This window comes from Hypanus sabinus, unplaced genomic scaffold (genome assembly GCF_030144855.1).
Source record: "Hypanus sabinus isolate sHypSab1 unplaced genomic scaffold, sHypSab1.hap1 scaffold_1320, whole genome shotgun sequence".
Lineage (NCBI taxonomy): Eukaryota > Metazoa > Chordata > Chondrichthyes > Myliobatiformes > Dasyatidae > Hypanus > Hypanus sabinus.
In genome coordinates this window covers 21,792-93,880 of record NW_026779390.1, presented here as the reverse complement: position 1 = coordinate 93,880, position 72,089 = coordinate 21,792, and the positions used below count along the sequence as shown (strand labels likewise).

Below are 72,089 nucleotides of genomic sequence, written 5' to 3'. Positions count from 1 at the left end.
GTAAGAGACGTGTGGCACGGTGGCTTCTTCCACGATGGTTGTCCTTCTCATGTGTGAATTCCCGGCCAACCGTCCTCTTCTATTCAACAGTGACGTCATCTGACGGAATAAATAAACAATTCATGTTGGCTCTCTCGGCAACTGGAAGGAAATAAAGATGGTGAGATCAAATACGGGCGATATTTACTTATTCGGTGTCAAAGAGAATTTGCAGACCATTTGTCTGTTTCGCAAGGCCACAGGCCCAGGACCATTATTCCTCTGAATAACAATGTTTGCTGCCCGCCGACGCCTGACCCCAGTCCCACAGTGTTACATGTCTCTCATCTGTTAATCACTGGGTAACTTGGCAGCACGCACAGCCGGGGCTCTGCTCAACTCATCGGCTTGGCCATGATGGACATGTTCCTTTTGCAAGTCACATTTTTCATCGACAGCCTCGTGTTCTGCTCACTTACCTCTTCAGATCATTGTAAACAGATCGATCCCCCAGAACCAGTCCCTGTTAAACGGAAATAAATCATTGTGATTAGCAAAAGTTAATAACAAACGCAGTCTGTGAGGGAGGAGAATTGAAAGAACTCCGAAAAGGATGTGGACACATGTAACAAATCGGCTCGGAAAGACCGTGGGACAGAGGGACCAGGTTGTGTTCCACAGTCCAGACTAACACATGATACTTCATGAGTTCATCCGCCATTTCTGCGGCCCGCATTGCCGCCTCTTCGACGTCATTCTCGCTGTCGAATGTCTCACTTCAGGGTCTGTTTCTTACTGTGTGAGTTGGAAACAATTACTTCAAAAAGGGAGAGACGCAAATAATTCCTCACCGTGTAAGTGGAGTTTCCATCTTGTGCATTGTGCCTTGCGCCCTGAAAAGAGAAATTAAAGATTTCTATTGTGACGTTTAACCTTGCGCTCGACAATTGTATTCTGTCTCTCCACGTGTAAACCCCGAGTGTATCAATCTTCACATTCATTGCTGCTCGGACGCGACCCATCACATTACTTATCTTCTTATCTTTGAAACAATGACTGAGATCATAAACATAATACAAAGATCCAACCTGTTCATTCCTTGAGAGGTTTTCATAGGTTCCCGATGAGTTCACGGTGTTTGTATCCAAGGTGCCTGCGGGAACAGTACAGATACGTCACAGCGGTGAAGAGCATCATGGGCCGTTGTTAACACAGCGGATGTCAATGCGGCCACAAAACAAAATGCCAGCGACAGCACGAACTACATTCCCACAAACGCCAGAAACCGGTCACCCCCTGTATAGACGACCAATAATTTAGGCCAGATACAGAAAGGGAAATACCATACCGCCCCGCCAATGATATTGTAATCCTGTGTTGAAAATATTTACTTATTTAACCGGACAACCCAACAACCCAAGCAACACTATTCGTGACCATTCTCTCGGATGAAACCCTGCAGATTCTGTGCACTAGGAACTGCCATATCTAAATGAAATGCTGAGATTTCCAGGGGCCCAGTAACAGAACAGATGAAATGCAATTCACTCACTGTTCCGTCCGGAATCGATGCTCGTGTCGTACTGGATTGTGGGGGATCTTTGATCCTGAATGAACAGAAACAATGTACAAAACATGAATTCCGGAGGAGTTGACTTTCCTGCGCTGATACACAGAGTGAAAACGGCTCCAATCATTCCATTGCATTCTGCCCGGTTACTCCTTGATACTGTCCCGGTTATCGGATGCCCGGTTCCAGCCCTGCACGATCTCAACAACAGTGACCACAATGGGATTAACAGAGAAAGAATTGCTTTGGCCAACTGGATGACGGTTTTCCAGGGGAAAGTGTCTTTCAGACAAATGTTCCCATTTCAGGGGGAAAGCTCAATGCTGATTCTGACCACAGGTGACTCCTGATCTGTGGGATAATTCCGGAACTGCTGATCAATGTAACATGTCCTTGGGAAGATAAACTCTTGTTCCCCTGATCCTGTTCCGTTTACAACACTGTCCTTTGTCAATATCTTTCAGCCTCGTTCATCCCACCGAAAGACTGTAAGACCATAAGAGATAGGAGCAGAAGTGGGCCATTCGGCTCAGCGAGTCTGTTCCGCAATTTAACCCTGGGCTGATCCAATTCTTCAAGTCGTCCCATGTCCCCTGCTTTTACCCGATACCCTTTGATACCCTGGTTAATCAAGAACCTGTCCATCTCTGTCTTAAATGCACCCAATGACTTGGCCTCCACAGCCGCTCGTGGCAACAAATTCCACAGATTTATCCCCCTTGGTGAAAGTAATTTCTCCGCATCCCGGATCTAAAAGGACGTGCTTAATTCTGAAGTCGTGCCCTCTTGTCCTAGACTCCCCTACAATGGGAAATAACTTTGCCATATCTAAACTGTTCAGGCCTTTCAACATTCGGAATGCTTCTATGAGATCCCCCCTCATTCCCCTGAACTCCAGGGAATGCAGCCCAGACCTTCCTCAAACGGTAACCCTTTCATTCCTGGAATCATTCTCGTGAATCCTCTCTGAACCCTCTCCAATGTCAGTACACCCTTTATAAAAATAAGGAGCCCAAGACTGCACACAATGCTCCAAGTGTGGTCTCACGAATGCCTTATAGAGCCTCAACATCACATCCCTGCTCTTATATTCTATACTTCTAGAAATGAGTACAAACATTGCATTCACCTTCTTCACCACCGACTCAACCTGGAGGTTAACCTCTAGGGTATCTCGCACAAGGACTCCCAAGTCTATTTGCATCACTGGATTTTGAATTCTCTCGCCATCTAAATAATAGTCTGCCCGTTTATTTCTTCCACCAAAGTGCATGAACGGACACTTTACCACATCATATTTCAATTGCCGCTTCTTTGCCAATTACCCTGAACTATCTTGCTCTCTCTGCAGGCTCTCTGTTTCCTGAACGCTACCGGTTCATCCACCTCTCTTTGTATCTAGGGCAAACCTAGCCGCAGATCTATGAATCCCTTAGCCCACATCATTGACATACATCGTGAAAAGTAGCGGTCCTAGCACCGAGCCCTGTGGATCTCCAATAGTAATCAGCAGCCAGGCAGAATAGGATCCCTTTATTCCCGCTCTCTGTTTTCTGCCGAACAGTCAATGCTCCACCCACACTAGTAACTTCCCTGCTGTTCCATTGGCTCTTAACTTGGTGAGCAGCCTCATGAGTGGCCCCTTGTCAAAGGCCTTCGGAAAATCCAATTAACCACATCTACTTTATTTCCTTTGTCTACACTGCTAGTAATTTCCTCAAAAGGGTTTGTCATGCTGGCTTTAGCCAATCTTGTTGTGTGCCTCCAGGTACTCCCTAATCTCAACCCTAACTATAGATTCCAACAACTTCCCAGCCACTGATGTCAGGCAATCTCCTTCCACAAAGGCCGTCGGTTCATGTTCCCCACCAGTAATGCCCGACTCGCCAGTTTCCTCCAGCTCCGGCTTGTGTAAATTGCTTCGGTCATCGGTTCCCGTTAAACCTTCCAATATCCCACTTCTGCAAAATAAAGATCTCCCGCAATAATTAGAAGAAGCGATATTCGGAGAAAAGGGCATTTACCCGCCAATTTTCCTTGCGAATAACCATGCGCAGACTCCGCCGATCAATCCTCCTGCAAGAGAACCCAGTACAATGCCCACGATCGCGGCAGCGCCTAGGGTGAAATTGTCGCCTGTTTCTGGGGCTAACAAACACACAAAAAAACAACAAATATGTATCTTACATTGCGCAAACCCGTCTTTTTCGGTGTCAAATGGATTTTATAGAACCTTAGAACATCACAGCACAGAAACAGGCCTTTCGGCCCTTCTTGGCTGTGCCGAACCATTTTTCTGCCTAGTCCCACTGATCTGCACCTGGGCCATATCGCTCCAAACCCGTCTCACCCATATAACTGTCCAAGATTTTCTCAAATGTCAAAAGTCAGCCCACATCTACAACTTCATCTGGCAGCTTATTCCACACTCCCACCACTCTTTGTGTTCCATTTAATCTTTTCCCCCTTCACCCTTAACCCATGACTTCTGTTTTTTTTTCTCCCCTAGCCTCAGTGGAAAAAGTCTGCTTGCATTCACTCTATCTATACCCATCATAATTTTATATACCTCTATCAAATCACCTCTCATTCTCCTCCGCTCCAGGGAAGTCCTAACCTATTCAACTTTTCTCTGTAACTCCGTTGCTCAAGTCCCGGCAACATCTTTGTAAACCTTCTCTGCACTCTTTCAAACTTATTAATATCCTTTCTGTAAATAGGAGACCAAAACTGCATACAATACTCCAAATTCTGTCTCACCAATTTCTTATACAACCTCACCATTACATTCCAACTCTTATACTCAATACTTTGATTTATAAAGGCAAATGTAGCAAAAGCTCCCTTTACTACCCTATCTTCGTGTGACGTCACTTTTAGGGAATTTTGTATCTGTACTCCCAGATCCCTCTGCTCTACTGCCCCCCTCAGTGTCCTACCATTTGCATTGTATGTTCTACCTTGATTTGACCTTCGGAAGTGCAATACCTATCACATGTCCGCATTAAACTCTATCTGCCATTTTTCAGCCCATTCCTCCAACTGGTCCAAATCCCTCTGCAAGCTTTGAAAGCCTTCCTCACTGTCCACTACAACTCCAATCTTTGTATCATCAGTCAATTTGCAGATCCAATTTGCCACATTCTCATCCAGATCATTGAGATAGATGACAAATAACAATGGACCCAACACTGATCCCCGTGACACATCACCAGTCATTGTTCCCATTGTCACTGACACAAGGGTGAGTTCCTGCCCTGTCTGCAGGAGATTGTTCCCATTGCCACTGTGACAAGGGTGAGTTCCTGCCCTCCCTGCCGGAGATTGTTCCCGTTGTCACTGATACAAGGGTGAGTTCCTGCCCTATCTGCAGGAGATTGTTCCCATTGTCACTGAGACAAGGGTGAGTTCCTGCACTGTCTGCAGGAGATTGTTCCCATTGTCACTGACACAATGGTGAGTTCCTGCCCTGTCTGCCGGAGATTGTTCCCGTTGTCACTGAGACAAGGGTGAGTTCCTGCCCTGTCTGCCGGAGATTGTTCCCATTGTCACTGAGACAAGGGTGAGTTCCTGCCCTGTCTGCAGGAGATTGTTCCCTTTGTCACTGAGACAAGGGTGAGTTCCTGCCCTGTCTGCAGGAGATTGTTCCCGTTGTACACCAGGGGACTAACAGAGCATTTTCAGGTTTAAAACAATATTTTAAACAACTAGACGCTCCGGTACAATTCGGACCTTCTTTGACCCATCTATACATTGAGAAAATATGTTTGTTATAGTGCTTACCGATATAAAAAAAAATGAATGTTGTTATTTACCTGTGCAGCCGCAGTAAACTTGCACGTACGTCTCTCCAGCGCCACCGCTGAAAGAGTTGCTGGCGATGCACTTGTACGTCCCTGCGTCGTTTCTGTTCACAGTGATTACAGTCAGTTTCGAGTTGCCGAAAGATGTAAATATTCTGCCGTTTTCCCGGATGGGTTGGTCATCCTTGAACCATGTCCGTGTCTGAACAGTGCCCGACGAGTCACAACTCAGTGCGATGGTGTCGAGGTTTTCCAGGGGAGTGGAATCATTGGTCACCACGGCAACCCCACTCACTGGCTCTGTAAATACAATTAAAATGCAAATAGTTTTTCACTTGCTTTTACCTGCAACACGTCCGCAATATTTGGATGCCGCCAACTGAAGATTGTCTCCATTCATAGCTCTTATCGCCCATGCCTTTCGATATCAGGTTTCATTCCTGATTGAACTAAATTCCGGCACAGAGTTTAAAGTTTTACAGCTGTCACTTACGGTGAACAACATATTTACCATATAACCATATGACAATTACAGCACGGAAACAGGCCCTCTCGGCCCTTCTAGTCCGTGCCGAACGCTTACTCTCACCTAGTCCGACTGACCCGCAGACAGCCCATAACCCTCCATTCCTTTCCTGTCAATATACCTATTCAATTTTACGTTAAATGACAATACCGAACCTGCCTCTACCACTTCTACTGGAAGCTCGTTCCACACAGCGACCAGTCTCTGAGCAATGATATTCCCCCTCGTGTTACCCTTAAACTTTTGCCCACTAACTCTCAACTCATGTCCTCTTCTTTGAATCTCCCTAACTCACAATCGAAAAAAGTCTATACACATCAACTCTATCTATCCCCTCATAAATTTAAATAACTCTGTCAACTCCCACCTCAACCTTCTACGCTTCAAAGAATAAAGACGTAACTTATTCAACCTTTCCCTGTAACTTAGGTGCTGAAACCCAGGTAACATTCTAACAAATCTTCCCTGTACTCTCTCTAATTTGTTGACACCTTTCCTATAATTCGGTGAACAGAACTGTACACAGTACTCCAAATTTGGCCTTACCAATGCCTTGTACAATTTTTACACTACATGTCAACTCGAATACTCAATGCTCTGATTTATAAAGGCCAACATACCAAAAGCTTTCTTCACCACCCTATCCACATGAGATTCCACCTTCAGGGAACTATGCACCATTATTCCTAGATCACTCTGTTCTACTGCATTCTTCAATGCCCTACCATTTAACATGTGTGTCCTATTTGGATTATTCTTACCAAAATGTTACACTTCACACTTAACAGCATTAAACTCCATCTGCCATCATTCAACCCACTCTTCTGACTGGCCTAAACCTCTTTGCAAGCTTTGAAAACCTGCTTCATTATCCACAAAGCCACCTACCTTAGTATCATCTGCATACTTACTGATCCAATTTACCACCTCATCGTCCAGATCATTAATGTATATGACAAACAACATTGGACCCAGTACAGATCCCTGAGGCACAAGACCAGTCACCGGCTTCCAACCTGACAAACAGTTATCCAGAGAATTATATATACCATCCCGAAGAATACTTTCCATTAATTTACCCACCACTAATGTCAAACTGACAGGCTTATATTTGCTAGGTTTACTCTTAGAACCCTTTTTAAACAATGGAACCATATGAGCAATACGCCAATCCTCCGGCACCATCCCCGTTTCTGATGACATTTGAAATATTTCTGTTAGAGCCCCTGTTATTCTACACTAACTTCCCTCAAGGTCCTAGGGAATATCCTGTCAGGATCCGGAGATTTATCCACATTTACATCCCTGAAACGCGCCAATAATTGCACCTCTTTAATCGTCATAGTTTCCATAACTTCGCTACTTGTTTCCCTTACCTTACAGAATTCAATATCCTTCTCCTTAGTGAATACCGAAGAAAATAATTTGTTCAAAATCTCCCCCATCTCTTTCGGCTCCACACACAGCTGACCACTCTGCTTCTCTAAGGGATCAATTTTATCCCTCACTATCCTTTTACTATTTATATAGCTATCAAAACCCTTCGGATTTATTTTCACCTTACTTGCCAAAGCAACCTCGTATCTTATTTTAGCTTTTCTCATTTCTTTCTTAAGATTGATTTTACTTTCTTTATATTCCTCGAGCCCCTCATCTCCTCCATGCTTCCTGTCCTTATTGCAGATATCTCTTTTTTTCCGAACAAGTTTCCAATATCCCTCGAAAGCCATGGTACTCTCAAACTTTTAACCTTTCCTTTCAACCTAACAAGAAAATAAAGATTCTGTACACTCAGAATTTCACCTTTAAATGACCTCCATTTCTCTATTATATCCTTCCCATAAAACAAATTGTCCCAATCCACTCCTTCTAAATCCTTTCCCATCTCCTCAAAGTTAGCCGTTCACGAATCGAAAATCTCAACCCTGGGTCCAGTCTTATCCATCTCCACAATTATATTGAAACTAATAGCATTGTGATCACTGGACCCGAAGTGCTCCACAACACATACCTCCGTCACCTGGCCTTTCTCATTCACAAACAGGAGATCCAACACACCCCCTTCTCTAGGTGGTACCTCTATGTATTGCTGCAAAATAAAATATCCTGCACACATTTTACAAACTCCAAACCATCCATCCCTTTTACAGTGTGGGCTCCCCAGTCTATGTGTGGAAAATTAAAATCTCCCCCAATCACTACCCTGTGCTTAGGTGCCAGATGACCTAATATCACCTGGTCAATGCACACACAAATGACAGGACGCAGTTCATGGGCTGCAGCTCGGCATTTAACACTGTCATTCCCGCATCCTGATTGAGAAGTTACGGGGCCAGCTGTCCCCGTTTCTTTCACAAGAGGAAATCTTGCAGCTCAGTTTCATATCTTCAGTTCTGTTAACTGTTGGGCAACGCTCTCCATTTCTGTTGTGTCCTTGAATCACACTGGTGTTTATGCTTGCAGAGTTTCCAACGGGGAAACACGGAAGTACATTGGAACAGCAAGGGCCCCTCACGCACACCTCTTGTTGGTCTGTAACTGCCGTTGGAGTTGACAGTGATGAGAGTTTTGAATCCATGGTCGGATCAGTACTCCTGTGATCAACGCGCTTCAGACTTCCGCCGCCTCCTGTGAAGGAAGTCAAACCCTCACGAAACTGCGGTTTGTATCTTAGCAACCGACTGTTGCAATTCATTCCACCACTGATGCACACTTCCAGTCAACGTGTTCTTGCCTTCCGAAAAGAGGACATGTTCAGGATGTATGTTGAGCAATTTCGGAAACAGAATCAGCTTATTACGGTCAAAAAGGCAACGGTCTGCGAGCTGATGTTTCAACATCTCTGCCTCTGATCTCAACGAGCATAGTGTACTAATCAACGGTTGGTTCAGCAAAGACACTAACTGTTAGAGTCACACAAAGCTGAATCAGGACCTTTGCCCAACTGGTTTAACCCACCGAATATTCTGCCTGAGGTGGTAGCATTTACTCGCTCTTGTTTCATCGCAATTGACCAAATCGATTTTAAACAACCCGATTACGTCCGCATCTCCCAATCCCTCCGGCTGATCTTTCGACATCAGCATCAAGCTCTGTGTGAGATCTTTGCTTGTCGCCACCGCTTGAAATGAAACCCCTTTCATCTTAACAAAGGCCCCGTACTGTTGCCTTCTCTGCCCTGGAAACTGATTAACAATTTATATCCTGTGTTATATACCTCATCTTTCCGTTCAACTAGATTCACTGCAGCCTTTGAACACCACGGTTCCTGTACCCTCCCATAACATCTCTGTCTTATTGGAAAGTACCTTTGCAGAACTCCACACAAACATCCGCTGAACATTCGCCACATTTCTTCCGTCCCTTTCCCTGAGAACAATCTGTTCCCAATTTAAGCCTCCAAGTTCTTGCCTGACGGCCTCATCGTTCCCCTTACTCCATTTAAACGCTTCGCTAACATGTCTGTTCCTATCTCTCTCCAATGCTATTGTGAAGGAGATGGAATGATGATCACTGTTTCCAAAATGCTCTCCCACTCAGAGATGTAACAGCTGATGAGGTTCTATTACCAACACCAAACACCAGGTTCAATTCCCAATACCAAACACCAGGTTCAATTCCCAATAACAAACACCAGGTTCTATTCCCAATAACAAACACCAGGTTCTATTCCCAATAACAAACACCAGGTTCTATTCCCAATAACAAACACCAGGTTCTATTCCCAATACCAAACACCAGGTTCTATTCCCAATAACAAACACCAGGTTCTATTCCCAATACCAAACACCAGGTTCTATTCCCAATAACAAACACCAGGTTCTATTCCCAATACCAAACACCAGGTTCTATTCCCAATAACAAACACCAGGTTCATTTCGCAATACCAAACTCCAGGTTCTATTCCCAATAACAAACACCAGGTTCAATTCCCAAGACCAAACTTCAGGTTCAATTTCCAATTCCAAACATCAGGTTCAATTCCCAAGACCAAACACCAGGTTCAATTCCCAATACCAAACACCAGGTTCATTTCCCAATAACAAACACCAGGTTCAATTCCCAATAACAAACACCAGGTTCTATTCCCAATACCAAACACCAGGTTCATTTCCCAATAACAAACACCAGGTTCAATTCCCAATACCAAACACCAGGTTCAATTTCCAATACCAAACACCAGGTTCATTTCCCAATAACAAACACCAGGTTCAATTCCCAACACCAAACACCAGGTTCAATTTCCAATACCAAACAGCAGGTTCAATTCCCAATAACAAACACCAGGTTCAATTCCCAATAACAAACACCAGGTTCTATTCCCAATAACAAACACCAGGTTCAATTCCCAATACCAAACTTCAGGTTCTATTCCCAATAACAAACACCAGGTTCAATTTCCAATACCAAACACCAGGTTCAATTTCCAATACCAAACACCAGGTTCAATTCCCAATACCAAACACCAGGTTCAATTCCCAATACCAAACACCAGGTTCAATTCCCAATAACAAACACCAGGTTCTATTCCCAATAACAAACACCAGGTTCAATTCCCAATACCAAACTTCAGGTTCAATTCCCAATACCAAACACCAGGTTCATTTCCCAATACCAAACACCAGGATCAATTTACAATACTGTGATCAGTTGGTCATGACTGGAATGCTACCCGCTGCAATTTGCTTTTCACAACAGCGGATCTACAACAGATACAGTCCCACTCGCTTTGCACTGGGCCTTGTGCCAACTGGCCAATATTGAAACCAATGGCAGGCTGTTGATCATTGACTGAAGCTCACCACTCAACAGAAACATTGTTCTCAATTCCCATTGATTCGCTCCCAACCCTGGGTGGCTGCATCCTCCCCTGCATCTGGATCCTTGTCTTCCTCACCGAAAGACGGCAGCCTCTGTGGATCGGGAATAACGTCGCTTCCTCGCAGACAATCCACACTGGATGCACACGGATTGGGAGCAGTCTAAATATGCTGGTTGTCAAACTTTCTGAGAATCTATCCCGGGCCCAACATATTGATGCAATGGCCGTGAAGGCAATTTTTCATAAGGAGATGGAGGGAACTTGATATGCTACTGGAAATACTCGCAAATTTCTAAAGTTGTGCCGTTGGGAGCATTCTAACTGCTTGTAGTACGCGCTGGTCTTGGACCCAGCACGTAAGTGCAGCGCCCCCACTTCCTTAGGAGTCTGCGGAGATTCGTCCTGACGTCTAAAGCTTTGACAAACGTCGACAGATGTGTAATGGTGAGAGTATTGACCTTCTACCTCACGGCCTGGAATGAGGAAAGTCGATGCCTTTGAATGGAAAATCCGGCAAAAATTAGTGGATTCAACCCTGTCCACCATGGGTAAAGCCCTCTATAAAGAATAGAGGGCTATGGGAAACGATAGGTAACTTCTCTGGCAGGGACATTCTCGGCACAGCTTTGTATAGTCCTGTAGGTTTTTCAATGGTTCTACGTTTTTTCAAAGACCATTGAGTGCATCTGCATGACGATGACGCGTTTTCATCCATTATCAGACACCCTCACCACCCAGGAGTTGAGCCTCCCGCGATGCTGCCAGCAGGTGGAAGGTACAAGAACCTCAAGACTGGCCCCATCGAGCTGAAGGATAGTTATAATCCTTCAGCCATCAGGCTCTTGAACAAAGCGGATAACAACACTCAGTTGGTTCCCACAACCAATGATCTCTCTTTAAGGAAACTTTATCTTGATATTTCATGTTCCCATTACTTATTACTCTTTGTATCTGCGCAGTGTGTTGTCTTGTCCACTCTCGTGCGTTTTCCATTAATCCTGTTAAAGTTACTAATCTACAACTTTACTGAGTATGAGTGAGAGTTGAGCAGTCCGGAAAGTGGGACTGGCCGGGTTCACTGGAGGCCAGGTGCTGCGTCCACAGTCACCAATCATCGCCGAGGCCTGTCCGAGATGGACTTCAAACTAAATCTAATGCGGAACTGTGTTGTTCACTCGGTCTAGTTTTTCATTCGGAAAGAATCCGTCATTCAGCAACGAACAGTAAGGGTTAGATTGTATTCTATAACAACGGGAATGAAATGAATGTTATAGTCGGAGATGGCAGAACTCTGTATAACTCTGTCTCACTTACCAAGGACATACAGATGGAGAGATGGTCGCTGAGGTTTGTGAGCCATTAGCTGGAACCATATTCACACGGTATACCCCACTGTCCGACGTGATCACCGATATCTGGATTCTGACGTCACAAGCGGCAGCGCTGATTGGATCAGAGAATCTGTGCTGAATATCTGGATCAAATCCTGTGTGCTGTTCTACAACTATCTGCTGTTGTGTGGAACCCGATAATGGTCTCGAAGAGAGTTTCTCTCACCCACCGACATGAAGAGAAAGAGAGAGAGTAAAGTGAACGTCATGCACGCGATCCCGAGAGAGCTGAGACTGTCTCTGTTACCCTGGGCGAGTGAGCCACATCTCCCGGTCACTATTGCAGTCCTCGGGAGTCTCTAATCTGAAAACCCGGAGCTGAATGGATCGCACAGCGAGAAGGCGGACACTGAACGCACAAAAAACACTGCGGAAACAGGGGGCTATTCGGCCCTTGATATTCTTCTGCCGTTCTCTATCAGCGCACGTAGCATTTTCCTCAAAACTGTTTTTCTGCGAGATTGATGGACTGGTCGGGTGATGTCATCGCATTTGAGTTTGCACACAAAGTCAACGAGACCAAGGAATAGATTGTAACCTCAGGAAGGGGCAGTCGGGAGAACACTCAACAGTTCTCATTGAAGGGTCAGCGGAGGTAAGGGTGAGCAGCTTTAAGCTCTTTCTCAGGGTATCTCTGTTTGGCTGCACATATTTTTACCTTCACAAAGAAAGTCACGTCAGCGATTTTATCCTGTTACGTCATTGAAGAGACTTGGTATTGGTATGACACCAAAGACCGGGAAATATGCAAGGTGGGGAGCACTTTGACTCTGACTGTTCCCATTGCCCTCTGATCAGCACGCTCCAATGCCCAGGATCGGGAAAGATTGCAGAGGGCTGGGTACACAGTCACATCCATCACCGTACAAGCCTCACCATAATCCAAGACATCTTGAAAAGGTGGTCACTCAACAATAAAAGGTCCAGAAATAAGGGCCGCGACCTTCCGTGACCTGGTCTCGTCACATTACTACCATTGGGAATATGCTCTTGTCTGATTACTACCATCCGTGACATGGTCTCTTCTAATTACTAGCAGGCGGGACATGCTCTCGTCTTATTACTACCATCCGGAATATGCTCTTGTCTCATTACTACCAGTCGGGATATGCTCTTGTCTCATTACTACCATCCGGGACATGCTCTTGTCTCATTACTACCATCCGGAATATGCTCTTGTCTCATTACTACCATCCGGAATATGCTCTTGTCTCATTACTACCAGTCGGGATATGCTCTTGTCTCATTACTACCATCCGGGATATGCTCTTGTCTCATTACTACCATCCGGGATATGCTCTTGTCTGATTACTAGCATCCGTGACATGGTCTCTTCTAATTACTAGCAGGCGGGACATGCTCTCGTCTCATTACTACCATCCGGAATATGCTCTTGTCTCATTACTACCAGTCGGGACATGCTCTTGTCTCATTATTACCATCCGGGATATGCTCTTGTCTCATTACTACCATCCGGAATATGCTCTTGTCTCATTACTACCATCCGGAATATGCTCTTGTCTCATTACTACCAGTCGGGATATGCTCTTGTCTCATTATTACCAGTCGGGATATGCTCTAGTCTCATTACTACCATCCGGGATATGCTCTTGTCTCATTACTACCAGTCGGGATATGCTCTTGTCTCATTATTACCATCCGGGATATGCTCTTGTCTCATTACTACCAGTCGGGACATGCTCTTGTCTCATTACTACCATCCGGAATATGCTCTTGTCTCATTACTACCATCCGGGATATGCTCTTGTCTCATTACTACCATCCGGGGTATGCTCTTGTCTCATTATTACCATCCGGGATATGCTCTTGTCTCATTATTACCATCCGGAATATGCTCTTGTCTCATTACTACCATCCGGTATATGCTCTTGTCTCATTACTACCATCCGGGATATGCTCTTGTCTCATTACTACCAGTCGGGATATGCTCTTGTCTCATTACTACCAGTCGGGATAAGCTCTTGTCTCATTATTACCATCCTGGATATGCTCTTGTCTCATTATTATCATCCTGGATATGCTCTTGTCTCATTACTACCATCCGGTTATGCTTTTGTCCAATTACTACCACCAGGAATATGCTCTGGTCACATTACTACCATCCGGGATATGCTCTTGTTTCATTACTACCGTCCGGGATATGCTCCGAGGGAGCAGCGCCTGTGTCTGTTATATCTGGGGACTGAGCCACACTTCCTGGTCCTCGGGTCAGATAATTGGACCCTTGAGTCATAAGCGTCAGTGTTGAACAGAAACAATATTTTCTTCAACAAATGATCAATTGTTGTGAACTATTTCGCAAACATCTGTCACCGTCTCAGAATGAATTGCTCGGTCTGGGCCTTCCTCCCTTCTTGGCTGTGCCGAGCCGTTCTTCTGCCTTGTCCCACTGACCTGCACCTGGACCATTTCCCTCCAAACCACTCTCATCTATGTACCTATCCAAGATTTTCTTAAATGCTAAAAGTGAGCCCACATTTCCCACTTCATCTGGCAGCTCATTCCACACTCCCAGCACTCTCTGTGTGAAGAACCCGCCCCCCATGTTCCCTTTAAACTTTTCCCATTCACCCTTAACCCATGGCCCCTGCATTCCTTCTCCCCGAGCCTCAGTGGAAAAAGCCTGCTCGCAAACGACCATAAATCCTGCCTCTCGCGATCTTCTCCAACATCCTTCCCACCGCTGAGGTAAGGCTCACTGGTGTATAATCTCCTGGATTAATTTAATTATTCGTTCATTCATTTCTGTCATCAATTTACTCATTTTCGTGCTTCGTCTTCGCCCGGAGAATAGAGACGATTGTCTCCCCAATCCGCACAGGTAAAGTCCACCACAGCGAGAGGAAGGACAGGTCGGGTCTGTATTTTGGACAGTATTTCAATAGGCAAATGACACCCGAGTTACGGACTCAGAGACCGGGTCTGACTGTCACGTGACAGCTGAAGGATTATAGTTCATTATTATTAATATTATTATGATTATTATTAGTAGTAGTAGTAGCAGTATTTTTTTCCTCTTCTTCTATTTCTGTATTACGTATTGCATTGAACCGCTGCTGCTAAGTTAACAAATTTCACCACACGTGCCGGTGATGATAAACTTGATTCTGATTCTGAATCTACTGTGGAATGAGGTTGAAAATCTCACTGCGGACAAATATTGTCTCGGCACTGGAGTTCCCTCCTTTGGCCTCTCAATGTCAATAGAATTTCACCGGCTCCTCGGAACAGCAGCCACGATAAAATAGAGAGTGGACAAAGAACGTTGAACCAGGTGTAACTGACTGCAGTAAACACAGATTCTGTTTACAAACGGAGCAGCCACGCAGGGCGTAGTGGCGACCAGACCTACTAGGGGGACTGTTAAGTGTCACTGGAGGCTGGAACCTGTGGCTCTGTCTTGTTTAGTCGATATCGTTTCTATTTCGCAACGAACAAACAGTAAAGGTGAAATTGTATTCTTTCACCACAGGAATAAAATGAAAGTAATCTTCCGGGAATGCGTGACTGAATACGGCGAAATCTCACTTACCGAGGACATGCAGAGTGACGAACGCTGAGGTCTCGGAGCCGCTGGTTGGAAGCATATCCACACGGTATCCCCCACTGTCCGCGCTGTTCACCGACTTCAGCAGAAGCGACCCGTTGGAGGCGAATAACTCAGCCCGAGAAGTGAATTCTTTGGTCACGTTCTGATTGTTCCAGTGGGCGATTATTTCATCCTTAACAAACCAGATCACTCTGCTGAGCCCGGCCGACGGCCGCACGGAAAAGAACGCATCACCCCCCTCGGGGACATTTATCCGGCTGTGCTCCACGTGGATGGTAAAGTTCTGAGACTGACCTGAGGAAGGGAAAACCGTATCAGGGAAAAGCGACGGATAGTCTCGAACTACACAGTTACTTACACAGAACAATAAGTACCGACATTTAAGCTGTAACATCTCTCGTAATCTATTTTCTACAGCAACCACCCGCCGCTCTGTCGGTTCTCTGAACACTACCGGTCTGTGAGAGAGAGACCCTCACCCGCAGGAATGAAGAGACAAAGAACAAACGCCGAGAAGGACAGTCCCGCCATCCCGAGAGAGCAGCGCCTGTCTCTGTCACACTCGGAGACCGAGCCGCACTTCCTGGTCCCCGGGCCGGATCACTGCAGCCCGTCATCGGGAAAGGCGGAGCTGAATGGATGGCCGAGCGAGAATGTGTCGGGAGAATGAACGAGCCTGAAACACGGAAGATGTAGAAGGCCCTTCAGCCCTCGCTCCTCTTCTTTCCTCCTCTACCAGCTCACGTGACTTTTACCTGAAAACTACTTTCCAACCAGATAGGTAGACTGGCTGAGTGGCGCCGCCACGACAATTTTGCACACAAAGACAACACGACGAAGGAGTTGATTGTCAACTTCACGAAAGGGAAATCGGGAGAACATACGCACGTCCACATTGAAGTGGTGCAAATGGCGAGCAGCTTTAAGATCTTTGGCGCGGAACTTCGTGGAAGATCTCCGCTTGGCCTGACGTACTGATTCATTCACAACGAAAGGCACATCAGCGGCGGCAGCTTATTAGGAGTGTGAAGAGACTTGGCATGTCAGAAATGACACGGGGTGGTGTACAGTATGGGCACAGGCTGCAGAGGATTGTCGGCACAATCACATCCATTAACGGCACAAACCTCACCATCACGGAGGCACAAAGTCGAAACGCCCCTCAACACACAAACAGGAGCTTCTGCCCATCTGCATAGACCCATCGACCTCGTTGTTGTACAAAGTTAATGCTTGATATCCCACACCCCAGTTCTGCTTATTTGTTCATTTGTCATTCTTTCTGTATGTTTCATTCCTACAATGTGCTGTCGTTTGCACACTGCTGGAACACGTCGTGGATTTGCCGTCTCCCTGATTCTAATACGGTTATCAAGCCATGGATTTACTAAGGATGCCGCAAGAAAATTATCCCCGGGGTTGTATCTGGTTACAAAAGTGAACTTTGATAAACGTCCTTGAAAGAGATGGAGCAAGTAAATTTGTGTGCAGTTAGCCCCTCCTGATTCGTCACCATCGGTGGTGTCGTCAGCAGACGTCAACATGTCATTGGAGCTGTGCATAACCTCATAGTCTTCCATCAGTGTAAAGCAAATAGAGCAGGGAAGAGAAACTCGCTTCTGTTAAACCTAACTTATTGTACCAAAGACAAATAGCCACCATGAGTTGCTCCAGAGCTGACCTCAGCATCCTGGAACGAAGCAGAAATCAGGATGTGTCAGTGAAGATGTCCCACACCTCCCTTGGGAGGACTGAGAAGGTTCACGTGTGAGTTTGTATCTGAGAGAACAGTGGGTCAGTGAGATCACGTTTGCGACCGAGGAATTTAATTTGCACGATTTCAGTGGAGGTGAGGTCAGAAAATTCAAGATACTCTGCACGAACAGACACATGAGTGGAACCCCATTTTACCGGGCGCATCCAGAAACACCGCTGTTTAGCCCCTCGTTAACAGGCCAACCAACACAGCGGTGAGAAAACTATTTTTCTCGAACTCCGCACCTCTAGCCGTGATATGACTTGTTTCTCACCAAACAGAGAGACCCGGGATATATTGTCCACCCTCACCCCAATCTGAGCGAAGACTGTGGAAATGTTGCCCTCTTGCAATTTCCCGTCCTCAAGATATCACCGATCGTACACTGTATACAATAGGAAAGGTTTATTTATGAAAGCCGACTTAATCAAACAGTGGTTCAGGAAGAGTAGAAAGGGAGAAAAATTAAATACTATTGCCCATTATAATCAAGAAAATAAGAATGTGCACAAAGTTGGAGCTGAAATTTTCAGGAAGCTGGATGTGTCTTCCCGTCTTCAGCCTTCACCCGGCAAACTGGCCAAGCTGGCATCAGACCCTCCAGTCCGAAAGGCGTCGCCACCGAACGGTCAGCCAATTCAATCCGCAAACACCAGGAAATCTGCAGATGCTGGAAATTCAGGCAACACACACAAAGTGCTGGTGGAACACAGCAGGCAAGGCAACAGACGTTTCTGACCGAAACCCTTCGTCAGGACTAACTGAAAGGTCAGATAGTAAGGGATTTTAAAGTAAGAGGGGGAGGGGAATGCGGAATGATTGGAGAAGACCGGAGGGGGTGGGGTGAAGTTGAGAGCCGGAAAGGTGATTGGCGAAAGGGATACAGAGCTGGAGAAGGGAAAGGAGCACGGGACGGAAGGCCTCGGGAGAAAGAAGGGATCACCAGAGGGAGATGGAGAACAGGAAGTGATGGGCAGAAAGAGAGAGAAAAAAAGGAGCAGAGGGGAGAAAACAAAATATATCAGGCATGGGTTAAGAAGGGGAGGAGGGGCATTAATGGAAGTTAGAGAAGTCAAAGTTTATGCCATCAGGTTAGAGAGTACAAAGCAAGTATATAGGGTGTTGTTTCTCCAACCTGAGTGTGGTTTCATCTTGACAGTAGAGGAGGCCATGAATAGACATATCAGAATGGGAATGGGACGTGGAATTAAAATGTGTGGCCTCTGGGAGATCCAGCTTTCTCTGGCGGACAGAGAGTAGGTGTTCACCAAAACGATTTAGCCAATTTAATCCTCGCTGAGAGCACCAAACGCCTTGTTACGACTCATCCTCCAGGCCTCAGTTGGGCGAATCTAATTTTTTGATCCTATCTCTCTTGCTTCCTTGACTTTACTTAATGGAAGAGACCGCTTCCAGTTCACGGGCCTTCAGCAGATCCTCCTCAGATTAGCCAAGTCATTAATGTAGGTCTTCTGTGCGAAGTCTCCCACTGCCAGTCCTAAAACAGAGATCTACAGGCAACCTCGCATCGCGCCAAAACGTCAAATAGTCCGGCGAGTGTCCAGGACCCTCATTCTATGCCCAGCTGTACCCGCTGACCATCTGCCTGGAATGGTGACAGTATGTGTTCCTCTTGCTGATGCCATGGCTCCGAGCAGGTCTCGCCGTATCCGGTTGAAACCACCAGGCTGGGGATCATCCTGAGGGCGATGAGGCGTGGTTTCCACTGGATCAGTCGTTCGCGAATCTCCTGTGTCACCCACAGATTCTAAGGGACGGGCGGACAGCACGCATATTCTTGAGCCGTGGTTTTAGAGAAGATCATTACAGCACAGAAACAGGCCCTTCCGCCCTTCTTGGCTGTGCCGAACCATTTTTCCACCCAGTCCCACTGACCTGCAACTTGACCATATCCCTCCATCCACCTTTCATCCATGTACCTGTCCAAGATTTTCTTAAGTGTTAGAAGTGATACCACATTTACCACTTCAGCTGGCAGCTCATTCCACACTCCCACCACTTTCTGTGTGAAGAAGCCCCGCCCCGATGTTGGCTTTAAACTTTCCCCCTTCACCCTTAACTCATGTCCTCTGCTTTTTCTCTCCCCGAGCCTCAGTGGAAAAAGCCTGCTCGCAAATGGCCATAAATCCTGCCTCTCGCGATCTCCTTCCCACCGCTGAGGTAAGGCTCACTGGTGTATAATCTCCTGGGTTAATTTAATTACTCGTTCTTTCATTTCTGTCATCAATTTACTCATTTATGGGCTTCGTCTGTCTGTCTGTTTGTTTATTCTGCCGCGACGTTCGCCCGGAGAATAGAGACGATTGTCTCCCCAATCCGCACAGGTAAAGTCCACCACAGCGAGAGGAAGGACAGGTCGGGTCTGTATTTTGGACAGTATTTCAATAGGCAAATGACACCCGAGTTATTAACCTAGAGACGGGGGTCTGACTGTCACGAGACAGCTGAAGGATTATAGTTCAACTTAGCAAGTAAATCACAGTCAAAGTAAAATATATTATCAGTGTACATACATACACGTCACCACAAGCACCCTCAGATTCTTTTACTGTGGGCATATCAGCAAATCTATAAAACTGTAACTGTAAACAGAATCAATATAACTGTGCAAATGCAGATATAAATAATAACAAGAAATCACGACTGCGAGATAACAGGATAACAGGGTCCTTAAATCAGCGTGGTAATCTCCTTTCGGTGAAGAGTCTGATGGTTGAGGGTCAGCGACTGTTCTTGATTCCGGTGCTGCCAGTCCCGAGGCAGCGTTACCTTCTACCTCATGGCAGCAGCGGGAAAAGTGCGCACACCGGGTCGTGAGGATCTTTGTGACGGTGGATGATGCTTTTCTCCGACGCGTTTCACGTGGATCTGCTCAGTGGTTTGGAGGGTTGTGCCCGTGACGTGCTGGAACGACTGCGCCACCTGCTGGGTGATTTGCCGCTCGGAGACATTGGTCTTCCCACACGATGTCTGACTGCAGACTCTCAGTGCACTTCCCGCAACACATCCACAGAGGTTGGCCGAGGTATTTCATGACATGCCGGATCTCGTCAGGCTCCTGAGGAATTAAAACAGTTCTCGTGTTTTCCACGCAATTACATCTCTACTGTGGTTCCAGGCCTGGTCTGATGAGAGAGTAGCAACCAGAAATTTAAAGTTACTGACCCCTCCACCTCTGATCCTCTGATGATTACTGGCTGATGGACCTCTGATTTCTCGAAGTCCGAACATTTATGTGATGATTACGTCGCTTTGTTCGTGACTCTTCCTTCGATGAAAACAATTTACTATCACACATAGAGCTGTACAATGCAGGAGCAGAGCCTTCGCCATCGAAAAAAAAGTAAATCACATGCCCTCTCCATGACCTGGAGGAACTGACGCTGCGCCCTCCTCTTCACGAGCCCGTGTCTCGTGTCAATGTAAACATCAACTACTGCACTCTTAGAAAAAACAATGATAAAGTTGTTTTCCCCTGTGACGCTAAGGGCTCAATTCAGATAGAGCATGATTAGAATACATCTGACCGAACTGATATCTTGTATGTACGCAGTTGGATCATTACGTTAGTTTACACTCAATATCACCGATCACAGAAACAGCATGCAATCTCTATTTCTGTTGTAGATGGGTCAGGCAACTTGGGGATTTAGCCGCAGGGTCCGGTTGTCACAGATACTGTAACAAGTCTGAAATTAACTTGTTCTGTCCAGTCCGTTCCCAATGCTGACTCTAGATGGCGCAGTGGAGCTGACAGCAGACAGGACAGGGCGACACCATCGAGTCAATTGTCAACGTTGCCAGTGGAAATTGTACTTGCCAGGTTCAGAACGACGTAACGGTGAAACGCAGCGGCTTTTCTGTAAAGATCAGTTTGTCGCGTAAATAAAAGTTTCTGCCCATATTCCACTTCAATGGACCGCTTAAACGTCCAAGTAATTTCATTTCACAATTTAGCAATTTTCATGCTATGCTCTTCTGTCGACGTCGGTCACCAGAGGGATAAAATGGAATATGGAGCAGAGTTCCAGATATCACAGAGGGTCTGGAGGGATTTATTTCGATGTCAATTTGCCTGAAATTTAAAATATTCATTTAAGTGTAAGGCGAATAATATTACTCGTGTCCCAGAGGATACAGAACTAAAGAGCGGGTAGAACTCTTCTGTTAAAGTTATGGACTGCCCTGTCGGGTTTTCAGCCTCAGTAACCGCGGGCCGGTGCTTGTCATCAGGATCGCTCAAAGCCGCTCTTCACAGTATCAGCTTCACTTGACATCACCACCTATTGTCGAGTGAAACTCCTGACGTTTTGAGAAGTCGATGCGTTTCTCAGAATACAGATCCCCGAGCAGTGCAAACCTGACTTCACTAAGTTAAGGAAGCTACCCCTTTGTGAATAAAATGCAGCCGCCGAACACAGTGAGCGAACCAATCTTGGGGCCAGTTACCGGGGTATGACTAACATAACATGAAGGGGTAGAAACATAAACCGCTGAAAACACTCAGCAGGTCGGGCAGCATCTGTGAAAGGAGAAGCAGCAGTCAACATTGCGATGCAGGACGGGAAGGCGGGGAACAACAAAGCGGCACTAAAATGTTAAATGAACCGTCAACGGAGAGGGAGGGACATGGGAACGAAAAAATTCGTTCAGCAATTCTGACGGCGGATTTCAACTTGAAATCTTTAACGTTCCTTCTCCACAGGGGCTGGCCGACCGTGTGTATTCCGGGATGTCCTTGTTCTTGATATTTCCAACAACCCCAGCGCCTACGTTGTCATAAAATTCAGTCAAATCCAGTTTATAGGTGAAAGGAAAGATCTCTTCAGGTATCCCGTCCTGGAAGATCCCGATTTTTCAGGTCCTCGGCAACAGGGTCTCAGAATCCTTGCCGGCTCTCACCGCTCTCTGTCTGTAAATCAGTCAACACCGCACACCCCTCTATCCGAACCTCCCCTCCACTTTACCCTTCCCTGTTTCTGAAGCACCCGGCAAGAACTACACATCTCTCCATTTCTGTCCCCTACAACCACCCTGTCTCTGTAAACACCTCCATTGCTGTTCCTATCAGAGTCTTCGCAACCCTCTCCGGTCCCGAGAACCTTCCCCATCTATGCAACTGTGTACACTGTTAACAAAAAAATTAAGATTCCCGGGGAAATGTGAACATTCTGTTGTGAAGGTGCATTTTTTTACCCGCTTCCTTACTATTTGTGCATAGGACAGAATTACATGATTGAATCCGTTGTGTTTGGGAAATTCTGTTGTGATTTCAGGAATCATCTGCCCAGAGTGGAAGTTGAAGTCCCATGGAAAACAACGTTTTGGTTGAAATCACTTGTGACGAACAAGGGAATTCCTCAAAGAAGAACATGGATAAATGATGACAAACCCATCCAGGTTAATGACAGGAGGTCTCAATCTTCAGAAAAAGCTGATCTGAACATAGCCCATCTTTACAGAAACGACACAGGAAAATATAAATGTACCGTAAGCAATGATTTCAGTTGTGACCGCGCTGAGATCTATCTACCTTCAAGTGAAATGTAAGTTTGCAGGTAGCTCATTACGTCAAATTGCCTTCCGGATTACTGATTACAGAAACAATGATTACGGATGCTGACACTAGAGGGCGCAATGGGACAAGTTTTGGACAGGACAGGACTACGCCACCGAGTCGGTACTCAACGTTGACCCTGGAAATTATACTTGCCAGGTTGAGTACAAAGTAACCATCAAACACAACGGCCTTTCTGTTAAGATCACAGTGCCGGGCAAGTGAACGTTTTGGTCTATATTCCACATCCAACCACCGCTTCAACGTCCGAGCAATTTTATTTTGCAATTTTCACGCTATTTTATTCTGTATACTTTAATCGTCAGAGAAGAAAGAAGCTGCGTTGTCAGGGACGGGAAAGATGGAGCAGATATACCACAGGGCCTTAAGGGACATAATTGTAAGTCAAAGAGCCAGGTTTATTTCAAAACCAATTTGAATTAGATGCTTATTTAAGTCTACAGCGAATAATGTCTCATTCTTGTAAGAACATTTTAACTCTTTATTTATAAAAAATAATGTAGAACCGTGCCGGTTTATCTGCCTCTGTTATAGAAGGCCGTTCTGTACCCGTGCTTGTAAACAGGATTGCCCATCGCTTCCCTTGACATCCGCAGCTTCATTTGGAATCACCACCGACTGTGCAGTGAACCTGCTGAAGTTTTGAGAAGCAGATCTGTTTCTCAGAGTACAGACCTGCGAGCAGGGCGGACGTGACTTCACGAAGTTAAGGAATCGATCCGTTTGTGAACGAAGTTCAGCTGCTGGACATACTGAATGAACCAAATTCAAATCAAATTAAATTAAGCCAGCAGTCAAAAAAGAGACCGACAAAATAAATCCGTAGAATTGTGGCCGGGAACTCCTTTTCATAAACTGCATTTCCTAACTTGGTCTACAGAACCCAGCTGATGTGGTTGGACTGCAGTAGAAAGGAGTGATTCCATTCCTCTTTCAGTTCTGTTGGCAGAGCCCGTGTCTCATGTCAATGTAAACATCAACTATTACACTCTCAGAAAAAAAAACACGATACAGTTGTATTCCCCTGTGACGCTAAGAGCGCAATTCGGATAAAACATGGTGAGAAGATATCGAAGTGACACAATATCTTACAGGTATGCAGGTAGATCATTACATTACTTTACATTCAATATTACCGATCACAGAAACAACATAACTCGGAGTCCTGCCATGTGCAGAAGTTCGCTGATGACACGGCCATAGTGGGGTGTGTCAGGAATGGTCAGGAGGAAGAGTATAGGAAACTGATACAGGACTTTGTGATATGGTGCAACTCAAACTACCTACGTCTCAATATCACCAAGACCAAGGAGATGGTGGTGGAGTTTAGGAGACCTAGGCCTCATATGGAGCCAGTGATCATTAATGGAGAATGTGTGGAGCAGGTTAAGACATACAAGTATCTGGGAGTGCAGTTAGACGAGAAGCTAGACTGGACTGCCAACACAGATGCCCTGTGCAGGAAAGCACAGAGTCGACTGTACTTCCTCAGAAGGCTGGCGTCATTCAATGTTTGTAGTGAGATGCTAAAGATGTTCTATCGGTCAGTTGTGGAGAGCGCCCTCTTCTTTGTGATGGCGTGCTGGGGAGGCAGCATTAAGAAGAGGGACGCGTCACGTCTTAATGAGCTGGTAAGGAAGGCGGGCTCTGTCGTGGGCACAGAACTGGAGAGTACACATTGGTGGCAGAGCGGAGGGCGCTGAGTAGGCGACGGTCAATCATGGAAAACCCTGAACATCCTCTGCACAGCACCATGCAGAGACAGAGAAGCAGCTTCAGCGGCAGGTTGCTGTCAATGCAATGCTCCTCAGACAGGATGAAGAGCTCATTACTCCCCAACGCCATTCGGCTCAACAATTCAACCACCAGGGGCAAGACATGTTAAAGTGTCGGGGTTAGGACTGAGCTTAAGTTACCACTCAATGCACTTTAGTAAACTATTTAAGAACTTGTTAAAAGCTGTTTATTAATGCTTTTTGGGAGGGTGATTTTAGATGCATATCATATTTATCATATCATATTTATACTGTTAAATACTGTATGTAATTAGTTTTGCTACACTGGAAAATGTTGAATTTCCCCTTGGGGATGAATAAAGTATCTATCTATCTACATATCTATCTATCTATCTATCTATCTATCTATCTATCTATCTATCTATCTATCTATCTATCTATCTATCTATCTATCTATCTATCTATCTATCTATCTATCTATCTATCTATCTATCTATCTAACTATCTATCTATCTATCTATCTATCTATCTATCTATCTATCTATCTATCTATCTATCTATCTATCTCTCTATCTCTCTATCTATCTATCTATCTATCTATCTATCTATCTATCTATCTATCTATCTATCTATCTATCTATCTATCTATCTATCTATCTATCTATCTATCTATCTAACTATCTATCTATCTATCTATCTATCTATCTATCTATCTATCTATCTATCTATCTAATCTCTGTTTAAGGTGTAGATGGGCCAGGCAAAATCAGGATTCAGACGCAGATTCCGGTTGTCACAGATACTGTCACAAGTCTGAAATAAACTTGGATCTGCTCAGTGGTTTGGAGGGTTCTGCCCGTGACGTACTGGGACGACTGCGCCACCTGCCGGGTGATTTGCCGCTGGAAGACATTGGTCTTCCCACGCGATGTCTAACTGCAGACTCTCAGTGCCCTTCCCGCAACAGATCCACAGAGGTTTGCCGAGGTATTTCATGACATGTCGGATCTCGTCAGGCTCCGGAGGAATTAAAACTGTTCTCGTGCTTTCCACGCAACTACATCTCCACTGTGGCTCCAGGACCGGTCCTCTGAGAGAGTGGCAGACAGAAATATAAAGTTACTGACCCCTCCACCTCTGATCCTCTGATGATTACTGGCTCATGGACTCTGGTTTCTCAAAGTCTGATCATTTATGTGATGATTACGTCGCTTTGTCCGTGACTCGCCTTCCGATTAAAACAATTTACTATCACACATAGAACTGTACAGTGCAGGAGCAGAGCCTTCGGCCATCGAAAAATAGTAAATCACATGCCCTCTCCATGACCCGGTGGAACTGACGCCGTGCCCTCCTCTTCATAACCTGTCATTCATTTGTCATTAGGACCAATACGTCGGTCACGATCGTAATTTGGTCTACAGCTTCCCAGCTGAAATGATTGGACTGCAGTAGAAAAGAATAATTCCATTCCTCTTTCAGTTCTATTGGGAGAGCCCGTGTCTCGTGTCAATGTAAACATCAACTATTACACTCTCAGATAAAAAACAACGATACCGTTGTATTCTCCTGTGACGCTAAGGGCTCAATTCAGATAGAACATGGTGAGAAGAAATCTAATCGAGCCAATATCTTATAGGTTCGCAGGTACCTCATTACATTAGTTTACATTCAATGTTACCGTTCACAGAAACAGCATACAATCTCTATTTAAGTTGCAGATGGGTCAGGGAATATCAGGATTCAGCCGCAGCGCCCTGTTGTCACAGATACTGTCACAAGTCTGAAATCAACTTGTTCTGTCCTGTAAGTTCCCAATACGACTATCGATGGCGCAAGGGAGCAAATGTCCAGCAGACAGAACAGGGGACACCATCGAGTCATTTATCAATGTTGATAAATAAGTGGAAATTATACTTCCCTACACAGCAGCCTTTTTGTAAAGATCACTTAACCGTAAATGATCAATTCATTTTATTTTTCAATTTATGGAGCAGAGATGTAGATATCATGGAAGGTCTGGAGTGATTTATTTAGAAGTCAATTTGCCGGAAATTTAATATCTTCATTTAACCCTATGGCGAAGAGTATTTCATGTTTCCCAGAGCACAGAGAACTAAAGAGCAGGTGGAACTGTTCGGATAAATTTACGGAGAGCCATGTCGGCTTATCTGCTTCGGTACCCGAGGGACACACTGTTCCCAAGACTGTCAGCAGGATCGCTCAAAGCCGTTCTTCACAGTAGCAGCTTCAGTTGACGTCACGACGTATTGTCGAGTGGAACTCCTGACGTTTTGAGAAGTAGATGCGTTTCTCAGAATACAGATCCCCGAGCAGTGCAAGCCTGATTTCACGAAGTTAAGGAAACAACCCCTTTGTGAATAAAATACAGCCGCCGGACACAGTGAGCGAACCAATCTTGGAGCCAGTTACCCGGGGTATAAGTCACATAACATTAAGGGGCAGAAACAGAATCTGATGGAGACAGTGAGCAGGTCGGGCAGCATCTGTGAAGGGAAAAACAGAAGTCGGCATTGCAATGCAGGACGGGGAGGTGTGGAAACAATAAAGTATTAAATTAACCTTCACCGGAGAGAGAGGGAAATGGGGCCGTTGGGAGTCGTGCAGCAGTTCTGACAGAGCATCTTCGACTTGAAATCTTAACCGTTCCTTTTCCACGGAGGCTGCTCGACAACCTAATTGTTTTGCTGGGCGTGTGAGAACAACTCTCAGATTATTTTAAGAAGGGTGTTCGATGATTTACAACGATAGCGGAGGAGTTTGATCCCGCATGACCCAATTGTTACAACCCACCCGGGTCCTTGACAGTATTCAGTCCTTCAGAAGCGACAACAGGTTGGTTTGTCGCTTCTGCAACATCGGTCACAGTGCACCCATGGGTGGGGCCGATGCCCGACAGCTCCCGAGTACATACGCGCGCGTATGTGTGTGTGTGTGTGTGTGTGTGTGTGTGTGTGTGTGTGTGTGTGTGTGTGTGTGTGTGTGTGTGTGTGTGTGTGTGTGTGTGTGAGTGTGTGTGTGTGTGTGTGTGTGTGTGTGTGTGTGTGTGTGTGTGTGTGTGTGTGTGAGTGTGTGTGTGTGTGTGTGTGTGTGTGTGTGTGTGTGTTTGTGTGTGTGTGAAGAACTTTCAGCCAATCATTGGTGAAATACCAAGACTTCTTAACCTCCTGGTGAAATAGATCAATCTCTTTGTTCTCATTCCATCAATATGCCCGTCACGGGATGGATCCTCTGGGATGCTGACACCCAAAACCATGAAACTGGTCACCATTCCATTTCTGATCCATCGTTGAGGACTGGTGTGTGTTCTCCCGAAATCCTCTCCCTGATGCACACACTTAATTCCTTGAATGTATTGACATTCAGTGCTCTGTTGCAACACGACTCAACCAACCCAACTATCTCACAACATTGTGGCTCCTGTTAAGGGTCTGAGAATCTGCGCAAAGTTGTGTCAGGTGATGAACATATAGATGGTGTTTCAGAATACGTACACAACGCTGGAAGAACTCAGCAGGTCAGGCAGCATCCGTGAGAAAAGAGTAGCAAGCGTTTCGGGCCGAGACCTCTTTTCTCACGGATGTTGCCTGACCTGCTGAGTTCTTCCAGCGCTGTGTCCGTATTCTTTGATCCACAGCATCTACAATTTGTATTTTTGTGTAGATCGTGTTTGATCTGTCTAGCTACAAATTCTTGGTTGGAGAGAGGTTGGAGCAGTCGGCTAAGCCAGCATCCTTTTGCTATACTTGCACTGATGATCAGTGAAGCGAGGATGGTATTTCCAATCCTGGCTGACTGTGGCCTGTTGCTGAGGAAATCAAGGACCTTGGTGCAGAGCGCCGCCTAGAGGCTGGAATTGGAATCATGTTGCTGAGTACAGAGTTAATGATGGTGTTCAATTCTGTTCTGGTAGCAATCAATAGCTGTTGTGTGCTCGGGCAGCAGGATGAGGGTAGCAGACACCAACAGAATCAACAGACTCATTCGTAAGGCCAGTGATGTTGTGGGGATGGAACTGGACTCTCTGACGGTGGTGTCTGTAAAGAGGATGCTGTCCAAGTTGCATGCCATCTTGGACAACGACTCCCATCCACTCCAGAATGTACTGGTTAGGCACAGGAGTACATTCAGCCAGAGACTCATTCCACCGAGATGTAACGCTGAGCATCATAGGAAGTCAAACCTGCCTGTGGCCATCAAACTTTACAACTCCTCTCTCAGAGTGTCAGACACCCTGAGGATGGTCCTGGACTTATTTCCACTTGGCATGTTTAACTTATTATTAAATTATTTATGGTTTTATATTTCTATATTTCTACACTATTCTTGGTTGGTGCGGCTGTAACGAAACCAAATTTCCCTCGGGATCAATAAAGTCTGTTTGTCTGTCTGTCTGTCTGTCTGTCTGTCTGTCTGTCTGCCTGTCTGTCTGACGTAGGTTGTTGTGCTGTTCATCGAAGACCAGGTGGAGAGCCAGTTACAAATGCCATACCGTTGAACTATTGTGGTGGTCGGTAACTTGCAGCGGGATTCAGATCTTTGCAGAGTCACGAGTTGACTCAGGCTATGACCAGCTTCTTAAAGCCCTTTATCTCAGAGTATTGTGAGTGCCAATGGGCCACAAAACTCTGTGCAAAGAAACTTCCCCATGCACCTCCTTCAAATCTCGCCCTTCCCCCCTCTAAAATATAACCCCCAATATTTGACAATTCTACCATTGATGTACTATGCTGATTGTCTCCATTAACTGTGCATCCCATAATATTATGAGCCACAGTCGCAGCGATTCCTGAGTTTCTGTTTTACTGCATAGACCTCTGTAGTATGCAGAGGGGTCATTGACCCTCGGCTGGGAACCCGTGAGCGATATCCAGGCGGCTTCGTGCACCCCGGAGAGGATAACACAGGATTAACCGAACTCTCTCCAACGCACACGGTCCTCTGATCGAGGCAGCATCCTGGTGAACTTCCTCGGCGCCCTCTCCAATGCTCCGGAACGCTCCGGTTCCAAACAATTTTCAAACTCCACCCCCAAATCTCGTCATCACTCTGCGTCTGTCCAGTCTGAACTCTGTTTCACAACTGTGAACAGTCAGTATAATCTCGTCAGTCACTATGGAAACAAAACAGCTGGAAAGCGCTGAGATTTGAGGAAACGACACAAAACAGAGGGCATAGACATGGAAATCTCGAGAAGGCCACATGCCTTTCGGCCCACAATATTGTGCCGACCAGGTGACCTACTCCAGAATCAGCCTAGAAATTTCCTGCCGCATGGCCCTCTACTTTTCAAGGATCCGTGTATCACTCCCTTCAAAGATCCTGTTGTATCTGCCTCTACCGCTGTCGCTGGCAGTGCATTCCGTGCACCCACTTGGATGAATACTGTCTCCGTCTCTGGGATTCCAACCTTCACACAACTGCATCTCTGAAACCCCTCCCAGCATATTCACCCCCTTCTTGTCTCTGTAGCGATCTGACCGACACGCCTCTCCTGCTCAAAACCCCTCTACGTCACTGTAAAAGTCCCTCCTGAAAATTCCGTACTCCCTGTTCGTAAATCCCTCCTGCCTCCACACCATTCGACCTGAACCGCCTCCATTCCTCAACGATGGCCTATTCCTGTAGCATCCTGTAAGTACCACACAGCTCCCTGTTTCTGAAATCCCTCCTGTCTCCGCACCATTCGACCTGACACGCCTCCATTCCTCAACAATGGCCTGTTCCTGTAACATCCTGTAAGTACCACACAGCTCCCTGTTTCTGAAATCCCTCCTGTCTCCGCACCATTCGATCTGAACCGCCTTCATTCCTTAACGATGTCCCGTTCTTGTAACATCCTGTAAGTAACACACAGCTCCCTGTTTCTGAAATCCCTCCTGTCTCCGCACCATTCGACCTGACCCGCCTCCATTCCTCAACAATGGCCTGTTCCTGTAACATCCTGTAAGTACCACACAGCTCCCTGTTTCTGAAATCCCTCCTGTCTCCGCACCATTCGAACTGAACCCCCTCTATTACCACAACAATGGCCTGTTCCTGTAACATCCTGTAAGTACCACACAGCTCCCTGTTTCTGAAATCCCTCCTGTCTCCGCACCATTCGACCTGAACCGCCTCCATTCCTCAACGATGGCCTGTTCCTGTAACATCCTGTAAGTACCACACAGCTCCCTGTTTCTGAAATCCCTCCTGTCTCCACACCATTCGACCTGAACCGGCTCCATTCCTCAACGATGGCCTGTTCTTGTAACATCCTGTAAGTACCACACAGCTCCCTGTTTCTGAAATCCCTCCTGTCTCCGCGCCATTCGATCTGAACCGCCTCCATTCCTCAACGATGGCCTGCTCTTGTAACATCCTGTAAGTACCAGACAGCTCCCTGTTTCTGAAATCCCTTCTGTCTCCACACCATTCGACCTGAACCGCCTCCATTCCTCAACAATGGCCTGTTCTTGTAACATCCTGCAAGTACCACACAGCTCCCTGTTTCTGAAATCCCTCCTGTCTCCGCACCATTCGAACTGAACCCCCTCTATTACCACAACAATGGCCTGTTCCTGTAACATCCTGTAACCACACAGCTCCCTGTTTCTGAAATCCCTCCTGTCTCCGCACCATTCGACCTGAACCGCCTCCATTCCTCAACAATGGCCTGTTCTTGTAACATCCTGTAAGTAACACACAGCTCCCTGTTTCTGAAATCCCTCCTGTCTCCGCACCATTCGACCTGACACGCCTCCATTCCTCAACAATGGACTGTTCCTGTAACATCCTGTAAGTACCACACAGCTCCCTGTTTCTGAAATCCCTCCTGTCTCCGCACCATTCGATCTGAACCGCCTTCATTCCTTAACGATATCCCGTTCTTGTAACATCCTGTAAGTAACACACAGCTCCCTGTTTCTGAAATCCCTCCTGTCTCCGCACCATTCGACCTGAACCGCCTCCATTCCTCAACGATGGCCTGTTCTTGTAACATCCTGTAAGTAACACACATCTCCCTGTTTCTGAAATCCCTCCTGTCTCCGCACCATTCGACCTGACCCGCCTCCATTCCTCAACAATGGCCTGTTCCTGTAACATCCTGTAAGTACCACACAGCTCCCTGTTTCTGTAATCCCTACTGTCTCCGCACCATTCGAACTGAACCCCCTCTATTACCACAACAATGAACTGTTCCTGTAACATCCTGTAACCACACAGCTCCCTGTTTCTGAAATCCCTCCTGTCTCCGCACCATTCGACCTGACCCGCCTCCATTCCTCAACAATGGCCTGTTCCTGTAACATCCTGTAAGTACCACACAGCTCCCTGTTTCTGAAATCCCTCCTGTCTCCGCACCATTCGAACTGAACCCCCTCTATTACCACAACAATGGCCTGTTCCTGTAACATCCTGTAACCACACAGCTCCCTGTTTCTGAAATCCCTCCTGTCTCCACACCATTCGACCTGAACCGCCTCCATTCCTCAACAATGGCCTGTTCCTGTAACATCCTGTAAGTACCACACAGCTCCCTGTTTCTGAAATCCCTCCTGTCTCCGCACCATTCGACCTGAACCGCCTCCATTCCTCAACAACGGCCTGTTCCTGTAACATCCTGTAAGTACCACACAGCTCCCTGTTTCTGAAATCCCTCCTGTCTCCGCACCATTCGACCTGAACCGCCTCCATTCCTCAACGGTGGCCTGTTCCTGTAACATCCTGTAAGTACCACACAGCTCCCTGTTTCTGAAATCCCTCCTGTCTCCGCACCATTCGACCTGAACCGCCTCCATTCCTCAACAATGGCCTGTTCTTGTAACATCCTGCAAGTACCACACAGCTCCCTGTTTCTGAAATCCCTCCTGTCTCCGCACCATTCGATCTGAACCGCCTCTATTCCTCAACAATGGCCTGTTCTTGTAACATCCTGTAAGTACCACACAGCTCCCTGTTTCTGAAATCCCTCCTGTCTCCATACCATTCGACCTGAACCGCCTCCATTCCTCAACAATGGCCTGTTCTTGTAACATCCTGTAAGAAACACACAGATCCCTGTTTCTGAAATCCCTCCTGTCTCCGCACCATTCGACCTGAACCGCCTCCATTCCTCAACAATGGCCTGTTCTTGTAACATCCTGTAAGTACCACACAGCTCCATGTTTCTGAAATCCCTCCTGTCTCCACACCATTCGACCTGAACCGCCTCCATTCCTCAACGATGGCCTGTTCTTGTAACATCCTGTAAGTACCACACAGCTCCCTGTTTCTGAAATCCCTCCTCTCTCCGCACCATTCGACCTGAACCGCCTCCATTCCTCAACAATGGCCTGTTCTAGTAACATCCTGTAAGTACCACACAGCTCCCTGTTTCTGAAATCCCTCCTGCCTCCTGTAGCCACTCTGTGTATATGTCCATCACAATGACTTCTCACTCCGCCCCCCCACAGTCTCTTTACCCCTCTCCCAAACCCTGTCACCTTCCACATCTCTGAAACGGCCTGCACCCTCAGTGAAACAGTTAATTTCCCCGGAGACACTTGACAGCGCCGTTGTGGGGAAGCTTTTCTTTCACTCTTGGTAAGTATGGGTCAGAATTGCAAGATTGAATCCATTGTGGGTGAGAACGTCTGGCAGATGTGCAGAATTTTGGAATTCCCTGTCCATGTGGAGATCGGAGGCTGATACCTGGGTCGGAATTAAAGGAGCAAAGATTCATGATTGAAGGGTTGGGGCGGTGAGCTGGCAGAGAACCGAGGGTGATTGAGAACTGGAACAAAGGAGTCTGGCGCTGATCCTAGGAACGCCTGTGGAGTACGGAGGAGCCGAGTGTGTTGATGTTTCCGTGTGGACACATCCGACATCAGATGTTGTGGGAAGTGTAGGTATGAAGCAAGGTTTCGGGCAGGATCTGTAATCTGACGAAACGGGACTGAACACATCAGAGGCTGACACTTGTGAGATGAGGTCCCGTTGTTGATCTCAGAATGAGGGGTTGGTTGTACTGAGCTCGGGACGAGCTTGTGACACCCGCAGGACGAGTGGAAACACAGTGTTGAGATTGCGTTAATGGATTCATTTTCCGGTCTGAACTCATCTGGCGGAAGGGGAGGAAGCTGTTCACAAAATGTTCACTGCGTGCCGACCGTCTCCAGGCCCCCGCACCTCCTCCATGATTGTAGCAATTCGAAGATAGGGAGAAGATAAATGTTTGAAAGTCAGGGGAGTCAGTGTCAGGCAAAAGGAGGCAGAAGATGAGATCTGGAGCTGATTAGTGACTGGTGGGGCAAGGTTAGAGGGGGCAAGCGGTCATTTCATCCTGTTCCTATTAGCCAGGTTGTGTCGTTCTGAATTAATTGTAATATAATATCGTTCATTCAGATGCTGCGGATTCTCGTTACGAAATAGGCTGTGGTCCTGCATCATGTCGGATTCACACACGATGGAAGAGAAAAAGATGCAGTGGTGATCAGGACCGAGGAAGAGGATGAAGATCGGCGGTGGTGACGGGAGAGAGGACAACGTCAGTATCTGCAGCACCAGAGGTCACTCAAATCCGCTGCCCAGGTTGACTCTGTGGTGAAGAAGGCATACGGGGGCCTTTTCAAGATGGCGGCGCAGTGAGAAGTCTGCTTTGCTCAGCTCAGCACCGTAACTCTGATGATTTCGCATGTAAACCTATCCGTTTCAACGGATTTCAATGCCCGAGTGTCGGATTTAACAACATGAACATCGATGAGTTTTTACTTTTGAGCTGCTTCAACGCCATGCCACCGGAAAGTTAAAATGGTGGTCAATATGGACTGCACAGAGAGCACACCGTGAGTTAAGGAGCTAGCTGGGCTAACACGTTGGACCCTGGTTTTCGTCAAGTAACTCAGGAAGTGACGGAGAACGTAGTCAAAGTGATGGACGAGAAGCTGGGTCCGCTCTCTCTGACACTCCAGAACCACACACTGGAGTCATCCATGTTGTGCCGACCCATATAATCCTTAAAACAAAGTACTAATCCCACACTACCCCATTACCCTCTATTTTACATTAATCCGTGTGCCTGTCCAAGAGGCTCATAAATACCCCTAATGTTTTATGCTCCACCACCATCGTTGGGAAGTCATTCCAGGCATTCACAACACTCTCTGTAAAAATACTTGCCCCTGACGTCTCCCTTAAACTTACCTCCCTTAATTTTGTACATATGCCTTCTGGTGTTTGCTATTGGTGCCCTGGGAAACAGGTACTGACTATCCACCCTATCTAAGCCGCTCATTATCTTGTAGACCTCTATCACGTCCCCTCTCATTCTTCTACGCTCCAAAGAGAAAAGTCCCAGCACTGCTAACCACTATTCAAACAACGCACACAAAATGCCGGTGGAACACAGCAGGCCAGTCAGCATCTACAAGGAGAAGCGCTGTCGACGTTTCGGGCCGAGACCCTTCGTCAGGACTAACTGAAAGGAAAGAGAGTAAGAGGTTTGAAAGTAGGAGGGGGAAGGGGAAATGCGAAATGACAGGAGAAGACCGGAGGGGTTGGAGAGAATCTGAGAGCCGGAAAGGTGATTGGCAAAAGGGGTACAGAACCGGAGAAGGGACAGGATCAAGGGACGGGAGGCCTCTGGAGAAAGAAAGAGGGAGGGGAGCACCAGAGGGAGATGGAGAACAGGCAGAGTGATGGGCAGAGAGAGAGAGAGAGAGAAAGGAGGAGGTCGGAAGAAAACTGATTATATCAGGATGGGGTACGGAGGGGAGGCGAGGCATTAACGGAAGTTAGAGAAGTCAATGTTCACGCCATCAGGATGGAGCATGAAATCGATCACGTTTCCACAGCTGATCTTTCATTAAGGACTGGTTCTCTGTGTCCATCTAAATTACTACACCCCGCACAGACTCTGTAAACTTCTCCGGTCCATATCGCCTTCCACATCCCTGAAACCGCCTGCACCCTCATTGAAACATGTAACATCCCCGGGAGATGTGACCGAGCACGTGTGGAGATTACATTTTCACTCGTCGGATGTATTTGTTGATGGGACAAATTGCAAGTTTGAACTATCTGTGGATGAAGCCTTTTGTGAGAGGGTTCAGAATAGCGGAATTCCTGACGCTGGATAGACCATAAGACATAGGAGCAGAATTAGGTCATCTGGCCCATCGAGTCTGCTCCGCCATTCAATCATGGCTGATCCTTCAATTTTCCTCTCCTCACCCGCAGTTCCCGGCCTTCCACTCGGTCAGGCTCATTCAGAAAGTCAGAAGGCATGGGATCCGGGGAAGCTTGACCAGGGGGATTCAGAATTGGCTTGCCTGCAGAAGGCAGAGGATCGTAGTGGAGGGAGTACATTCAGATTGGAGGGTTGTGACTAGTGGTGTCCCACAAGGAGTTCTGGGACCTCTACTTTTTGTGAATTTTATTAATGACCTGGATGAGGGGGTGGAAGAGTGGGTTGGCAAATTTGCAGACGACACAATGGTTGGTGGTGTTGTGGATAGTGTAGCGATTTGTCAAAGATTGCAGAGAGACATTGATATGATGCAGAAGAGGGCTGAGAAGTGGCAGATGGAGTTAAACCCGAAGAAGTGTGAGGTGGTAAATTTTGGAAGGGCAAACTCCAAGGCAGAGTACAAAGTAAATGGCAGGAGACATGGCAGTGTGGAGGAGCAGAACGATCTGGGGATACATGTCCACAGATCCCTGAAAGTTGCCTCACAGGTAGATAGGGTAGTTAAGAAAGTTAATGGGGTGTTAGCTTTCAGAAGTTGACGGATAGAGTTTAAGAGACGCAATGCAATGACGCAGCTCTTTAAAACTCTGGTTCAGCCACACGTGGAGTACTGTGTAGAGTTCTGGTCTCCTCAGTATAGGAAGGATGTGGAAGCAAAGGAACCGTACAGAGGAGATTTACCAGGATGCTCCCGGTTTTGAGAGTATGGATTATGATAGGAGATTAAGGTATCTAGTGCTTTACTCTTTGGAGAGAAGAAGGATGAGACATGATAAAGGTATACAAGATAATAAGAGGAATAGAGAGAGTGGACAGCCAGCGCCTCTTCCCCAGGGCACCACTGCTCAGTACAAGAGGACATGGCTTTAAGATAAAGGGAGGGAAGTTCAAGGGGAATATTAGAGGAAGGATTTTCACTCAGAGTGGTTGGTGAGTGGAATGCACTGCCTGTGTCAGTGTTGGAGGCAGATACACTAGTGTAGTTTAAGAGACTGCTAGACAGGGATATGGAGGAATTTAAGATGGGGGGGGGGGTAATATGGGAGGCAGGGTTTGTGGGTTGACACAACATTGTGGGCCGAAAAGCGTGTAATATGCTGTATTATTCCATGTTCTATTTTCTGTGTTCTGCCCATAACCTTTGATGCCGTGTCCAGTCAAGGAACTATCAATTTCTGCCTTCAATAACCCCAAAAATCTGGTCTCGACAGCTGCCCGTGGAAACAAATTCCACAAATTCACCACCTTTAGGTTAAAGAAGATTCTCCGCATCTCTCTTTTGAAAGGGCGCCCATCTATCCTGAGGCTTTACCCTCTTGTCCTGGACTCTCGCTTTCCACGTCTACTCCGTCTGGGCCTTTGAACAGTCGAAAGGTTTCAATGACGTCACCCCTCATCCTTCTGAATTGCACCGAGTAAAGGCAGAGAGTCATCAAACATTTTTCGTACGATAACCCTTTCGTTCCTCGAATCATCCTGGCTGACCTCCTCTGGACCCTCTCCAATTGCAGCGCATCTTTTCCAAGATACGGAGCCCAAACATGAAGAAGTGAAGGTAGAGTGCAGATTACAGGGAGATAAACAAACCATGGGAGATGAATGATAGTCATAAGGGTTGAGCTGGCAGGGGTCGAGTGTGATGGGGAACTGGGAATGAATTCTTCAGACAGATTCTACTGAATGGTTGCGCTTGGTAGAGGTCCGCAGAATTTCCTTGTTTTGCTGTTACCTGTGCTCATCCGACAAAAGACGCTGCGTTGCGTAAAAGGGTAAAAAAAGGTATTAGACAGGATTTCTGATCTGACAACACAGGATTAAGGTTGTCAAAGTCTGACAACCGTGGGCTGTTTTTATTTTTCGCTCTTGCTTTTTGAGAACTCAGCTCGGGAAGCGACTGTTACACAATAACAGTTTGTTCGGAACCATATTTATTTACAACAAAGGAAGCAGCCGATTGCAATCACAGAAGCTAGATTCACAGAAATTTAACTGTTTATAAACACCAAGAGAGTGATAGAGAGGGTGGGGAGTGTGAATAAACAAGGGTCACCCCTCCTAACCCACAGCAGAACACATCCATCCCTGATCTCCTGTCACTGCTTTGTTTGCAAGTGTCATCATCTTCTGAACAATACGCCCCTTAACCCTGAAGGTGAGCCGGCTGAGATTCCCGAAACATTGGAAACATCTTGTTCATATCCACTCTCTCTGTGACCTCTGGCCATAGCATCGAACAGCACAGGACATATCCTCTCCACATCCACTCTTTCTTTGTCCTCTGGTCCTAGACTCCCCCACTATAGGAAACATCCTCTCCACATCCACTCTATCTGTGTCCTCTGGTCCTAGACTCCCCCAATATAGGAAACATCCTCTCCACATCCACTCTATCTGTGTCCTCTGGTCCTAGACTCCCCCACTACAGGAAACATCCTCTCCACATCCACTCTATCTGTGTCCTCTGGTCCTAGACTCCCCCACTACAGGAAACATCCTCTCCACATCCACTCTATCTGTGTCCTCTGGTCCTAGACTCTTCCACTATAGGAAACATCCTCTCCACATCCACTCTTTCTTTGTCCTCTGGTCCTAGACTCCCCCACTATAGGAAACATCCTCTCCACATCCACTCTATCTGTGTCCTCTGGTCCTAGACTCTTCCACTATAGGAAACATCCTCTCCACATCCACTCTATCTGTGTCCTCTAGTCCTAGACTATCCCCCTATAGGAAACATCCTCTCCACATCCACCCTATCTGTGTCCTCTGGTTCTAGCCTCTCCCACTATAGGAATCATTCTCTCCACATCCATTCTATCTGTGTCCTCTAGTCATATGCTACCCCACTATGGGACACATCCTCTCCACATGCACTCTATCTGTGTCCTCTGGTCCTAGACTCCCCCACTATAGGAAACATCCTCTCCACATCCACTCTATCAGTGTCCTCTGGTCCGGTACTCTCCATATCCACGCTATCAATCGCTTTCACTGTTCGAAATGTTTCACTGAGTCGACCCCTTATCCTTCTGAATTCTCTGAATACAGACCCAGAGCCATTGAAAGTTCTTCGTCGGGCAAGCCCTTCTATCTGGGAATAACTTTCGCAATGCTCCTTCATCAGTGTCAGCACATCGTTTGTCAGACGATGGCTCAAACCTGCTTCAGGACTGAGGAAGAGGATGAAGATCGGCGGTGGTGACGGGAGAGAGGACAACGTCAGTATCTGCAGCACCAGAGGTCACTCAAATCTGCTGCCCAGGTTGGCTCTGTGGTGAAGAAGGCATGCGGGGGCTTTTCAAGATGGCGGCGCAGTGAGAAGTCTGCTTTGCTGAGCTCAGCACCGTAACTCTGATGATTTCGCATGTAAACCTATCCGATTCAACGGTTTTTAATGCCCAAGTGTCGGATTTAACAACATGAACATCGATGAGTTTTTACTTTTGAGCTGCTTCAACGCCATGCCACCGGAAAGTTAAAATGGTGGTCAATATGGACTGCACAGAGCGCTCGCACTGAGCTAAGGAGCTCGCTGGGCTAACACGTTGGACCCTGGTTTTCGTCAAGTAACTCAGGAAGTTACGGAGAACGAAGTCAAAGTGATGGACAAGAAGCTGGGTCCGATCTCTCTGACACTCCAGAACCACACACTGGAGTCCTCCATGTTGTGACGAACCATATAATCCTTAAAAAAATGTACTAATCCCACACGACCCTATTACCCATCATTTTTCATTCATCCGTGTGCCTGCCCAAGAGGCTCATAAATACCTAATGTTTTAGGCTCCACCACCATCGCTGGGAAGTCATTCCAGGCATTCACAACACTCTGTGTAAAAAACTTACCCCTGATGTCACCCCTAAACCTTCCTCCCTTAATTTTGTAAATATGCCTTCTGGTGTTTGCTAGTGGTGCCCTGGGAAACAGGTACTGACTATCCACCCTATCAATGCCCCTCATCATCCTGTAGAACTCTCTCAAGTCCCCTTTCATTCTTCTACGCTCAAAAGAGAACAGTCCCAGCTCTGCTAATCTTGCTTCATATAACTTGTTCTCCAAACCAGGCAACATCCTGGTAAATCTCCTCCGCACCCTCCCCATAGCTTCCACATCCTTCCTATAATGAGTTGACCAGAATTGAACACAATACTCTAAGTGCGGTCTCACCAGAGATTTGTAGAGTTGCAACATGACTCTCTACTCTTGAACTCACTCTCCCTGTTAATGAAGCCTATCATCCCATCGGCCTTCTTAACTACCCTATCAACCTCTGCAGCGACCTTGAAGGATGTATGGATTTGAACCACAAGATCCCCTTGTTCATCCACACTCTTAAGTAACTGACCATTAATTCTGTACTCAGTCTTCTGGTTTGTCCTTGCAAACTGCATCACTCCACACTTCTCCGGATTGAACTCCATCTGCCATTTTTTTGCCCAACTCTGCAGCCTGTCTATATCCTCGTGTAACATTCGACAACCGACATCTCCATACAAAACTCCTCCAATCTTCAGTCATCTGCAAACTTACTCACCCATCCCTCTGCCTCTACATCCAGGTTATTTATAAAAATCACAAATAGCTGATGTCGCAGGACAGATCCCTGCGGCACTCCATTAGTCACCGACCTCCAGGCAGACTACATTCCGACCACAAATACCCTCTGCTTTCTTCCTTTAAGCCAGTTCTTTTTATCCAAACAGCCAGGTTTCCACTTACCCCATGCCTCATGACTTTCTGGATGAGTCTGTCATGAGGGACCTTGTCAAATGCTTTGCTAAAGTTCATGTAGACCACGTCCACTACCCTACCTTCATCAATTTCTTTTGTTAACATTCAGGCTCGTGAGGCACGATCTTCCCTTCACAAAGCCATGTTGACTATTCATGAGTAGCCTGTACTTCTCCAAATGCTCCTAGATCCTATCCTTAAAAGTCCTTTCCAGTAGTTTGCATACCGCCGACGTTAGACTCACCGGTCTATAGTTCCCAGTTTTCACGCTAATACCGTTTTTGAACAAGGGAACTACATTTTCCATTCTCCAGTCCTCCGGCACTTCTCCTGCAGCCAAAAAGGATTCAAAGAGGATTCATCTTGACTTCTAGTGCGAGGAAGAGCATTTTACATTGTTGGTAATCAGATAAGGCCGATGGACTATTTTGCTGGCGTAAATAGTCATGGAATGCATTCCTTTGGACTTTTTGACATGTCTGATACACTCAAAAACCAATAGTTTTCATGAAACATGGCAGCCGTTTCTGCAGTATATTATGTAAACCTGTCTGCTATGCTATTGACGGCTTTTGTATAGGATGCTGTGGTGATGTCCATATTTTGATGGAAGTATTCTGATTGCTGATACCTGTGAGGGGAAGAAATGTAAATGTGCCTGGAAATTGAAAGCTGTGTTTATGCTGATCCAAAAAAAAACTGAAGGCATATGGTGTGTTGGCCATCATCAGTCGTGGGATTGAGTTAATGGACAAGAAGTAATGTTGTAGAGATATCGGACCCCGGTCAGAACCCACTTGGACGACTGTGCTCTGTTCTGGTCGCCTCTCCGGAGAAGGGATGTGGAAATTGTAGAAAGGGTGCAGAGGAGATTTACAAGGATGTTGCCTGGATTGGGGAGCTTGCCTTATGAGAATAGGTTGAGTGAACTCGGCTTTATCTTCTTGGAGCGATGGATGATAAGAAGTGAGCTGATAGAGGTGTATAAGATAATGAGAGGCATTGATCGTGTGGATAGTCAGAGGCCTAAACAATCCGGTCACCACTGACGTCATCATCACTGGCCTTTCAGCCTGACCGACCTGCCCTCCCCCACATTCTTATTCCAGCTTCTCGGCCCCCTTCCTTCCCGCTCCTGGTGAAGGGTCTCGCCTTACAACGTTGATATTCCATGGGTGCCTCTGGACCTGCCGAGTTCCTCCAGCATTGTGTGTTCGGTCCTCCTGCGATGCCCTAGAAACTTCCTAGGAGATGGGTAGTGTGGCCTGTGGATAAATATTTTTACAGTCCTGTAGAACTGACTTAATGCTTGAGAGTGGGTGCAGGAGGGTTTGGACGAGTTGTGAATACTGTATGTACTGCAGCCTGCAGTCCTGAAGGGATAATCAACCTATTACTGACATCGATCTGTAAAACCGTCCTTATGTTTTGCAACGTGAGCTTGCCTGTGGGGTCGAGTGATCGATGGAGGGGGAACTGGGTTGTTTTTGTCATTATTTCTGGTTCAGTTGAACTGTTGAAAAAAATATGGGAAGTGATTACCACATTTCCCATTTCTCTCTTATCTGTTGTGAGCAGACCGTGAGACACTGCTACAGAACTAACGAATGCAATTGCAACATGCAAGTCCCCTGCATCCACCAACGGCACATAATGGCCGATGTGTGCACAGTCTATAGAATGCAACACAGTTACTCACCAGGGCTATTCTTCGGGACCCTGTGGACAACCAGTCCCATCACTCACTTCCCCCTACACAATATCACTTCCCCACTTCTCGACCTCACACCCTAACAACCGCTCTCGCCCTGAGGGCGAATGGCAGCAAGAACAGCGATGAACAGAGCCACCCGCTTCTCCCGCCACTCGGTAATCTGCCTGAACGGCCTGCAACTCGGTGCGGGTCCGATTCCTGAACCCGCTACCTGACAGCACTTTTGAAACACCTTTCCCATACAGCTTCAGAGGGGGGAGTCCACCAGACAGCCTCTCAGTGGGGGGTTTGGTAAGGGAGGGGGGATAGATTACACCCTCAACGTCAACACCCATTTTCATCCCTTAAAATATTGAGTAATAATCCGCTTCACTCTCTGGTGGAAATATTCCTCTGGGAATTGTTTTCCTGGTGACCGTTTCTCGCTGTGATATATGTCCGAGGAGAGAATAAGCTCTTTGTTTAATCTCAACAGACATCGATATTGGAAATATCAGCCAACCTCCTGTGCCACCCAGTCCAGAGTAGATCAACCCTTCCTGCTGATTCTGTCTGCGACATGCCGTTAAAAGGCTCTCTCTGGTACAAGTATTATTCTACAACCCTTGGTGACGTACCAAGTATTCCTAAACTCCCAGTTAAATATACGGTTTTTCTTATTCATCTTTTGTAATTGCATCAATGTGCTTGACACAGATTAGGTACCCTGATATGTTGACAGCCAACACAGGCAAAATGCCGGTGGAACACAGCAGGCCAGTCAGCATCTACAAGGGGAAGCGCTGTCGAAGTTTCGGGCCGAGACCCTTCGTCAGGACTAACTGAAAGGAAAGAGAGTAAGCGGTTTGAAAGTAGGAGGGGGAAGGGGAAATGCGACATGAGAGGGGAAGACCGGAGAGGTTAGAGTGCAGCTGAGAGCCGGAAAGGTGATTGGCAAAAGGGATACAGAGCAGGCGAAGGGAGAGGGTCATGGGACGGGAGGCCTTGGGAGAAAGAAAGAGGGGGGCAGCAGAGGGAGATGGAGTACGGGTAGAGCGATGGGCAGAGAGAGATAGAGAGAGAGAAAGGAGGAGGTCGGAAGAAAACTGAATATATCAGGATGGGGTATGGAGGTTTTTCTTATTCATCTTCAGTAATTGCATCAATGTGCTTGACACAGATTAGGTACCCTGATATTTTGACAGCCAACACACGCAAAATGACGGTGGAACACAGCAGGCCAGGCAGCATCTATAGGGAGAAGCGCTGTCGATGTTTCGGGCCGAGACCCTTCGTCAGGACTAACTGAAAGGAAAGACAGTAAGAGGTTTGAAAGTAGGAGGGGGAAGGGGAAATGCGAAATGACAGGAGAAGACTGGAGGGGTTGGAGTGAATCTGAGAGCCGGAAGGGTGATTGACAAAAGGAATACAGAACCGGAGAAGGGAGAGGATCAGGGGACGGGAGGCCTCGGGAGAAAGAAAGAGGGAGGGGAGCACCAGAGGGAGATGGAGAACAGGCAGAGCGATGGGCAGGGAGAGAGAGAGAAAGGAGGAGGTCGGAAGAAAACTGAATATCAGGATGGGGTATGGAGAGGAGGAGGGGCATTAAAGGAAGTTAGAGGAGTCAATGTTCACGCCATCAGGTTGGAGCATGAAATCGATCACATTTCCACTGCTGATCCAACATTAAGGACTGGTTCTCTGTGTCGATCTAAATTACTACACCCCGCACACCCTGTAACCTTCTCCGGTCCCTATCGCCTACCATATCCCTGAAACCGCCTGCACCCTCATTGAAACATGTAACATCCCCGGGAGATGTGACCGTGCACATGTGGAGATTACATTTTCACTCGTCGGAAGTGTTGGTTGATTGGACAAATTGCAAGTTTGAACCCTCTGTGGATGAAGCCTTCTGTGAGAGGGTTCAGACTAGCGGAATTCTTGGCGCGGGATAGACCATAAGACATAGGAGCAGAATTAGGTCATCTGGCCCATCGAGTCTGCTCCGCCATTCAATCATGGCTGATCCTTCAATTTTCCTCTCCTCACCCGCAGTTCCCGGCCTACCACACGGTTAGGCTTATTCATAAAGTCAGAAGACATGGGATTCAGGGAGGTGTGGCCAGGTGGATTCAGAATTGGCTTGCCTGCAGAAGGCAGATGGTCGTAGTGGAGGGAGTACATTCGGATTGGAGGGTTGTGACTAGTGGTGTCCAGCAAGGATCTGTTCTGGGACCTCTATTTTTTGTGATTTCATTAACGACCTGGATGTGGGGTTAAAAGAGGGGGCAAGTTTGCAGACTACACAAAGGTTGATGGTGTTGTAGAGACAGCAGGGGATTGTCGAAGATTGCAGAGAGACGTGGATAGGATGCAGAAGTGGTCTGAGAAGTGGCAGATGGAGTTAAACCCGGAGAAGTGTGAGGTGGTACATTTTGGAAGGGCAAACTCCAAGACAGAGTACAAAGTAAATGGTAGGAGACATGGCAGTGTGGAGGAGCAGAGTGATCTGGGGATACATGTGCACAGATCCCTGAAAGTTGCCTCACAGGTAGATAGGGAAGTTAAGAAAGCTTATGGCGTGTTAGCTTTTATAAGTTGAGGGATAAAGTTTAAGAGACGCGATATAATGATGCAGCTCTATAAAACTCTAGTTAAGCCACACCTGGAGCTGGCAGGGGGTCGAGGGTGATGGGGATCTGGGAGTGAATTGTTTTGACAGATTCTACTGAATGGTTTGGCATGTTGGAGTACCAGAGTATTTCGATCTGTTGTTGTTACCCAGTGCTCACCTGACAACAGATGCTGCGGACGGTATAAGGATAAAACCAGACAGGATCTCTGATTGACAACACCGGCCGAAGCACGTCAAAGGCTGAAGTTCATGACATGTTTTTTTTCATTTGTTTTTCTCAGAATGGAGCACGGGAAGTTTTTGTTACACCATACCAGAGTACTTGAAAAAACTTTGTTTACAACAACGGAAGCAGCCGATTGCAACGTGCAGAAACAAGACCCACAGAAACTTAACTCTTTGAAAACACCAAGAGAGAGATAGAGAGGGTAGGGAGTGTGACCGACCATGGGTCACCGCGGCTGCGGCACAACAGAACTCATCCATCCCTGATTCCCTGTCACTGCTTAGTTTCCGAGTGTCATTTTCTTCATAAGAGTACGTCCATTCGTCCTGAAGCTGTGCCGTCTGGGATTCTCCCACCATGGTAAACATCCTCTCCACATCCACTCTATCTGTGTCCTCTGGTCCTAGACTCCCCCACTGTAAGAAACATCCTCTCCACATCCACTCTAACTGTGTCCCATGGACCCAGAGCCCCAACTGCAGAAAACATCCTCTCCACATCCACCTTATCTATGTCCTCTGATCCTAGACTCCCCTACCATAGAAAACATCTTCTCCACATCCACTCTCTCTGAGTTCTCGGGTCCTCGAATCCCCACTATAGGAAACATCCTATCCACATCCGCTCTATTTGTGACCTCTGGTCCTAGACTCCCCCAGTATAGGAAACATCCTCTCCACATCCACTCTATCTGTGTCCTCTGGTCCTAGACTCCCCCACTGCAGGAAACATCCTTTCCCCATCCACTCTATCTGTGTCCTGTGGTCCTAGACTCCCCCACTATAGGAAACATCCTCTCCACATCCAGGCTATCTGCGTCCTCTGGTCCTAGACTCCCCTTCCATAGAAAACATCTTCTCCACATCCGCTATCTGAGTGCTCGGGTCCTAGACTCCCCTCCTATAGGAAACATCCTCTCCACATCCACTCTATCTGTGTCCTCTGGTCCTAGATTCCCCTACCATAGAAAACATCCTCTCCACATCCACTCTATCCATTGTTTAAAATGTGGTTCCATTGTTTAAAAAGGGTTCTAGAAGTAAGCCTAGCAATTATAGTCGTGTCAGTTTGACTTCAGTGGTGGGTAAATTAATGGAAAGTATTCTTAGAGATAGTATTAATAATTATCTGGATAGACAGGATCTGATTAGGAGTAGCCAGCATGGATTTGTGCGTGGAAGATCATGTTTGACAAAGCTTATTGAATTTTTTGAAGAAGTTACGAGGAATGTTGACGAGGGTAAGGCAGTGGATGTAGTCAATATAGACTTCTGCAAAGCCTTTGACAAAGTTCCACATGGAAGGTTAGTTAAGAAGGTTCAGTCGTTAGGTATTAATGCTGGAGTAATAAAATGGATTCAACAGTGACTAGATGGGAGATGCCAGAGAGTAGTGGTGGATAATTGTTTATCAGGATGGAGGCCGGTGACTCGCGAGGTGCCTCAGGGATCTGTTTTGGGCCCAATGTTGTTTGTAATATACATAAATGATCTGGATGATGGGGTGGTAAATTGGATTAGTAAGTATGCCGATGATACTAAGGTAGGATGTGTTGTGGATAATGAGGTGGATTTTCAAAGCTTGCAGGGAGATTTATGCCGGTTAGAAAAATGGGCTGAACGTTGGCAGATGGAGTTTAATGCTGAGAAGTGTGAGGTTCTACATTTTGGCAGGAATAATCCAAATAGAACATACAGAGTAAATGGTAGGGCATTGAGGAATGCAGAGGAACAGAGAGATCTAGGAATAACTGTGCATAGTTCCCTGAAGGTGGAGTCTCATGTAGATAGGGTGGTGAAGAGGGCTTTTGGAACGCTGGCCTTTATAAATCAAAGCATTGAGTACAGAAGTTGGGATGTAATGTTAAAATTGTACAAGGCATTGGTAAGGCCAAATTTGGAATATTGTGTACAGTTCTGGTCACCGAATTATAGGAAAGATATCAATAAATTAGAGAGAGTGCAGAGACGATTTACTTGGATGTTACCTGGGTTTCAGCACTTAAGTTACAGAGAAAGGTTGAACAAGTTAGGTCTCTATTCATTGGAGTGTAGAAGGTTGAGGGGGGATTTGAACGAGGTATTTAAAATTTTGAGAGGGATAGATAGAGTTGACGTGAATAGGCTGTTTCCATTGAGAGTAGGGGAGATTCAAACGAGAGGAAATGATTTGAGGGTTGGGGGGCAGAAGTTTAAGGGAAACACGAGGGGGTATTTCTTTACTCAGAGAGTGATAGCTGTGTGGAATGTGTGGAAGTAGTAGAGGCCAGTTCAGTTGTGTCATTTAAGGTAAAATTGGATAGGTATATGGACAGGAAAGGAGTGGAGGGTTATGGGCTGAGTGCGGGTAGGTGGGACTAGGTGAGATTAAGAGTTCGGCACGGACTAGAAGGCCGAGATGGCCTGTTCCCATGCTGTGATTGTTATATGGTTATATGGTTATCTGTGTTCCCTGGTCCTAGACTTTCCCAGTATAGGAAACATCCTCTCCACATCCACTCTCTCTGTGTCCTCTGGTCCTAGACTCACCCATTATAGGAAACATCCTCTCCACATCCACTCTCTCTGCGTCCTCTGGTCCTAGACTCCCCCGCTATAGGAAACACCCTCTCCACCTACTCTCTATCTGTGTCCTCTGGTCGTACACTTCCCCCACTACAGGAAACATCCTCTCCACATCTACTCTATCTGTGTCCTCTGGTCCGAGACTCCCCCACTATAGGAAACATCCTCTCCACATCCACTCTATCTGCGTCCTCTGGTCCTAGACTCCCCCACTATAGGAAACATCCTCTCCACATCCACTCTATCTGTGTCCTCTGGTCCTAGACTCCCCCACTATAGGAAACATCCTCTCCACATCAACTCTATCTGTGTCATCTGGTCCTAGACTCCCCCAATACAGGAAACATCCTCTCCACATCCACTCTATCTGTGTCCTCTGATCCTAGACTCCACCACTAGAGGAAACATCCTCTCCACATCCACTCTATCTGTGTCCTCTGGTCCTAGACTCCCCCACTATAGGAAACATCCTCTCCACATCCACTCTATCTGTGTCCTCTGGTCCTAGACTCCCCCACTACAGGAAACATTCTCTCCACATCCACTCTATCTATGTCCTCTGATCCTGGACTGTCCATATCCACGCTATCAATCCCTTTCACGGTTCGAAAGGTTTCACTGACACCACCTCTCATCCTTCTGAATTCTCTGAATACAGACCCATTGAAAGCTCTTCGTCGGACAAGCCATTCCCTGCTGGATTATCTTACGTAAAGCTTCTTTGTCACCTTCATCAGTGTCAGCACATCGTTAGTCTGTCGATGGCTCAACCCTGCTTACTGTGCTGTAAGTGAGCCGTCAGCAGTTCATCATAAAGTTTCAATATTAGCACCTTTTATGTTCGAGTCCTCGTGAAATGAAGGCTAACACTGCATTTACCTTGGTCATCATAGACTGATCCCGTAAGGTAACCTTCAGCGAATCCTGTACAGGGAATCCAAAGTCCCTTTCTACCCCTGTTTTCCTTCTGTACTTTATTTTCATTTAGAAACGAGTCAGCCTTCTATTTTACCCCCCACCCCCAATGTGCATGCTCAAACACCCCCGGAAGTACATTCCATCTGCCTTCTTTGCCCAGTCTCCCAATCTGTCTAAGTCCTTCTTTAGCCTCTCTGCTTCATGTCCCTTCATCTATCTTCAAATCGTCTGCAAATATTTGAACAAAGCCATCAATGCCACCATCCCAATCTCTGATATCTGACGTAAAGGATCCGTTCCCAACACAGACTCCCGTGAAACACCACTCGTCACCGTTTGCCACTCAGAAAAGGCTTCCTGTATTCCCACTCTTTGCCTCCTTCCCGGGATATGTGTTCCCGTCCTGGGAAATTGCCGCGCGGCCTGCGTTATTCCCCGATTTCTTGGAGCTGCGTCGGCGACGTGTGCCTTCGGGGTGAGGCTCTGGGTGGGACCCGAATCCTCGCCGAATTCGCCGACTGAAGCTTCTGGGGAGACCGAAACACCGAGATAACAGGAGCTGTGCGAGCTATCGGAGGACTTTCCCTCTCCCGGTTGTGACAGAGTCCACCGATCCGCGAGTCAAATTGAAGTAGTAAGTTCGACACTGTCTGTCGAGATGATTATATATGCCATCACTGAGAATACTTCCATTGAAGTAGTAAAATGGATTCCATTCTTCCATTATTCCGATAGTTAATCATAAACTATATACAATGAGGTCCACCTCACTGAATGTACAGGTGGACTTGATTCATAATAGACTAAAATTCAAGTGTTCATAAGACTGATGGCATCCGGAAAGAAACTGATCTTATACCTATTTGTCCCGGCATAGATATTTAGAAAGATAGAAAATAGGTTCAGGAGTCGGCCATTCGGCCTTTCGAGCCTGCACCGCCATTCAGTATGATCATGGCTGATCATGCAACTCAGAACCCTGTACCTGCATTCACTCCATACCCCCTGATCCCTTTAACCGCAAAGGCAATATCTAACGTCCTCTTAAATATCGCCAATGAACCTTCCTCAACTGCTTGGCAGAGAATTCCACAGATTCACCCCTCTCTGTGTGAAGAAGTTTTTCCTCATCTCGGTCCTAAAAGGCTTCCCCTTTATCCTTAAACTGTGACTCCTCTTTCTGGACTTCCCCAGCATCGTAAACAATCTTCTTGCATCTGGCCTGTCCGATCCCTTTAGAATTTTATACGTTTCAATAAGATCCCTCCTCACTCTTTTAAATTCCAGTGAGTATAAGCCTAGTCGATCCAGTCTTTCTTCATATGAAAGTCCTGCCATCCCAGGAATCAATCTGGTGAACCTTCTTTGGATTCCTTCTATGGCAAGAATGTCTTTCCTCAGATTAGGGGACAAAAACGTCACACAATACTCTAGGTGCCGTCTCACCAAGACCTTGTACAACTGCAGTGGAGCCTCCCTGCTCCCGTACTCAAATCCTTTTGCTATGAATGTCAACATACAGTGATCTAAAGCGCCTACTAGAAGTACGGAGTTGGAACAGCTGATGTCCAGGGTGTGATGGGTCTACAATAATGCTGCTTGCTGGCTTCCTGTCTCTTGATGCATCTCAGTCTTGGATCGAGGGCAGCTTCACACCAATGATCCTTCCCGCAGCCCTGACGGTTCTTTGGAGGCTATTCTTGTCTTGTCTGGTAGCTGATCCAAACCAGACAGTGATGGACGAAGAGAGAACAGACTGGATTATTCCTGAATAGATTTGAATCAGCAGCTCCTGAGGCAGGTTGTACTTCCTGAGTTGACGGAGGAAATACAACCTCTGCTGAGCCTTTCTGATAAGAGTGTCCACGTTGGGTGTCCACTTCCGGTCCTGGGAGATTGTGACACCCAGAAATCTGACGGTCTACACAGCAGACACAATACTGTTGTGTATAGTGAGTGGGGGGAGTATTGGGGGGCTCCTCCTGCAGTCCACTGTCATCTCCACAGTCCTGAGCGTATTTAGCTCCAGGTTGTTCTGACCATACCGGAGGGCCAGCCGTTCTGCCTGCCGTCTGTATGCAGACTCATCACCGTCTCGGATAAGGCCAATGACAGTTGTGTCGGCTGCAAACTTCAGGAGTTTAACAGATGGATCCTGTGTGGTGCAGTCATCAGTGTAAAGGGAGAAGAGTAGTGGGGAGAGCACACACCCCTGGGGGGTACCGGTACTGATTGTCCGTGTGCAAGAGATGATGCTCCCCAGCCTCACTTGCTGCACCCTGTCAGACAGGAAGGTTGTGATCCACTGACATATGGCGGGGGAGACGTTAATCTGGGTAAGTTTGGAGTGGAGCATTTCTGGAACGATGGTGTTAAACGCCAAGCTGAAGTCAACAAACAGGACCCCGACAGAAGTTCCTGGGTTTCTGGATTATATTCAGCAGAGAGCAGCATGGCGAGTGGTTGAATGCCAACAGGGAGAAATGACATTTTGAATACTTTGGGTTGTTGTTCGACAAGGGGAAACTCGCATCATATCACACAGTATTTAGTGAGCGAATAGTGGTACCTTGCTGATACGAAGGCCCGGGACGGGTCCGATAAAATCATTGGAATTATTGTCACGTGACCGCTTCAGCTGCTACTCCAGGCTGCCGGACAAGAGAAAATCGAGGCGAGTGAAGGTTGACAGTCACTCACTGCTATCTTTCAGATCCCAGCGAAGCATGTCTTTAGAAACGGAACCGCCTATAATGTGGGCAATGAGATTATTGAGATCATATCGCACAGCAACGTTGAGAGTGCAAAGGTTGGTGGAAGCATGAGGGGGCCTATCATGGGATGTAGGAGTCCGGGTCGCGGTGAGAGAACTAAGCCCCTACGATAAGAATATGAGCCACACCCTTCAGTGATGTCTCGGAGTGAAGATGTGACACTCGAGAGACGTCTGAAGGAGACACGGGTAATGGTTGTAAAGAAAAGGTAGAAGTTTTGAACAGTGACTTCTTCCACGATGATTGTACTTCTCATGTGTGAATTCCCGGCGAACCGTCCTCTTCTATTAACCAGGGACGTCATCTGAGGAAACAATACACAATTCATGTTGCCTATCTTAACAACCGCAGGGGAATAAAGTTGATGAGACCTAATGCGGGTGATATTTCCTTATTCGGCGTCAGCCATCGTGTCAATGAGAATTTGCAGACAATTTATCTGTTTCGCAAGGCCACAGGCCCACGAAAATTATTCCTCGGAATAGCATTGACTTGCTGCGCGTCGCCGCCTGACACCAGTCCTACAGCGTCACGTGTCTTTCGTCTGTTAATCACTGGGTAATCCTTAATCCTTAAGAAAGATAAAAATCCTACTGAATGCTCATCATCTAGGCCTATTTCGTTATTAAATGTGGACGCACATATTCTTTCTAAGATAATGCCTAACCATTTGGGAGTGCTAGGCAGAAATTATTTCTATGGCTCAAACAGGTTTCATTAAAGGCCGTTACTCTTTGTCCAATGTTCCGAGATTGATTAACATTATATATTCATCATTATCTAAGAAACCCCAACGAGTTCTTTCTATTGATGCAGAAAAGGCATTTGATAGAGTTGAGTGGACATATCTGTTTAAGCTATTAGAAAAATTTGTTCTGTTGATAATTTAAAGAGATGGATTCGAATGATCTCTAAGAATCCTACTGCTACTGCTATTACGGATAATCTCAGGTCGTCTTCTTTGCACTTTCACGAGGTACCAGACAGGGATGTCTATTAAGCCCTTTATTATTTAATCTTGTAGTGGAGCCTTTGGCCATAATACTTCGTGAAGCTAAAATATTCATGGTATCTCTATAAATGGGGCAATACATAAGATTTCTCTTTACGCAGATGATCTTTCGGTTTATATTTAGAACCCTGAAGAATCTATTCCTAATCATCTGCACATAATAAATGATTCTGGGCAATTTTCAGGATATAAACTTGACTTTAAAAAAAGTGAATTGTTTACAGTAAATGCTTCCGTTTACATATATAACGATATTCAATTTAGAATTGTTAATTCCTTCAAATATTATGTATTATAATTACTAAAAAATCTAAAGATCTTTATAATGTTAATGTCGTTCCACTAATAGACCTTATGAAACAATTATTTTCTGGATGGAAACCACTTGCACTTTCTTTGATAGGTCGTATCCATGCCGTGAAAGGGATGATTTTACCCAGATATTTATAATTTTTTCAAAATGTACCTGTCATTTTTAATTAAAAAATAGATCAAAATGACTTTATTACCTTAATTTGCAATAATAAAAGATCAAGAATTAATAAGTTTATTTACAAAAATCTGAAAAAAATGGTGGAATTGCACTTCCTAATTTAAGACTGTATTAGTGGGCTGTTAATACTCGACAATTATATTTTTGCACGACAAGAGCCAAAAACCAGCGTGGATTGATTTGGAATTAAAATACATCAAACAATTTCATTTAACCTCACTATTCGGAACTCCATTACTTTTAGATCTCTCTAAAATTCCGAACTTAATCTCTACCCTGTTATTAAACAGACCTTAGGAATTTGGTTTCAGTTTCGCAATTTTTACAAAAAAAAAATAAACAATTTAAGTTGTCTAGCTCTCTATGTCGATTTTTAAAATTTAATCCTTCAATGATCCCATTTTTCTATTATGCAGAAATAAGTGGTCTGTTTTTTGTAGATTTATTTTGGGATGGTCGATTGATGACTTTTGAAGAGTTAATTCCTAAATATTCTCTCGCTCATACATACTTCTTGCAATATTTTCAGTTTAGACATTTTTTTACAATAATACTTATCTAAGCTTCCATATTTGCACGAATCTGATTTGCTCGTTACTATTTTGAATATGAATCCTTTAGCAAGAGGTTATGTTGGTACAATTTTTACTACAAAAGATAACCTCTCTGAAGATTAAACAAGATTGAGAAAGAGAACTTAATATGACTTTTGTTAACATAGGTTGGTTGCAAGTTCTGAAAATGGTCAATTCTTCTTTTATCTGTGCCAATCACTGTTTAATTCAATTTAGAATTGTTCACCGTCATTATTTAACAAAGGAGAGACTATCTAAAATATTTCCTAACATAGTCAATGACTGCGATAGGTGTAAAACTGAATTAGCCACTTTGTCTCATATGTTCAGGGCGAAAAAAGCTCGAAAAAATTTTTACAACCTAATACATTTACTGTTGTATCTGGAATAGTTCCGCATCATATTCAGGATATTTCATCTTCAGACCAACATGCAATTGCATTTGTTACATTGTTGGCAAGAAAGGCTATTTTATTAAAACGGAAAGACACCTCTGTCCCTACATTAATTCACTGGTTTTCTTAAGTGATGTCATGTCTTTGCTTGGAAAAAATCAGAAGTGGAACTTTTTATCTTCGATTTGATTTTGAGAGAGGTTGGGGCTCTTTTGCCAAATATTATCATTTAATTTGAATTATTTTATATGGTTTCCATCCAATGTTATTTAAAATAAACATGAATTGGCAGTTGATGATTATTTTCTATGTATATGGACGATGGGAAGTCGTAATGCTGCAGGAGTTGTTTGCTAATGTTTTTTTTTCTTTCTCTTGCAGTTAGTGGGGTTTCTTTATATAGGTTTTTTCATTATCACATGTTATCCTTGTTTGATTTTTCTTCATATTTAATAATTATTTATATTGCTGAAGCTCTGTATCATTTTATAGCTGTCGATGATTATGTTTCAATAAACATTTTTTTCAAAATGAAAATGAATATATTTCATTACAGTAATTAATTTCCCGGTTTATTGATTTGTTTCAGCCTGTTTCTGTGCTGTAAATTACAAAACTAAACAGGTGAGCTCTACCTGCAGTCTGTTTCTGAGCAACCTGGAACCTCGTGTACACACCAAGCCCTCCCGCCCCCTGTTATTGAGCTTAATTACCCTCCCTCCTCTGACTCCATCTTGCAGTAGTCACACACCCACAGTGTCTTCTCGCTCAAAGTGCGCACCTGCTCTGCTTTTCACCCTCCAGGGGTCCCATGGTTTACCCTGGTTTTGCTGTCAAATTACATATCTACCACCCCTTGTTACCACTGTCCATCACCTCTCAACCCCTGCCGTGGTCTCCATGTTTACACATCTGACGTCACCCCCGTCTTCCAATCAGCCGCGCTTAACTGGACACCTGTGTCACGTGCCGGCTCCTTTCGCACCCTTCGTTCTCGACTCTTTATATAAATATCTCCCTCTTTATCATTCAGAAGATGACAGGCGATGCCAGTGGAGAATTCATTGATACATCTTCTAACACCATTTCGACTCTCTGCCCACAGCAACTGCCCATCAAAGCCTCGCAGCTGGATCACTTATGCCACACTAGATCTTGCACCAGCCGACTTTGTAAACTATCCCACTGCCCTGGTGGTGTTCAGTATCGCTACAGGGTCTCGACACGACCCGAAACATGAATTGGTCGTTGATGATTCATTTTTTATGCATATGGACGATGGTAAGTCGTATTGCTCCGGGAGTTGATTCCTAATGTTTTTTTTATAACCATATCACCATATAACAATCACAGCACGGAAACAGGTCATCTCGGCCCTCCTAGTCCGTGCCGAACTCTTAATCTCACCTAGTCCCACCGACCCGCACTCAGCCCATAACCCTCCACTCCTTTCCTGTCCAGATACCTATCCAATTTTACCTTAAATGACACAACTGAACTGGCCTCTACTACTTCTACAGGAAGCTCATTCCACACAGCTATCACTCTCTGAGTAAAGAAATACCCCCTCGTGTTTCCCTTAAACTTCTGCCCCCTAACTCTCAAATCATGTCCTCTCGTTTGAATCTCCCCTACTCTCAATGGAAACAGCCTATTCACGTCAACTCTATCTATCCCTCTCAAAATTTTAAATACCTCCTTCTAATCCCCCCTCAACCTTCTACGCTCCAATGAATAGCGACCTAACTTGTTCAAACTTTCTCTGTAACTTAAGTGCTGAAACATCCTTGCAGGTAACATCCTAGTAAATCGTCTCTGCACTCTCTCTAATTTATTGATATCTTTCCTATAATTCTGTGACCAGAACTGTACACAATATTCCAAATTTGGCCTTACCAATGCCTTGTACAATTTTAACATTAAATCCCAACTTTTGTACTCAGTGCTCTGATTTAAATAGGCCAGCGTTCCAAAAGCCTTCGTCACCACCCTATCTACATGAGACTCCACCTTCAGGGAACTATGCACTGTTATTCCTAGATCTCTCTGTTCCACTGCATTCCTCAATGCCCTACCATTTACCCTGTATGCTCCATTTGGATTATTCCTGCCAAAATGTAGTCCAAATGTGGTTCTTTTTTCTTTCTCTTGTAATTAGTCGGGTTCTCTTTTTTCCTTCTTTTCTTTATACGTTTTTCTTTCATTTTCATACATTATCCTTTTTTGATAAGTTTTTTCTTCAGGTTTATTAATTGTTGAAGCTCTGAATCATTTTATAGCTGTCGAAGATTATGTATCAATAAAAATATTTTGGAAATGAAAATTAATTTATTTCATTACAGCAATTCATTTCCTGGTTTATTGATTTGTTTCAGCCTGTTTCTTTGCTGTAAATCACAAAACAAAACAGGTGAGCTCTACCTGCAGTCTGTTTCTGAGCCACCTGGAACCTCCTGTACACCAAACACCGCGCCTTGTTACTGAGCTTAAGTACCCTCCCTCCTCTGTCTCCATCTTGCATTACTCCCAGACACCCACAGTGTCTTCTCGCTCAAATTGCGCATCTGCTCTCCTTTTCACCCTCTAGGGGTCCCATGTTTTACCCTGGTTTACTGTCAAATTACATATCCCCCTCCCCTTGTTGCCACTGTCCATCACCTCTCACCCACTGCCCTGGTCTCCATGTTTACACATCTGACGTACTTCCATCTTCCAATCAGCCGTGCTTAACTGGACACCTCTGTCACGTGTCAGCTCCCATCGCACCCTCCACGCTCGTTGATACATTTTCTAACACCATTTCGTCTCTCTGCCCATAGCAACTGCCCATCAAAGCCTCGCAGCTGGATCACTTATGCCACACTAGATCTTGCACCAGCCGACTTTGCAAACTATCCCACTGCCCTGGTGGTGTTCAGTATCGCTGCAGGATCTCGAGACGACCCGTGACGGCTCATTGCCCTCGTCAGATATTACATGACCGCTGATTTCTCAACATTTATTGTGTCCACTATTTTCGCACTCTCTCTCCTGTCCTTTCCAGTAATACATTTTGTGCGTGACCTGCTGTAGTCTTAAGTTCTCAGGTGCATGTTCTGTTTCCTCAGTAAAAGACCTCTGCAAATTCCCCAACCAAAGGTCAAACTTACCTCACTTCATTTCTCCTTTTCTCCTGCTTCCGCTTTCATGAAATAGCGAAGTCTCCTTCACCACCCTCTGTAGTAACTTTGGTAAAACATAAGGACTTGGAGAAGAGGAGAACCAAAGGTTCAACACACTCCATTGCCAGACCTTGTGAAACCTCCTGTTGCAGAGGCTCAGATCCAAGAGTCGAGCTTATAAACATATGTCAGTATCATTTAGACTCTGCTTTCTCACGGCACCTGTTCCCCCACAAAGTTCCGCCTTCCCCACAAGTACAAAACAATATGCGTCAACCTCCTCAGCTATTTGCCTTCGTCCTCAATTTACCTCTGTGCGCTCTTTTGCAAAGAACCGAATTTTAACCCTTGACAATGTTTTCTAAACATTCACAATTGCAAAGCTGGCTTTTGTTGAAGGCAGCACAGATTATATAGATTGGGATCATTTAGAACTTCAGCTGCAGGGAGAATTTGTTTTTTCAGTGTCATGTCTCTCAAACTGGAAGAAAGAAACTCTCTGAATAAACAGGTTCTGGTTCACGCCTCCAATTCCCATCACGGGTGTCTAAAATATCGCAGTTACGTCATTATTTATCACCAAGGCAGTCGTGCCCGTATATTCCTGACGCCCACCGACTGTGAGTCTGAGGTTGCAGTCAGATCGGCCGAGATCTCCTGCAGTCGGGGAGCTGGCCCTACATGGCGATTAGCCGACCTGAGTTCATGTTTGAAATGTCAATGGGTTAGTTTCAACAATTCGACCGATATTTTTATGGATTAAAATGAGTGACTAAGTAAATTGAAACTCGTAATAAACGTGTTTTTGCGATCAGTTTACAAAGGAGTATTTGTGAGGTGCAGTGAGGATTTACACATTTCTGGCCCAGAAAAGTGACGTCACCATCGTGAACCACGTGGGATCTTGCGCGGTTTTGGTTGGACAAGAGCACAGATGCACAGCCTCTGATTGCACTGCAGACAGGGTTCACGTCCCTCAACATAGGGAGCCAATCAGAAAGCAGGAATCATTTCTTTACACTGGCTGTTACTAATCTGTTTACTTTATTTCTTTTAATTCCCGGCCAAGAGATAGAGGCCTTGAAATTCCGAACATATTTAGGAGAGATAATATGAAAAAAATTCTGGACACTGAGGGGACGAGTGAGAACGTTTCTGGCCAATCAGCTACGAGATTCTTCAGTGATGATTTAGTCAGAGTGTTGGGGGCGGAGGTGGCGGTGAAAATGGTTATCTGAGGTCTCTGTTTACTATGATCTGGTAATGAACCTGCTGCCCCAGCGACCCGCTACCAGCTACGCTATGGTGGAGCACCTCAGCGGCAATAGGCTTTAAAAGGCTTTCTAATACAAAACAGACAATCCAGGACATAGTCAGTTGATCAGACAGCATCCATGGGGGCGCAAAGGACTATCAACTCGACCTGGGAGCCATTTTACCTGAGCGCCTATAACAGATCCGTGCACCATCCGCTTACACTGCATGAGAATAACAGCGTTAAAGAGACACGAGTTCAACAACAAAGGATGCACCTTCTGCAACCCCACCAGACATTCGTATGTTTATTCAATCACTGACCGAGTGTTGCATTTTGTCAATATCCCTGACACCTCAAACACGTCATCCTGGTATTAATGTTTTACTCACCGTCATGGTCTGGGCCAGAAATGTGTAAATCTCTGTGAATTTGTCACCACAAAGTGTTATTATTCTTTCCGAGACTCCTTGTTTACGTTACTGTTATGATCCAGCAACAATTAATATTTAATTGTGACAGGTTTTTTTTATAACAAATAAAACATTTATTAAACACTGCTAAAAAAAACCCAAAAGTAAACAAACGACTAACTTAAACGGAAGTTGGCTGCTGTGAGGCAGCTTGAACAATTCTTAAAGCGATAATGCAGAAACAGTTCTTAAAGCGATAATGTGACACTGGAGAGACAAAAGACGGAGACATGGATAACGGTTGTAGATCAAAAGTGAGAGACGTTTTGAACGGTGGCTTCTTCCACGAGGGTTGTCCGTCTCATGTGTGAATTCCCGGCCAACCGTCCTCTTCTATTCACCAGTGACGTCATCTGAGGAAATAAATAAACAATTCATGTTGGCTCTCTTAGCAACCGGAAGGAAATAAAGTTGGTGAGTCAAAATACGGGCGATATTTCATTATTTGGCATCAGACATCGTGTTAATGAGAATTTGCAGACAATATATCTGTTTCGCAAGGCCACAGGCCCATGACAATTATTCCTCTGAAGAGCAATGACTTGCTGCCCGCCGCCGCCTGACCCCAGTCCCACAGTGTTACATGTCTCTCATCTGTTATTCACTGGGTAACTTGGATTCACTCACAGCCGGGGCTCTGCTCAACTCATCGGCTTGACAATAATGAATGTGTTCCCTTTGCAAGTTATACTTGGCATCGACAGCCTCATGTTCTGCTCACTTACCTCTTCAGATCACTGTAAACAGATCGATCGCCCAGAACCAGTCCCTGTTAAACGTGAGTAAATCATTGTGATTAGCGAAAGTTAATAACAAACGCAGTCTGTGAGAGAGGAGAATTGGAAGAACACCGAAAAGGACTTCCTCACATGTAACAAATCGGCTCGGAAAGACCGTGGGACAGAGGGATCAGGGTTAAGAGAGATCTTATTAGATATCGGAGGAATCGGGAGAGATCGAGAAGACCATATGACACAGGAGAATAATTTGGCCATTCGGCCCCCGCAGGATGCTTCACCATTCCATCGTAGCTGATCCGTTACACCTCTCAACCCCAATCACTTGCCTCTATATGTAATGTTTGACACCGTGTTGACGTGGATAGGTTTTCTCCATTGAGAGTAGGGGATTCAACAGTGGCTGGATGGGAGATGCCAGACAGCAGTGGTGGATAACTGTTTGTCAGTTTGGAGGCCGGTGACGAGTGGTGTGCCTCAGGGATCTCTACTGGGTCCAATGTTTGATATGTACAGTAACGATCTGGATGATGGGGTGACAAATTCGATTAGTAAATGTGCAGATGATACTAAGATAGGTGGCGTCGTGGATAATGAAATAGGTTTTCAAAGCTTGCAGAGAGATTTAGGCCAGTTAGAAGAATGGGCTGAAAGATGACAGATGAAGTTTAATGCTGATAAGTGAGAGGTGCTTCATTCTGGTAGGAATAATCCAAATAGGACATACATGGTAAATGGTAGGGCACTGAGGAATGCAATAGAACAGAGTGATGCTGCATAGTTCCCTGATGGTGGAATCTCATGCGGGTAGGGTGGTGAAGAAAGCTTTTGTTATGCTGGCCTTTATAAATCAGAGCATTGAGAATAGGAGTTGGGATGTAATGTTAAAATTGTACAAGGCATTGGTGAGGCCGAATTTGGAGTATTGCGTACAGTTCTGGTCACCGAATTATAGGAAATATATCAATAAATTAGAGAGAGTGCAGAACCGATTTACTGGGATGTTACCTGGGTTTCAGCACTTAAGTTACAGAGAAAGGTTGAACAAGTTAGGTCTCTATTCATTGGAGTGTAGAAGGTTGAAGGGGGATTTGAACGAGGTATTTAAAATTTTGAGAGGGATAGATAGAGTTGACGTGAACAGACTGTTTCAATTGAGAGTAGGGGAGATTCAAACTAGAGGACATGATTTGGGAGTTAGGGGGCAGAATTTTAAGGGAAACACGAGGGGGTATTTCTTTACTCAGAGAGTGATAGCTGTGTGGAATGAGCTTCCTGTAGAAGTAGTAGAGGCCAGTTCAGTTGTGTCATTTAAGGTAAAATTGGATAGGTATATGGACAGGAAAGGACTGGAGGGTTATGGGCTGAGTGCGGGTACGTGGGACTAGGTGAGAGTAAGAGTTCGGCACGGACTAGGAGGGCCGAGGTGGCCTGTTTCCGTGCTGTGATTGTTATATGGTTATATGGTTATAAGTTAGGTCTTTATTCTTTGGAGCGTAGAAGGTTCAGGGGGACTTTATAGAGGTATTTAAATTATGTGGGGTATTGATGGAGGTTGACATGGATAGGCTTTCCCATTCAGAGTAGGGTAGATTCAAGCAAAAGGACATGAGTTGAGAGGTAGTGGGCAAAAGTTAAAGGATAACACGAGAAGGAATTTCTCTACTCAGAGTGCTATCTGTGTGGAACGAGCTTCCAGTAGAAGTGGTAGAAGCAGTTTCGGTATTGTCATTTAAAGTAAAATTGGATAGGTATATGGACAGGAAAGGAATGGAGGTTTATGGGCTGAGTGCGGGTCAGTGGGACTAGGTGAGAGTAATCGTTCGGCACGGACTAGAAAGGCCGAGATGGTCTGTTTCCGTGCTATAATCGTTATATAGTTATATGGTTATATAAGTATTTATTGAGGACCTCCCTCACTTCCACAGCCTCCAGGCATATCTTCCCAAATCGGTCCAACCTTCACTGCTGACATCCTATTGTTCCTCACATAATTGAAGAATGCCTTGGGGTTTTCCTTTACCCTACTCGCCAAGGCCTTCTCATGCCCCCATCTTGCTCTTCTCAGCTCCTTCTTAAACTCCTTTCTTGCTACCCTATATTCCTCAATAGACCCATCTGATCCTTGCTTCCTCAACCTCATGTATGCTGCCTTCTTCCACCTGACTGGATTTTCCACTTCACTTGTCACCCATGTTTTCTTCACCCTACCATTCTTTGTCTTTTTCACCGGTACAAATTAATCCCTAACATCCTGCAAGAGATCCCTAAACATTGACCACATGTCCATAGTACATTTCCTTGCAAAAACATCATCCCAATTCACACCCGCAAGTTCTAGACTTATACCCTCATTATTTGCCCTTCCCCAATTAAAAATTTTCCTGTCCTCTCTAAATCTATCCTTTTCCATGATAATGTTAAAGGCCAGGGAGCGGTGATTACTGTTCCCCAGATGCTCACCCATCGAGAGATCTGTGACCTGAGTCAGTTTCGGTATCGTCATTTAAAGTAAAAATTGGATAGGTATATGGACAGGAAAGGAATGGAGGTTTATGGGCTGAATGCGTGTCAGTGGAACTTGGTGAGAGTGAGCGTTCGGCACGGACTAGAAGGGCCAAGATGGCGTATTTCCGTACTGTAATTGTTATATGATTTGTATCATCTCCTTATTATAGTGACTGCAATCATCTCGGTGTCCTGACACTGACGTACTGACGGTGTGCTCCAAAGTGCAGACAAACACATAATACTTCATGAGTTCATTCACCATTTCTGTCCCCCATTGCTGCTACTACAATATCATTCCTGCTGTAGAATATTGTTCTCAATTATGGTTACCTCATTATAGGAAGGATGCGGAAGCTATGGAGAGGGTGCAGAGGAGATTTACAAGGATGTGGCCTAGTTTGGAGAACAGGTCATATGAAGTACGGTTAGCAGAGCTGGGACTTTTCTCTTTGGAGCGTAGAAGAATGACAGGGGAATTGATAGAGGACTACAAGATTATAAGAGGGATAGATGGGGTTGATAGTCTTTTACACAGAGGTTTGTGAGTGCCTGGAATGACTTGGCAGGTATGGTTGTGGAGGTTAAAACATTAGGGGTATTTAAAATCCTCTTGGACAGGCACACGAATGAAAGAAAAATAAAGGGTTTTGGGGTAGTGTGGGTTTAATACTTTTTTTAAAAGATTAAATGGGTCGGCACAACATGGAGGATTGAAGGGACTGTACTTTGCTGTAGTGTTCTGTGGTTCCGTGGTTCTATGCCTCACTGCAGGTTCTGTTTCTTACTGTGTGAAGTAGAAACTATTACTTTAAAAACGAATTGACGCAAGTAATTTTCTGACCGTGTAAGTGGAGTTTCCATCTTCTGCATTGTTACTTGTGTCCTGGAAAGAAAACATTACGTGTTATTATTGTTGGAAAGAGAGAAAAAAGCTATTTTATCGTGACGTTTAACCAATTGAGCGACAATTGTATTTTCACTCTCGCATATAAACACTGAGGGTGTCAATTTTCACATCCACTGCTGCCTGGAGCAATATTGCACCGTTGGCCGTGCGAGGGACTTTGTGTTTATGATTCAGCGTGAGTCTTGTGGCCTCAGGCTGTTTACCGTAGGCTGTTATTTCTGTTAAACGGTCACAGAGATCTCTGTTGTTCAGAGACAGAAACGTACAAACTTGACCCTGGCTTCACCCTGTGTGTGATTGTGGAGTCTCCGCCGTTACTCACATTGATCGGACATTATAAAATACACCTTTATGAAATACGTTACAGCAGGGATACAATACGATTTTGCAGCATTAACAGAATTTATTAATCCGTTTACGTTTTGTGGCGAGACCCTTCCACTGGGCTGGGAAGGGGTTAGGAAGAGGATTGAAAAAAATGCTGGGGAGGGGAACGCGGACTGGCTGGGAGCTGAAAGGTGAGGCCTGATGAATGGGAACGGGAAAGGCTGCAGAAAAAGTGATCAGATTGCTGATGCGAGTGTGCCACAGGAGAATGGGAAGAAGGAGGGGCGCCAGGGAGAGTTGGTGGGCAGGTGAAGTCAAGAGATAAGAGGCCAGAGTGGACAGAGAAGAAGAGGGAATTGAACGGAAATACCAGTGGGATAAGGTCGTCAGGTCTGGGTCTACTTTGCGGAATTTAATGTCTTGTTTCTCAATTAACTGAAAAGGAGATCCGGGATGGATCATCCAGGATCTTATTAAATGCCGAAAGGCCCGATGGAAACCTCCGATCTTATATCCCCTTTGCGAAACAATGACTAAGATCAGCTCCAGCCTACCTGTTCATTCCTTGGGAAGTTTTCGTAGTTTGGTGATGCGTTCACGGTCTCTGTGTCCAAGGGGCCTGTGGGAACAAAACGGATTTGTCACAACTGTGCAGAGCGTCGGGAGCCCTTGTTGAACACAGCAGACGTCAACCCGGCCCAGAACAAAATGCCATTAACAGCATGAACTTCCTTCCCACCCATCGCCGGACCAGGAAGTGAGGGCCGATATTGATCAATATGAAGAGAAATTAAATTGGATGAACTACCATTCCATCTCTCCGCTGATATTGTAATATTGAGCAGAATTTTCTAACTTAACTAAATGGAAAACACAACGGCAGAAGTCGCATAATTCGTGACCATTCGCTCGGATGAAAACCTCCATCTTCCCTGCACTATGAGCTCCTAAAGTTAAATCAGATGTTTAAATTTCCACGGGCTCAGCAATGGAACAGTTAAAAACGGAGTTCACTCACTTGTTCTTCCGGAATTGATGCTCGTATCGAGTTTGGATTGCGGTGGATCTTTGATCCTGAACAGACAGAAACAAAGATCAATACATGAATCCGGCGAGATGTCACTTTCCTGCACTGGTACACCGAACGAGAACGGCTCCTGTAATTCCATTTGATCCTCTCTAGAATTCGCTTTCACTGCACTGGTTATCAGATGCCCGATTCCAGTCACCGTAATGGGTAAAGTGGAGAAAATTGCCCGGGCCTTTTTGACACACTCAGCTTTCCACACAAACATTGCTGCACGCAAACCTCTTTCAGAGAGACGTTCAAATGTCAGACAAACAACTCCGGCGTGAATGCGGAATGCTGGTTCGGTCCGCAGATGCCCCTGAATCCGAGCAGAAGCCGTTTCCGCCGAAATTCTCAAACACTAATTAAAGGTAGAAATGAGATTCGGAGAGAAATGCGTTTACCCTCCCGTTTTCCTCGCGATCAACCATCCGCTGACTCCGCCGATCAGGCCCACGCCAATGAAGCCAAGTACAATGCCCACCATCGCGCCAGAGGTGAGGGTACAACTTTCATCTGTTTTTGCTCCTAACACAGAAAACAAACATCAATCTTACATTGCGAAAACACATCTTATTTTTTTCAGAAATGGTGACTGATCCACGCTCTGAATCGTTCCGGACGCTGTCTCGACATTGAACATTGGTTTGGTCCAATATTCTGACATCATGTCGATGCCATTCGTCTGTAATCGATAAAGACAACATAGAGTTCAACTCACCGCGCAAGGAGATCTGGGAATCACCTGCTTCCGGAGAGGGGTGAACAGGAAAGGTAAAATGAATGAACGCCAATTCAGCTACTGGAAATGGTCATTCAATTTGTCACTAAGATAAAAAAAAAACCCAGTCGCGGCTCTTCCACATTTTCTGACTGTATGACGCCCACGCAGAATGCCTGCCATCCATTACTACTGTGTTCCTTCTGTAACCGATCAACCCACGCAGCCAAGCTTCTCTCGGCCCCGTGAATCCTGACTTTCCGAATGATCTCATCGTTGGGAACCTGGTCCAACACCTCACTGAAATCCTGATACATCACTGCTCTACAGTTCATCTCCCCCGATGTTGCCCTGTCGGTTTCGAGCTGTGCTTGTGTTTCTACCCACGGTGTTCTCAAACCAGGAATATAATTCATCCGTTCTCACGGAAGTTCTGAATTTAAATTAGTGGGTGGCTTGTGAATGGCGAAGTCATTTTTATTCACTACTTTTGGTTCAATGCTCGTGGTGTCGTTCAGGGTCTTCTTTTAAATCGATTATTACTTTAATCTGATCAGCCATTTACAAGTAAGAGACAATGTATGGAGTGTGGAGAGAGTGAGAGGGAAATGGTTTGGATCTTTGATCATCGGGTTTACACGGAGAAATGAGAGACTCATTCAGTCACCTTGTGCGGTAACATGGACAGTGAGGTTACTGCTCCTCTTGGTTACGTCGTTAGTAACCCGACATGTATAACACCCCACGTTAACCGAGCTCATTGACACAAGGGTGAGTTCCTGCCCTGTCTGCAGGAGATTGTTCCCGTTGTACCATGCATATATACCCCAGGGGACTGACAGAGCAAAGCAAGTTAATGTCAGGTTTGACACAATATTGGACACAACTGGACGCTCCGGTACAATTCTGACCTTCTCTGGTCCATCTGTAAAATAAAAATAAATATATTGATTAGAGTAATTTCCTGGTTGATCCGGGATATTCTTACATTCTCTGTTCCATCTCTACAAAGAGAACACATGTTAATAAATGTACTATCCGATACAAAAGAATGCGGTTGACCAACTGTGGACTTACAGTAAACTTGCACGTAGGTCTCTCCAGCGCCACTGCTGATGGAGTTGCTGGCGATACACTTGTACGTCCCTGCGTCATTTCTGTTCACACCGATTATAGTCAGTTTCGCCCTGTCGGGAAATGTAAATATTCTGCCGTTTTCCTGGATGGGTTGGTTATCCTTGAACCATGTCCGTGTCTGAACAGCGCCCGACGCGTCACAACTCAGTGCGATGGTATCGAGGTTTACCAGGGGAGTGGAATTATTGGTCACCACATTAACCCCGGTCACTGCCACTGGATCTAAAATTGAATTTCAAATGGAGTTACAATTGTTTTCAGCGACATCATGTTCATAACAATTGGTTCGCCAACTCAAGATGCCTTTCTCTGTAAATACAACCAAACTGCAAATTGTTTTACACTTGGTTTTCTCTGCACGTTCAGAAAATTTATGTGTCTCCAACTCAATATCGTCGCCATTCCTGTCTCTTATCCTCATGTGTTTCGATATCAGGTCAGATCGCCGATGGAATGAAATTCCGGCAGAGTTTAAAGTTTTACTGTTGTTTTTCGGGGGACTAAGCAACTTGGCTAGAGTTTACTTGTCCTCTTGAACAAATGAGAACAAGCGTGTCTCCCCGTATACTCTGTCTTTACACATCTTATAAGACTTACAAAATTAGTCCTATAATATTGAAGGCAACATTGTATCACGGCGGAAAGGTTACAGCCGGGTGTTTGAAGTCCAAGGATACATATTGTATCGAAAGTACCGGCAGGAGGACAAGCGGGTCGACGTTGCTGTGCTGGTGAAAAATGAAGTTAACTTATTAGAAAGCGGTGAAAGTGGGTCGGAATGTATTAAACCGATGTGCAGAGAGCTGTGGAACAGCGAGGGTAAAAGTCCCTGATGGGAATTGCACAGACACCGCTAAACAGAACAAAGATGCGGCCTAAAACTACAACGTGTGATGGAAAATGCATGTCAAAAGGGCATTGTTACAATAAGTAAGGAGGGATTTCAATAGGAAGATAGATTGGGAAAATCAGGTTGGTGCTGGATTCCAGCTGGGCGATCTTGTAGAGTGCCTGCGAGCTGGGGATTCAAGGCAGCTGATGGTTGAGCCCAGTAGAGGATCATCTATTCCGGATGTGATGTTGAGCAAAGATCCAGAATTGGATAGAGACCTTAAGGGAAAAGTAAACAAACAACTACAAGATGTTGTTTATAATAGGATCGAATTCACCCTGAAATTTGTGATGGAGAAGCTGAAGTCACATGTATCAGTATAGCAATGGGGTAAATTGAATTACAGACTCACGGGACGGGAGTTGGCCAGAACTGTTTGGAAAGGAGTCGATCATTAAGGGTTATGTCTCAGGGTACTTGGAGGCACGTGATAAAATTGGCCGCAGTCAGCATCCCAAAGCGGGAAATCTTGCCTGAACAATCCTTTGGAATTCGTTGAATAATGGATCTGGAGAGGATGCTTCCTATAGTGGGGGAGTCTAGTACCAGAGGACACACATAGAGGGATGTGGAGAGGATGTTTCTTATAGTGGGAGAGTCTAGGACCAGTGGACACAGATAGAGTAGATGTGGAGAGGATATTTCCTAGAGTGGGGACGTCTAGGACCAGAGGACACAGATAGAGTGGATGTGGAGAGGATGGTTCCTGTAGTGGGGGAGTCTAGGATCAGACGACACAGATAGAGTGGATGTGGAGAGGATGTTTCCTATAGTGGGTGAGTCTAGGACCAGAGGACACAGATAGAGTGGATGTGGAGAGGATGTTTCCTATAGTGGGGGAGTCTAGGACCAGAGGACACAGATAGAGTGGATGTGGAGAGGATGTTTCCTATAGTGGGGGAGTCTAGGACCAGAGGACACAGATAGAGTGGATGTGGAGAGGATGTTTCCTATAGTGGGGGAGTCTAGTACCAGAGGACACACATAGAGGGATGTGGAGAGGATGTTTCTTATAGTGGGAGAGTCTAGTACCAGAGGACACACATAGAGGGATGTGGAGAGGATGTTTCTTATAGTGGGAGAGTCTAGGACCAGTGGACACAGATAGAGTAGATGTGGAGAGGATATTTCCTAGAGTGGGGACGTCTAGGACCAGAGGACACAGATAGAGTGGATGTGGAGAGGATGGTTCCTGTAGTGGGGGAGTCTAGGATCAGACGACACAGATAGAGCGGATGTGGAGAGGATGTTTCCTATAGTGGGTGAGTCTAGGACCAGAGGACACAGATAGAGTGGATGTGGAGAGGATGTTTCCTATAGTGGGGGAGTCTAGGACCAGAGGACACAGATAGAGTGGATGTGGAGAGGATGTTTCCTATAGTGGGGGAGTCTAGGACCAGAGGACACAGATGGAGTGGATGTGGAGAGGATGTTTCCTATAGTGGGGGAGTCTAGTACCAGTGGACACAGATAGAGTAGATGTGGAGAGGATATTTCCTAGAGTGGGGACGTCTAGGACCAGAGGACACAGATAGAGTGGATGTGGAGAGGATGGTTCCTGTAGTGGGGGAGTCTAGGATCAGACGACACAGATAGAGTGGATGTGGAGAGGATGTTTCCTATAGTGGGTGAGTCTAGGACCAGAGGACACAGATAGAGTGGATGTGGAGAGGATGTTTCCTATAGTGGGGGAGTCTAGGACCAGAGGACACAGATAGAGTGGATGTGGAGAGGAAGTTTCCTACAGTGGGGAGTCTAGGACCAGAGGACACAGATAGAGTGGATGTGAACAGGATGCTACCAAGAGTGGATGATTATGTACCTATAGTTTCCTATAGAGAGGATGATTCCTGTGTTAGGAGAGTCAATGTCAAGGTGACAGAGCTAAAAATAGAGAATCATCATTTCAGAACGGAGCTGAAAAGGTATTTTTTCAGAAGAGGTTGTAAATCCGTGGAATTGTTTGCCACAAGCAGGGGTTGAGACCAAGTGTTTATGTATAATTAACGCAGAGGTTGATGGATTTTCTATTGGTCAGGGCATCAAGGAATACAGGGAGAAGGCGGTGTTAGCATTCATTTCATGTGGACGGGATTGTAAAAGCAATTATGTGAACTTTCAACTTTTTAAGCACCAGTGAGGCATCAGCTGGAGTATTGTGAGCAGATTTGGGGCACTGTTCTTGGAAAGGATGTGTTAAAACTCAAAGGCTTCAAAGGAAGTTCGCTCACATGAGTCTATTGTTTTCATATGACGAACATTTGATGCTTTGGGTCTGTATTCACAGGAATTCAGAAGAATGAGGGGTGAACTGATAGACAGTTTCCTTCCTCTCAACTCTCAGCACATGCATTATCGGGTAAGGGGCCAAAAACTTCTCACAATACTCCAACTGAGGCCTCACCAGAGCTTTATAAACTTTAAATATTACATGGTGACTTTTATATTCTTGTCCTCTTGAAATGAATGCTAGCATCGCATTTCCCTTCCTCACAACAGACTCAACCTCTAAATTAACCTTTAGACAATCCTACACAGAGGACTGCAGAATGCTGTCAATATTCTGGTCGCCTCACTACAAGAAGGAATTGGAAGCCATCGAAAGGGTTCAGAGGAAATTTACAAGGTTGTTGCCTGGGTTAGGGAGCATGGCTTATGAGAATAGGTTGAGTGAACTCGGCCTCTTCTCCTCGGAGGGGTGGATGATGAGAGGTGACCTGATGGAGCTGTACAAAATGGTGAGATGCATTGATCTTGTGTATAGTCAGAGGCTTTTCCCCAGGGATGAAATGGATGCCACAAGAGGAAACATGTTTAAGCTGCTGGGGAGTACGTACAGAGGAGATATCAGGGGTAAGTTTTTTACTCAGAGAGTGGTGAGTGCGTGGAATGGGCTGCAGGCAAAGTGGTGGAGGTGGGTACGATAGGGGCTTTAAAGAGACTTTTGGATAGGTACGTGGAGCTTAGAAAAATGGAGGTTAAATGTAAGCCTGGCAAATTCTAAGGCAGGGACATGTTCGGTACAAACTTGTGGGCCGAAGGGCCTGTATTGTGCTGTCGGTGTTCTATGTTTCTATACTGTCATAGACATGTGGGCAGCACTGGGGAGGATATACCAGTGAGGCCTCGCCTGGAGTATTCTGAGCAGATTTGGGGCACTGTTCCTGGAAAGGATGTGTTGAAACTGAAGGGCTTCAAAGGAAGTTCACTCACATGAGTCTATTGTTTTCATATGACGAACATTTGATGCTTTGGGTCTGTATTCACTGGAATTCAGAAGAATGAGGGGTGACCTGATAACAGTTTCCTTCCTCTCAGCTCTTCTGGATTCTAGTGAATACAGGCTCAGAGACATTAAAGGCTCATATTATGACAAGTCATTCAATCCTGGAATCATTTCCGTGAATCCCCTTTGAACCCTCACTAATTTTAGCACATGCATTCTCGGGTAAGGGGCCAAAAACTGCTCACAATACTCCAATTGAGGCTTCACCGGAGCTTTATAAACTTTCAATATTATATGGTGACTTTTATATTCTTGTCCTCTTGAAATGAATGCTAGCATCGCATTTCCCTTCCTCACAACAGACTCAACCTCTACATTAACCTTGAGACAATCCTACTGACAAGTCCCTGTGCACATCATTCTCTTTTGTTGTTTGCCACAAGAGGAAGCAGGTTTAAGCTGCTGGGGAGTACGTACAGAGGAGATGCCAGGGGTAAGTTTTTGTACTCAGAGAGAGGTGATTGCTTGCAATGGGCTGCCGGCAACGTGGTGGAGGCGGATACGATAGGGGCTTTAAAGAGACTTTTGGATAGGCACGTGGAGATTAGAAAAATGAAAGTTATATGTAAGCCGGGCAAATTCGAAGGCAGGGACATGTTCGGTACAAACTTGTGGGCCGAAGGGCCTGTATTGTGCTGTCGGTGTTCTATGTTTCTATACTGTCATAGACATGTGGGCGGCACTGGGGAGGGGAACATCGTTAAACTTTGAGGTATATGATTAAGAATTAATCAGTTCCAGCTGACTTAAGAAACAGTCCGTTTTCAAAAAAAGAGTAAAATACAGCACAAGTGATTACTTGATGGACTTGAAGACGAAACTGACATCCGGCACGGGCAAGTGCGAGCCGCCTGCAAACAGAAACGGCGATACACAGCCACGCACAACAGTGAGAACTGAACAGTCCGAGAGCAGGTCTGGCAGAGTTCACTGGAGTCCAGGTTCTGCGACCACCGGAAAGGTTTTCTTTCACCACAGGAATAAAATGAAAGTTATAGTCCGAGATCGCATGACTCTGTCTCACTTACCAGTGACACGCAGAATGACGGTCGCTGAGGTTTGGGGGCTACTAGCTGGCGACGTACCCCCAACGGCGACATTTATCTCGCTGTGCTCAACGATAGTAGTAAACTGCTGGGACTCACCTGAGAAAGAGAAAATCATATGAGGGAAAAGCGACAGACGCGGAAAGACTTGGGATCTGTACTTAACACAATCTGTACAGATATCAGGGATCTGTTGAGAACTCAGTAAGATCGATTATTATAATCTCATCTTCATTTCTTATAACCCGAACTTCATGCCTCCTACTACCCGCCACTCTGATGGTTATCCGACCACCGAGGGTTGGAGAGAGTGACCATCACACGCCGTTATGTGGAGACAAAGAACGAGAGCTGCGAAGGGCAGTCCCGACATCCCGAGAGAGCAGCGCCGATCTCTGTTACACTCGGAGACTGAGCCGCGCTTCCTGGTTTGCGGGTCAGATATCTGGATTCTGACGTCACAAGCGTCAACAGGGCAAGGTTACAATAAGTAAGGAGGGATTTCAATAGGAAGATAGATTGGGAAAATCAGGTTGGTGCTGGATTCCAGCTGGGCGATCTTGT

General features: G+C 45.7%; 1 protein-coding gene and 1 long non-coding RNA gene across 4 annotated transcripts in view; both read right to left on the bottom strand.

Annotated features, from left to right (window-relative positions):
• The window catches only part of LOC132386819 (uncharacterized), a 1,516-nt gene extending 384 nt beyond the window's left edge, over window positions 1–1,132 (bottom strand). Inside the window, exons 1-4 of the long non-coding RNA XR_009509678.1 lie at window positions 1,068–1,132; window positions 831–872; window positions 459–502; window positions 1–99 (exon numbers count right to left, since the gene is read on the bottom strand). The exon at window positions 1–99 is cut by the window's left edge and continues 384 nt beyond it. This is a non-coding gene — a long non-coding RNA (uncharacterized LOC132386819). The remainder of the gene's footprint in view (window positions 100–458; window positions 503–830; window positions 873–1,067) is intronic.
• Window positions 1,133–58,982: 57,850 nt separating this feature from the next.
• LOC132386820 (uncharacterized) lies at window positions 58,983–66,367 on the bottom strand. 3 transcript variants are annotated; one of them, XM_059959154.1, is made up of 7 exons: window positions 66,242–66,367; window positions 64,848–64,971; window positions 64,393–64,448; window positions 63,929–63,993; window positions 62,982–63,023; window positions 59,618–59,661; window positions 58,983–59,245 (listed from the first exon to the last, which is right to left on the bottom strand). In XM_059959154.1, exons 2-7 carry the CDS (start codon window positions 64,928–64,930, stop codon window positions 59,242–59,244), a joined length of 294 nt encoding a protein of 97 aa, XP_059815137.1. In that variant the 5' UTR covers window positions 64,931–64,971; window positions 66,242–66,367; the 3' UTR covers window positions 58,983–59,241. The 3 variants fall into 3 exon arrangements, with proteins under 3 accessions (XP_059815137.1, XP_059815136.1, XP_059815135.1); XM_059959153.1 differs by lacking the exon at window positions 66,242–66,367 and having other exon boundaries at window positions 64,848–65,645; XM_059959152.1 differs by lacking the exon at window positions 66,242–66,367 and having other exon boundaries at window positions 64,393–65,645.
• Between the last annotated feature and the right edge of the window lie 5,722 nt (window positions 66,368–72,089).

Excerpts from the sequence above, each read along its gene's own strand:
- LOC132386820 (XM_059959152.1), bottom strand. The coding sequence starts at position 64,669 with ATGTTTGTGTGGAAAGCTGAGTGTGTCAAAAAGGCCCGGGCAATTTTC. Across the intron at positions 63,994-64,392 it reads CATCAATTCCGGAAGAACAA|GCCCCTTGGACACAGAGACC; the intron begins GTGAGTGAACTC and ends TTGTTCCCACAG. Across the intron at positions 63,024-63,928 it reads ACTTCCCAAGGAATGAACAG|GACACAAGTAACAATGCAGA; the intron begins GTAGGCTGGAGC and ends TTTTCTTTCCAG.